The 72,089-nt window shown below is 46.3% G+C and overlaps 1 pseudogene; it reads right to left on the minus strand.

The window, feature by feature from the left end:
- Positions 1 to 27,759: 27,759 nt before the first annotated feature.
- LOC123084334 (protein LYK5-like) lies at positions 27,760 to 50,872 on the minus strand (annotated as a pseudogene).
- Positions 50,873 to 72,089: the final 21,217 nt, after the last annotated feature.

Below are 72,089 nucleotides of genomic sequence, written 5' to 3' on the forward strand. Positions count from 1 at the left end.
AGTCGTACTCGGTGGCATCAGCGCCGGTCTCGGGGTCTACCGGGGAAGAAGAGGGGGGAAGAAATAGTAAATACAGAGCCAACAAAGTATCACAAATAGAACGAGGCAATACGCGGTGCTAGGTGTGCCCGAACGCGGTAGTAGGTGATACCGACGAAGGGGGAAAGCATCCGGGAAAGTATTCCCAGTGTTTCGCATTTTTGGACAGATGAACCGGAGGGGGAAATTAACGAACGGGCTGCGTATCCGAGTTCGCCTCGTCGTTCTGAGCAACTTCCATGTAGAAAGTATTTTCATCCGAGTTACGGATTAAAAGATATGATTTTCTAAAGATTTAAATCATTTTCTGATTTTTATTTAATTCATTTAAATCAACATTATCCAAAACAGTGTTTGCTGACGTCGGCATGACGTCAGCAGTCAACAGAGGTGTTGACTGGTCAACTGACGTGTGGGTCCCGCATGTCATTGACTGTTAACTATCCTAACAGATTAATTAACTAAACTAGGTGATTAGGTTAATCTAATCAGGATCAATTAAGTTAATTAATTATTTAATTAATTAACTATTTAATTATTAATTATTTATTTACTTCTTTTATTAAATTCTTTTTTAATCTTTTTTTTATTTGCGTCCTGAGGGGTGGGGCCCCCTAGTCAGTGACCTAGAGGGCCATCGCAGGGCGGTTGCTAGCGGGCACTGGGGCGCTAGCCCGTCTGGGTTACAGGCTTTGCCTGTGCGGGCGCAGCGCCGGTGGGGCGCCGGCGGCCAAGTGCCCGGCCGGAGGCGCCGACCGGACCGGCGAGCGGAGGCGCAGTGGCCAGGGGGCCGGCAGTGGCCGCTCGGGGCATAGTGGGAGCAGGGCGGCATCGGAGCGGTGACAGTGGGCGCGAGGTGAGCGCGGCCACGACGTTGGCGGCCTGGGAGGCACGGGGGAAAACGGGGTCAGGCCGGTGCGGCGGCGACCGGAGAAAGCCCCGGCGGCGGCGAGCAGGGAGGGGGAACAAGGCGTGCGTGAATCAGGCGCGGTCGGGGTTGGCGTCCGCGGGAGGAACGGGGCGGCGCGGGCGAGACAGGGCCGCGGTGATGCGGTGGCTGGCCGGGACGGGGACGCAGGCGTAGAGAGGCGTCGGGGGTGACCGCGGGCGCGGTTAGTGCGGCGACCACGGGCGTAGGGAGCAGAGGGGAGTGGTGAGGGGCGAGGCCTCACAGGGGTTCGTAGGGTCCATGGCAACGGGGCGCGAGGAGGAGGTGGAGACGACGCGTCGGAGGAGGCAGACCGGTGGGGTGGAGGAAGCAGGCCGGTGAGGTAGTCCGACGTGGTCGTCCGGCGGCTCGGGCTCCAGGCGGCGTCAGCGAGGCAACGAGGCGATGGGGTCGGGGCAGCGATGAGGCGCGGCCGCGGCTTCAGGTGGGTGTCGCGCGAGGAGAGGAGGGCGAGGAGGCAACGACGACGGCAGGCGTCAGCGATCCGGGGCGGTGGCATCGACAGGGTCGGGTGCGTGGTCGCCCCGATCTCGATCTAGATCGGGGAAGTGAGGGGAGAGTGGGGGGAGTGGGGATCGGGTGAGGGTTTCGGTGGGTGAGGAGATAAGGAGGAGTGGGGGAGTGGCCGGCTGGGCCTGGTGGGTTGGCCCAGTGGGGGTTGTGGCCTGCTGGGCCGAAGCCCAGTGGGGGGGGGTTTGCTTTCTCTTTTTTTAGCTTTGTTTTCTGTTTTCTTTTCTTTATCTATTTTCTTTTAATTTCTGTTTTATAAAATATAAATACAACTCCTAATTTAATGTTATAATTTATTCTACTGCCCCAAAAGTTTGACACCTAATTAAAATAGTTTGTATTATTATTATTTTTAAAAGGCATTTAATTAATTGTTATAGCTGCTATTTTAATTAGTTTAGAGCCTTTAAACATTTTATAAAATTTGTGGTTTCTCCACTAGTATTACCCATGATTTATTTGACACATTTTGGACATTTTAGTTTTAATGTTTGAAAACTTTTGTTGTTCGCCTAAATCTCAAATTTGAATTTGAATCGTTTTCGAACTAACGCGAGATTAGCGACAGTAACGGAGGTGATGTGGTGTCATTAGCAGAGGTTACTGTAGCTTGATTATCCGGGCGTCACAATTCTCCTCCACTACAAGAAATCTCGTCCCGAGATTTAGGAGCAGGAGTAAGGGGGGAGGGATCTAATTACGAAATGCTAACGGATCTTCTCAGTCTTGGTTGCTCTTCTCGAAGAGGTCGACCCATTATATTGATGTCTTCCTTTCTCTGCTTCAGGTCATCATGATGAAGTCATCATCCTTTCTTCGGAAATTTCATCGTACTAACGAAAGATTAAGGGGGTATACCGAAGAATGGATCTCTGCAGGGTAGATTATCTGGTAGACAACAACGAGGAAGGTGGCGGAAAGTAACTCTCGAATTGAAATTTAAGACAATATCGAGAGCAAAGCAAGAAGGTGCAAAATAGAAGTTTCAAGCGCATAGGCAATCGTTCGTTGCCTGAAGCGAAGTGTGAAAGGGGTTCAGAGCAATGGGAATAAGTATTGCGTCTGATACCAGATTGATGATCTCATCGGAAGGTGGCTCGTGAATTACACACGAGGCCACGCGTGAGGAATAACTTTGGGAACAGGGGGTGTACAGGAGAGTCAGGTTTCGATCCTGTGGAACTGTGGGTTATGGGCCCACCATGTGGGTTAAAAATAGGAGCGGTGACATCTCGCACGGTCACAATAGCAAGGCATGTCAGAGGGTAGCCTATCAGTTATGTCGGCACAATGTCGGTACCAGGGGCGAGGGACGAAGAGAACCATTTTCCTGCTCGTTGAACGAGGCGGACCAATAGGCAAAGTTCTCGTCCATCGGTGGTGACCGGAATGCTATCGACAATTTCAACAGGGTCTTACTGACAGAGTTGTACACCGAGGTGTTTACATAAGCAGGAGAATAATACTGCTTAGATTATATAGACCTCAAGAAAGGTTAAACCAACCAATGGAAAGGAAAATAAGATTATCAGATTAAACAGAACAATGAAAAGGAAATGTGTTTAAACACATATATCAGGGGGTATATCCTTCCCAAGGGCAAGCAACGCATGATATTCATGACGGGATATAGCGTAGAAAACCCCTTTAGGAAAGGGAAGAGAAATTTTCATGACATTACCCATTCAACGGTGTTTGGATAATTGGGTAGGAAACATTTAACATTGGGTTTCAAATGTTCTTGTTGAAAATTGGAGTACAATAGACATGTTTCGAGATAGCATTGACATGGTCTTCATGTGAAGATCAGACTCTAGAAACACGAAGGATCCATCAGGAATAACTTGTAGAATAAGTCTTACAATTTCCTCATGGGTGAATGGATAACCTTGCTGAAAAGGAATCTATAATGATAGGTCCTCCAGCCGGGGGGGGGGGGTGCTAGGCATGACATCATGTTACCGGGTCATCAAAGGATCAATATCATAACTCTTGGAAAGTTATCCTAACCATCATATCTGACGGAGATTCAGGTATGATTGGTGTCAGGATACCTCAGGCTCAGGATGCCTGAGAAGAAAGGTGCAACACCAATTGACGGGATGACACTGTAAGATTCTCGGGAAATGAACTATGAAGTGACTTCCGTTAACAAGAGTTCATCATTAACCCAAGGAGAGGACAAGGAGGTGTCTGGTGAACTCAACGGCAATTCACCGAGATTCCCAAAAGATGGATTTCCACCATTAAGTGATCAAGGAGATAACATTTGTCAGATCAAATGATATAAGGAAGTATGCTCGAGGAAAACATACACAATTAAACATTGGTTGAAAGGTGCGCCCGAAATATGGGTTGGGTTGCACGACCAATGTCAGAATGGTGATTCAATTAGCGAAGGACTTAGAATGAACTATCGCCCATTCACTTCAAAGCAATAGGGTTGCTAGAAGTTTTGAATTCACACGTCATAGCTCCATTGTCGGTATTCCGGTTGAAAACAATACGGGGACCAAGGAATGAACGAAGATGGCAAGTAGTATTATGATATCAAGAATTATTAAGAGGTGGTGAAATTCTCACCACATTCTTGACAAAAAGAGATGGTAATACTTCCGAGGTAAGGAAGATCAACTGCTGGGTAGCAGTGATCTCAAGGTTTACACAAAACACGAACAAGTTGTGTTGAACGGAAGGCAATAAAGTGGTCGATGAGAACAGGAATCATCGAGGGGCAAGGATGGTATTACCCATCATGAATTCAATTGAATTCCTGGAAGAGCTCATAAGGTTGATGATGATCACGACACAATTGTCGAGAGATTTCATGCAGATGTAGTCAATCAGCGACGACATCAAGTCAAAGGAATGATGAAGCAAGAGGTTATTGGAACCACAGTTACGACACAAACTCGAACTCAAGCTTGTTGTTTAAGGTGAAAGGGTATGACGAGGAAAATCGACGTAAGGTTAGTTCATCGTCGAAAATTGGTGCTCCGAGAATAAGGACCAGGTAGCACCGTTAGAATCGTCACGACAATGATATAGCCAAACAGGCTAGGAATGGCGTGATCGGGTACAAACTCGTACTTATAGAAGCTTACTGAAGAGTTGTTGAACCGTAGGGCGGACTCGGTTCAGTTATCGGTGTCTTTGAGTGTTCAGTAACACAGAGCCCGCGAAAAATTGGAATCAGTGGGAAGGTAGCACTTGATGAAGAACTCATAAGGAGTTATGCAGTTCCATGATAATCTCGAGATACCAGGGGGGTAATACTCGACACAAGATCAAAGTAAAGGTTGGACTGGTGTATTGATCCATAGGAGACAATTGTTTTAACTTGTCCGAGAAATGAGATCAAAGAAGAACAATCATGGTCGGAACGACGGTTGCAAGGGATCAATTCACAGATACCATATGTTAGTTATTAAGGAAATAGTTATTGTTACAAGAAGCTTCCATGATAGGATATACATCGCGTCCATGGGCATGAACACAAAGTTCAAGGTCGACTCCCACTTCTCCAATGCATACCCTTTCATTCACTTCTCGCTTTCGATGAAGTTATAGCGTTGAAATTTTATCTGGCAAAATACCAGAAGAGTACGACTCGTGAAAACTTTCGAGTTCACACATATTAAGGAAGGCATAGGTTCAACCCATCGGGGCATCTTAGAATCCTATACCAGAATCTTTTAGAAGTAATTAACTCAAGCTCGAAGGCAGAGCATGGTTGAGAAAGCAGACGATACAATTTACCAAAGGCATTATGTATCCGAGAAAAGGCTCACAAGTTTATTGAATATGAAGGGCGTTGTCAGATAAAATCCAACAAAGGATCTGGTGGTCCACAAGGGATCTGACGTGAGCATCGGTACTCAACTAGAGGAAGCAGATTATAGAAACAACTGACTAACTCAATTGTCAAATGCAAAGGAATTATGATTTCCAAATCAAGGGATCAGAAGCAATGCTCTGATTAGGGGTGGATAAGTTGAATAGCCGTGGGGTACAATCAAAGACAATTGGATTGGTCGAGAACCAATTCCAGTAAAAAGAATGGCAGCTCAGCCGGAAAAGTAATTTATAAGGATCAATGATGATTGCGTGTATTCGCAAACATATTGAGTCAACAGACTCAAAATGATAATGACAAGGAATGTCAATAAGATTTCTATACTTATGGGATTAATCATAATGAAAGCAAACAAGAAATTCCAGAGCAATGAGGATTTTCGGAATATCGGGTGGTATTTCGAAGACTTTTGTGTAACACATGAACAACTGGGGGATGGGCGGATACTCGATAAATGCGAGAATTAACCGTAGGGGTATTCAAGTGACAAGAACAGCAAGGCAGTAAGCTCAAGGGATTATCGAAACCACGACGAGTTTTTCAGGGTATCTTGTAATAACAAGACCACTGGGGATGGATGTAAGAATAACAAATGCAAGTAGTTATCCATAAGGGTTTGCGGTGGAAGGTGAATTGCAAACGCGATGAACACAAGTTCTCGGGTTAACAGCGGAGAGTATCTTCAGGGTCTTCTGGTGCAGCAGACGATCATCAGTAATAAGGGGCTCTCCGGGTGAAAATGTTAACGAGATCCTAATGTTAGATTTAGTAAAATTCATTTAACCCGAATAGAAGAGATGTCAGAGTCCCAGAGTATAGGTCGAGGAATAAAAGATCCTAATACCACCCAATGGCGACGTGTGCCCGTAAGACACACAGCCATGTTAGTAAAAGTTTTGTAAAGTCTAGACTCAACTTCGGCCAAGGAGTGTGGAAGGGGGATTCCTACAGGCAGTCGGCTCTGATACCAACTTGTGACGCCCCCGATTCAATCGTACACTAATCATGCACGCAAATGTGTACGATCAAGATCAGGGACTCACGGGAAGATATCACAACACAACTCTACAACATAAATAAGTCATACAAGCATCATAATACAAGCCAGGGGCCTCGAGGGCTCGAATACAAGTGCTCGATCATAGACGAGTCAGCGGAAGCAACAATATCTGAGTACAGACATAAGTTAAACAAGTTTGCCTTAAGAAGGCTAGCACAAACTGGGATACAGATCGAAAGAGGCGCAGGCCTCCTGCCTGGGATCCTCCTAACTACTCCTGGTCGTCGTCAGCGGGCTGCACGTAGTAGTAGGCACCTCCGGTGTAGTAGGATCATCGTCGACGGTGGCGTCTGGCTCCAGGGCTCCAGCATCTGGTTGCGACAACCAGGTAGAAGGGAAAGGGGAAAAGAGGGAGAAAAGCAACCGTGAGTACTCATCCAAAGTACTCGCAAGCAAGGAACTACACTACATATGCATGGGTATATGTGTAAGGAGGCCATATCGGTGGACTGAACTGCAGAATGCCAGAATAAAAGGGGGATAGCTAATCCTGTCGAAGACTACGCTTCTGGCAGCCTCCGTCTTGCAGCATGTAGAAGAGAGTAGATTGAAGTCCTCCAAGTAGCATCTCCAAGTAGCATCTCCAAGTAGCATCTCCAAGTAGCATCGCATAGCATAATCCTACCCGGCGATCCTCTCCTCGTCGCCCTGTAGAAAAGCGATCACCGGGTTGTCTGTGGAACTTGGAAGGGTGTGTTTTATTAAGTATCCGGTTCTAGTTGTCATAAGGTCAAGGTACAACTCCAAGTCGTCCTGTTACCGAAGATCACGGCTATTCGAATAGATTAACTTCCCTGCAGGGGTGCACCAACATACCCAACACGCTTGATCCCATTTGGCCGGACACACTTTCCTGGGTCATGCCCGGCCGCGGAAGATCAACACGTCGCAGCCCCACCTAGGCAAAACAGAGAGGCCAGCACGCCGGTCTAAACCTAAGCGCACAGGGGTCTGGGCCCATCGCCCATAGCACACCTGCACGTTGCGTGGGCGGCCGGAAGCAGAACTAGCCCCTTAATACAAGAGCAGGCTTACGTTCCAATCCGGCGCGCGCCGCTCCGTCGCTGACGTCTGAAGTGCTTCGGCTGATACCACGACGTCGGGATACCCATAACTACTCCCGCGTAGATGGTTAGTGCGTATAGGCTCGTAGCCAACTCAGATCAAATACCAAGATCTCGTTAAGCGTGTTAAGTATCCGCGAACGCCGAACAGGGCCAGGCCCACCTGTCTCCTAGGTGCTCAACCTGCCCTGCCGCTCCGCCACAAAGTAACAGTTGGGGGCCGTCGGGAACCCAGGCCCACCTCTACCGGGATGGAGCCACCTGCCCCTTCAGCCCCCATCTCCGAACAGTATCACAGGTAATGTAACTGTGTAAAGTATATCGTATATGCCCGTGATCACCTCCCGAAGTGATCACGGCCCAGTAGTATAGCATGGCAGACGGACAAGAGTGTAGGGCCACTGATGGAACACTAGCATCCTATACTAAGCAGTAGGATAGCAGGTAATGGTAACAACAGTAGTAGCAAGGACAGGCTATGCATCAGGATAGGAATAACGGAAAGTAGTAACGTGCTACACTACTCTAATGCAAGCAGTATAGAGAAAAGAGTAGGCGATATCTAGTGATCAAAGGGGGGGCTTGCCTGGTTGCTCTGGCAAGAGAGAGGGGTCGTCGTCGATGTAGTCGTACTCGGTGGCATCAGCGCCGGTCTCGGGGTCTACCGGGGAAGAAGAGGGGGGAAGAAACAGTAAATACAGAGCCAACAAAGTATCACAAACAGAACGAGGCAATACGCGGTGCTAGGTGTGCCCGAACGCGGTAGTAGGTGATACCGACGAAGGGGGAAAGCATCCGGGAAAGTATTCCCAGTGTTTCGCGTTTTCGGACAGATGAACCGGAGGGGGAAAGTTGCGTGTTTGATATGTTAGAGGTGTGTGGTGGACGAACGGGCCGCGTATCCGGGTTCGCCTCGTCGTTCTGAGCAACTTCCATGTAGAAAGTATTTTCATCCGAGTTACGGATTAAAAGATATGATTTTCTAAAGATTTAAATCATTTTCTGATTTTTATTTAATTCATTTAAATCAACATTATCCAAAACAGTGTTTGCTGACGTCGGCATGACGTCAGCAGTCAACAGAGGTGTTGACTGGCCAACTGACGTGTGGGTCCCGCATGTCATTGACTGTTAACTATCCTAACAGATTAAATAACTAAACTAGGTGATTAGGTTAATCTAATCAGGATCAATTAAGTTAATTAATTATTTAATTAATTAACTATTTAATTATTAATTATTTATTTACTTCTTTTATTAAATCTTTTTTTTTATTTGCGTCCTGAGGGGTGGGGCCCCCTAGTCAGTGACCTAGAGGGCCATCGCAGGGCGGTTGCTAGCAGGCGCTGGGGCGCTAGCCCGTCTGGGTTACAGGCTTTGCCTGTGCGGGCGCGGCGCCGGTGGGGCGCCGGCGGCCAAGTGCCCGGCCGGAGGCGCCGACCGGACCGGCGAGCGGGAGGCGCAGTGGCCGCAAGGGGGGGCACTGCGGCAGTGGCCGCTCGGGGCATAGTGGGAGCAGGGCGGCATCGGAGCGGTGACAGTGGGCGCGAGGTGAGCGCGGCCACGACGTTGGCGGCCTGGGAGGCACGGGGGAAAACGGGGTCAGGCCGGTGCGGCGGCGACCGGAGAAAGCCCCGGCGGCGGCGAGCGGGGAGGGGGAACAAGGCGTGCGCGAATCAGGCGCGGTCGGGGTTGGCGTCCGCGGGGAGGAACGGGGCGGCGCGGGCGAGACAGGGCCGCGGTGATGCGGTGGCTGGCCGGGACGGGGACGCAGGCGTAGAGAGGCGTCGGGGGTGACCGCGGGCGCGGTTAGTGCGGCGACCACGGGCGTAGGGAGCAGAGGGGAGTGGTGAGGGGCGAGGCCTCACAGGGGTTCGTAGGGTCCATGGCAACGGGGCGCGAGGAGGAGGTGGAGACGACGCGTCGGAGGAGGCAGACCGGTGGGGTGGAGGAAGCAGGCCGGTGAGGTAGTCCGACGTGGTCGTCCGGCGGCTCGGGCTCCAGGCGGCGTCAGCGAGGCAACGAGGCGATGGGGTCGGGGCAGCGATGAGGCGCGGCCGCGGCTTCAGGTGGGTGTCGCGCGAGGAGAGGAGGGCGAGGAGGCAACGACGACGGCAGGCGTCAGCGATCCGGGGCGGTGGCATCGACAGGGTCGGGTGCGTGGTCGCCCCGATCTCGATCTAGATCGGGGAAGTGAGGGGAGAGTGGGGGGAGTGGGGATCGGGTGAGGGTTTCGGTGGGTGAGGAGATAAGGAGGAGTGGGGGAGTGGCCGGCTGGGCCTGGTGGGTTGGCCCAGTGGGGGGTTGTGGCCTGCTGGGCCGAAGCCCAGTGGGGGGGGGGGTTTGCTTTCTCTTTTTTTAGCTTTGTTTTCTGTTTTCTTTTCTTTATCTATTTTCTTTTAATTTCTGTTTATAAAATATAAATACAACTCCTAATTTAATGTTATAATTTATTCTACTGCCCCAAAAGTTTGACACCTAATTAAAATAGTTTGTACTATTATTATTTTTAAAAGGCATTTAATTAATTGTTATAGCTGCTATTTTAATTAGTTTAGAGCCTTTAAACATTTTATAAAATTTGTGGTTACTCCACTAGTATTACCCATGATTTATTTGACACATTTTGGACATTTTAGTTTTAATGTTTGAAAACTTTTGTTGTTCGCCTAAATCTCAAATTTGAATTTGAATCGTTTTCGAACTAACGCGAGATTAGCGACAGTAACGGAGGTGATGTGGTGTCATTAGCAGAGGTTACTGTAGCTTGATTATCCGGGCGTCACAATGCTCGAGCAGCTTATGTTTCAACTAGGGCTGCCTATATCTTCCGTGCTAGGTGGGTTATTCTCAAGAGGAGTGGACTCCGCTCCTCATTCACGAGAAAGGGCCGGTAACCGGGATGCCCAGTCCCATGATCCAGAAAGATCAAAGCAATCAAAATAATTAAACAAAACTCCCCCAGGGCTATTTTTAGTTGGAGGCACTCATTGTTTCGAGCAAGCCATGGATTGATGCTTGTTGGTGGTTGGGGGAGTATAAACCTTTACCATTCTGTTTGGGAACTGCCTGTAATGCATGTAGTATGGAAGATACAGCCATCTCATAGTTGTTGCATTGACAGTGAAAGTATGCCGCTCAAAATGTTATTCAATCTCTATTTTAAAATCGAGCTCTGGCACCTCTACAAATCCCTGCTTCCCTCTGTCAAGGGCCTATCTATTTACTTTTATGTTGAGTCATCACCCTTCTTATTAAAAGCACCCGCTAGAGAGCACACTGTCATTTGCATTCATTACTATTGGTTTATATTGGGTATGACTTGACTGGATCTCTTTTGCCATGAATTGCAATGTTTAGTCAGTCCTTGATCTTTAAAGGTGCTCTGCATTTATGTTTTGCGGTCTCAGAAAGGGCTAGCGAGATACCATTTTGTTATATCATGTTATGATTGTTTTGAGAAAGTGTTGTCATCCGAGTTTTATTATTATGGCTCGCTAGATGATTATGTTATTGATATGAGTAATTGTGAGACCTAAGTGTTATTGTGAGTATGGTTAGTTCATAATTTGATGAAACTTGCATGCTGGCTTTTCATGTTTACAACAACAAGAACAAACAGAGTTTGTAAAAAATTTTCTTTATCACTTTCAGTTTATCAACTGAATTTCTTGAGGACAAGCAAAGCTTTAAGATTGGGGGAGTTGATACGTCTCCAACGTATCTACTTTTCCAAACACTTTTGCCCTTGTTTTGGACTCTAACTTGCATGATTTGAATGAAACTAACCCGGACTGACGCTACTTTCAGCAGAACTGCCATGATGTTGTTTTATGTGTAGAAAAGAAAAGTTCACGGAATGTCCTGAAAATCCACGGAGGCACTTTTTGGAATTAATAAGAATTTCTTGGCGAATGAAATACACCAGGGGGCCCAGGGCCTATCCATGAGACAGGGGGGCGCCCCCCCCCTAGGGTGCGCCCCCCTATCTCGTGGGCCCCATGGATCTCCACCGACCTCAACAACAACTCCATATATTCACGTTCGGGGAGAAAAAATCGGAGAGAAAGTTTCATCGCGTTTTACGACACGGAGCCGCCACCAAGCCCTAATCTCTCTCGGGAGGGCTGATCTGGAGTCCGTTCGGGGCTCCGGAGAGGGGGATTCGTCGCCGTCGTCATCATCAACCATCCTCCGTCACAAATTTCATGATGCTCACCGCCGTGCATGAGTAATTCCATCGTAGGCTTGCTAGATGGTGATGGGTTGGATGATATTTACCATGTAATCAAGTTAGTTTTGTTAGGGTTTGATCCCTAGTATCCACTATGTTCTGAGATTGATATTGCTATGATTTTGCTATGCTTAAGGCTTGTCACTAGGGCCCGAGTGCCGTGATTTCAGATCTGAACCTATTATGATTTCATGAACATATGTGTGTTCTTGATTCTATCTTGCAAGTCTATAGTCACCTATTATGTGTTATGATCCGACAACCTCAAAGTGACAATAATCGGGATACTTCTCGGTGATGACCGTAGTTTGAGGAGTTCGTGTATTCACTATGTGCTAATGCTTTGTTCCGGTTCTCTATTAAAAGGAGGCCTTAATATCCCTTAGTTTCCACTAGGACCCTGCTGCCACGGGAGGGTAGGACAAAACATGCCATGCAAGTTCTTTTCCATAAGCACGTATGACTATTTACGGAATACATGCCTACATTACATTAATGAACTGGAGCTAGTTCTGTGTCACCCTATGTTATAGCTATTACATGAGGAATTGCATCCGGCATAATTATCCACCACTGATCCATTGCCTACGAGCTTTTCCCATATTGTTCTTCGCTTATTTACTTTTCCGTTGCTATTGTTACAACTACTACAAAAACCCAAAAACAATTATCTTTACTTTTGCCACCGTTACATTTATTATCAAACCACTTTGGTTACTAAACACTTTGCTGCAGATACTAAGTTATCCAGCTGTGGTTGAATTGCAACTCAACTGCTAATACTCAAGAATATTCTTTGGCTCTCCTTGTGTCGAATCAATAAATTTGGGTTGAATACTTTACCCTCGAAAGCTGTTGTGATCCCCTACACTTGTGGGTTATCAATGTTGTCTTTTCCTCTAGTGGTGTTATGTGAACGTCGACTACATGACACTTCACCATTATTTGGGCCTAGAGGAAGGCATGGGGAAGTAATAAATAGATGATGGGTTGCTAGAGTGACATAAGCTTAAACCCTAGTTTATGCGTTGCTTCGTTAGGGGCTGATATGGATCCATACGTTTAATGATGTGGTTAGGTTTACCTTAATACTTCTTTTGTAGTTGCGGACAATTGCAATAGGGGTTAATCATAAGTGGGATGCTTGTCCAAGTTAGGGCAGTACCCAAGTACCGGTCCACCCACATATCTAATTATCAAAGTACCGAACGTGAATCATATGAACGTGATGAAAACTAGCTTGATGATAATTCCCAATATGTCCTCGGGAGCTCCTTTCTCATTATTAGAAATTGTCCAGGCTTATCCTTTGCTACTAAAGGATTGGGCCACCTTGATGAACTTTATTTACTTTATTTACTTGGTACACGTTGCTATTTATCTTATCACAAAACTATCTATCACCTACAATTTCAGTGCTTGCAAAGAAAACCTTACTGAAAACTGCTTATCATTTCCTTCTGCTCCTCGTAGGGTTCGACACTCTTACTTATCGAAAGGACTATGATTGATCCCCTACACTTGTGGGTCATTAGTAGGGAAGGCAACCTTATACATGTTGGCCTCGAGACGAACAAGCTCCCACTGAAAATCACCTGGAGCCAAGTCCCTAAGCCTCTGCAAAATCTGAGCCTCAGACACATCACCTTTCGTGACATTGATGATCCCCGTAGTCGTGCTCAGGGACTCCTCGGGAACGTCCCTCGGACAAGGAGACTCAAAGAACATCAACTCGGCACAATAGACTCCATAGATAGTAATACTCGGCATCTGATCATGCAGTATCGGGCACACACCCGTGTCATGTGCTGGCTTCAGGCAAGTATCACATAACTCGGTCACACACTCAACAATAAAGTGACCCCTCTCACCACAATGATAGCAAAACATCTTCTCCTTTTTCCAAGCCCACTTTGAAGCTCTCTCGTCATCTGCCTTGTCAATGGCACCTGAAGCACCCGAAGTCACTGGCTCAGTCACAGGAAGCTCAGCAGTAGCCAGCACCGTCACCACCTCCATAGCCTCGCTAGACAATTCCGTGCCTGCCCGGAAGTAGCCACCTCCGTGGACTCTGTCGGTTCCACAACGACCGGCGGATGAGGTGGGCGGTAACGGTTCCGACCACCGCGACCACCACGATGACCTCTGTAGCCGCCTCTCTGCCGGTAATCTAGACCAGATGCCCCCTTAACAAAGCCTCCAGGGGGACCGTAAAAAGGTCTTTCTACAGAGCCATCACTCTGCCAAGCATACCCACGCCCGCCTCCCGTCGACGAGGAACGACGATGTTGGCCGTCACCATAGATGTCATAGCCATCGTCACCCCACTTTCCCCGAGGTGGACTGTTGCCACCATGAGTAACCGGGAAGCGAGCGTGTCCAGCACCAACCTCGCCCACATTCTCAAGTTGAGGCGGCGGATCAGTCTTTTGCTGTGGTGGTCTTGCAACATACTGAGGCGGCGGTGCATCCCGGTTCTGCTGCCCATGCGCCAGCGTGTGCTTGCGAGGTGGCACCCCCGCCGTCCCTGGCTGCAACGGCCGAGATCCTTGTCCACGCCCCGTCATGGCAAGCACGAGTGCTGGACCGACCGCCCCAGGAGCTGGCGGCCTAGGAACCACAGCGCCACCGCCGAGTCATGCAGCGGCAACCCCCGTCCCAGCGATCACTGGGCCTCACTGACCCGACATGCCACCACCATGCCCCACAGCAGCCAGCCCGATGGCAACCGGAGCCTTCTGCCCAGGCGGCGCTCCTGCACGACGCCCGCCCGACGCATTCCCAGCCACCGCCGGGGGCTTCAGCCCAGGAGGAGCACCTCCACGCCCCACCATAGCCACTAGAGGAGGAACCCGCACAGCGCGGCCAGTCCCACACCTCGAAAACCCAGGGACGGCCCGGCGATGACGAACCTAGGCGGAGGCAAAAGAAACGAACGAGGAGGAGAGCGACGATCCAGAGTTTTGCATGCACCGACGCCACCCACAGATGCGATCGGTGTTACCTGGGCCTCATAACCAGGAACGTCGGGTCCAGACCGCCGCGCCTCGATGCTCTCATGCTGGGCCACATACCCAGTCATGACAGAGCCGGCTTGCCTAACCACAAGCCCAGGAAGGCCCAAAAAATAATTCAAATGCCTCTAACGATCCGCTCGGATCGAGGTCGGTGGATCGGCCACCGCCGCCCGGCCCTTCTTCCTTCGACGATCGACCATTTCCCACTCACCGAAGAAATAACCAAGCGTTAGGGACGACAATCTTACCTTAGGAAGCGGCCCCTTCCAAGGTTTCATGGCCGTCGAAGCAGTTCGCCGGTCGACGACTCGCCGGAAGACCTCCACCTTGTCATCCGCTCCTAGACTGGACTAGGCTGCATCCGACGCCAGCACGATCCCGTCGATGCATCCCGCTAGCTCCTCCTCCAAATACCCAACCTGCAAAGATTGACACACAAAGTCAGACGGCGTCGGGGATGCCGCGTCCTTACCAGATCGGACGACGTCCAGGTCTCATCCTCGTCGGAGTCGTCGGACTCCAAGCCGGCAAGGGCCCAGAACCTATTTCCTATCCGATGAGGCGAAGCGCCGGTGGCCGGCGCGGGGGCACCCCGATCGCCCACCCTGTCGCCCGCGACCCCGTCGCCCATTAGCACCAGTGTGGTTGCACTATAAGATAGTTAAATATTATTTTGCTGGATAGATACCAGAATAGTCTAAGATTCCTATGCTAACCAATGAACAAAGAAGCGTTGTCATCCTTTCGTTTTTCCACTTTGGTAAGATGCTGCAGTGGGAAGCTATTTAAGTATTCATGCATCCAGCTATGTAGATATAATCTTGAAGATGAGCACCTACGAGAGACCGCACGTCGGAGGACACAAGTCATATACAAAAGCAGGTCAGGATTGAAGATTCATTAGGGGCGTGTTTGGTTGCCCGCATAGGGCCCAACCAGGCCCGCGCGGGAAGAAAGAAGCCTGTTTGGTTGCCTGTTTTCACTGTTGGGCCTGCACCGCACGCTTCTTAAAGCGGCCCAGAGCTTGGCTCATTGGAAACGCACGAATCGGCAGTTTCTTGTGAGCCAGGCCGAGGCGAGCGCTAGCGAGCGGGCCCTTGCACGAGCGGAGATGGGAGAGATGCGAGGTGATTACGCGAGGTCTTCTTCAACCTCCGGTAAGCTTCTATCTAATCTCCTCTCTCTGATCTACACAACGGTGCTTCGATTCGAGGTAAGCTCTACACGAAAAAGATGCACCTCGATGCTACGGTTTCATTCAGGCGATCAGTTCGTAGTTTCGTCGGACGTAAGTTCTTAATCTCGTGTTCCCGTTTGGAGCTGTTTTGGACGAATTTTGTCAGATTCTCGCGCACAATGGATTGTTTGAAATTTTCTTTGACCAGCAGCCTAATCTCGCAGTTCCTCACAACATTCGTGTTGTAAGTTTTTGGTTTCGATGATCGTAGCTTCATCACTTTTTGGACAGCAGTCTACTGCACTGACGATCCTAACGTGCTTGTGCTACTGCTGCGGCTGGTGGTGCTGCAGCGACGAGGCCGCGACGAGGAGCGCCGCGCAGCAGGCGGTGACGGCGAGCAGAGCCGCCGCTGGCGCGGACGGCCTGGTCCCCGCCCCCATTTGTCTCTCTCGCCTGTTCTGTGCTCCAGTCCGGGATGGCAGGCGGCCGGCGACCCCTCCCTCGACCTCCCTTCTTGACTGCCTCAGTCACCAGCGCGAATCAAGACGGCCGCAGCCGAGGGCGCAGCTGCGGGAGCAAGCTGGAGGGAGCAGCGACCAATTGAGAAAGGTCGGCCCTGGTTTGCTTGCTCAGCTCGCAGCCAAGTCGGTGCTGCTTGCTATTGCTAGTTGACGGTGTCGCTCGCCGTGCCGCCGACGGGGTCGCTCGTCGACGACTCCATGCTCGTCATGTCAGACACGGCGCCACAGCCATTATCCACCGCAGTCGCCATGGTCCGGCGCACACTGCATTTCTTCTCGCCCTCCCTCTGCTAGCTCTTAACCCTGTGTGCTAAGTGCAAGTGCTAGCTCTTAATCACACCCCATGCGGGCAACTAAACACCGTGTTCATGTGCCACTTGGGCTAATGCAGGCAACCGAACAAAGTGCACTTGGGTATTACCTAATGCAGCGGCCCTCGATGCAGGCAACCAAACAACTTGCAGATGACGCATTTGGGGCTGTTTTTGCTCACCCAGGCTGGGTTGAGAAGTGTATGCAATGCGACTACTATTTGAAACTTGAACCAAACACGCCCTAGGTGACTGTACGCCGAAAGTATCTTGGGGAGAAGTCATGGACTATGGTAAACGGAGGACCACTGAAATATCTTTCGACCAGATTAGAATGAGGGGGAAATAATGGCCTTTGAAAGCTCGAAATATTTGTGTACTTGCCCTCCAATGTTCGCATTTACTTCTTGATCTGAAAAGTTATGACTGCACTCCTGAGTTGTTGGAGGACAAAATAAAGCCTCATGGTATCACCCCACGTTCTATATATATATATATATATATATATATATATATATACATATATATATATATATATATATATATATATATATATATATATATATTCACTAGTTCTCACGTTATTACCAGAGAGATGAGAGTGTACTTATACGATCGTCCCACCAAGGTTTGGCACTAGTTCTGGTCAAATCATTGTCTTGTAGTAGAATGTAGGATTAGGAGACGTTGGGATCCAATAACAATTTGGTGTTTGGTAGAGAATTAGTTGAACGAAGTTGGTGAGTTGGACAGGGTTCTGGCTGCCCGGACGAAGAGCTTGCGGAATGACTCTCGTGATCCACGCCTATTGCTTTTACAATTTACATATTTAGGACATTGCAACCGGGCAGCCTTAGCTCCTCTCACATATTCAGCTACTTCAACTGTCAGATTGCACGTCTCCGTCATTACTAGCTGTTGACGTATGTTAAGACCCTCAATTTTTCTTAGTGGGATTGGCTATTCTGGTGAGCAAAAACCAGATTATGTTTGTTTATTGAGCCTTGTATAATCTATCTCTCGCAACCTTGCAAATATTTAAACAAGATGAAAATGTCCACATGGAAGTTTCAAACCAATTTAATATGTGTCAATATTTTTTAGTTCTTATAAATATTTGAAGAAGATAATGTAATTTACATAGGTGTTTTTATATAGTTTCAGAGACGTGGTAGAGCTCTCGCATAGTAAGATATGAGAGACGTGGTAGAGCTCTTGCATAGTAAGATATGAGCTACGAGTTTGGTCTTATTGCGGAATAGATCACCTTTAGCACGCCTGGCTACCTGAGAAGCACCGACCCCATGTTTTAACACACTTCTGTGTTGAGACCACCGATTTAAATTGCTAGCTATAGCACTTTGTGCCGCTGTCCTAGCTACGACCGCTAGCTATTTCACTTTGTACTACTATCCTAACGCAGTGTCATCCTTTCCTTTTCCACTTTGATGCTGCATTAAGATGTTATTTAAGTATTCATGTATCCAATTACGTAGATATAATCTTGAAGGTGAGCAGCTACGAGAAACGCACATCGAAGGACACAAATCATATATAGAAGCAGGTCAGCATTGAAGATTCATTAGGTGGCTGCAAGCTGAAAGTATCTGGTGAAGAAGTTATGGACTACGATAAAAAGGAAGACCACTGAAATGTCTTTTGACGATATTAGAATAAGGGGAAATAAAGGCCTTTGAAAGCTTGAAATTTTAGTGTACTTGCCCTCTAGTGTTCGCATTTGTTCTTGATCTGAGCAGTTTTGCAAGAGCGGAGTTAGTTGGTGAGAGCCAGATCAAGTTATGACTGCACTGTTGAGTTGTTGGGAGGAGAAAATAGTGTCTCTGGTATCATCACATGTTCTATATATTCACTACTTCTCACGTTATTGCCTGTTGAGAGTGTACTTATACGATCGCCCCACCACAGTTTGGCACTTGCTCTGGTTTGTTTATCGACCCATACAATCCATCTCTCGTAACCTTGCAAATATCAAAACAAGATTAATATTCACAAGGAAGTTTCAAACCAAATTAATATGGTGTCAATCTTTTTTTAACTCTTACAAATATTTCAAGGAGATCACGTAAGTTACATAGGTATTTTTAAATAGATTCAGAGACGTTGTAGAGCACTCTCGCATAGGAGTACTAAGTTATTAGGAGTATTTAACAAAAAAAAACTACCACATTTCGTGCAGTCGTGACTACAAACTACCACTTTACTAATTTGTACCGAAAACTACCATTTTTTTTACTAATCTTTGACTAAAAACTACCATGTTTGAAAAGTGCCCGATTCGGCTCGTCTAAACCCCTTTCTGACAGGTTGGGCCCACTGGCACAATAGCCAACTCCGTTAGATTGACTGCTATGTTGACCGCTGTGACATGTGAGGCCCACATGTCAATTTCAACAAAATTTCTCCGTTTTTTGAACTTTTTTTAAATTTCATTATTGACTTAAATCTAAACCAGTTAGTACTTAGACTGATCTGACCACATGGGCCCGTTTGACAGTGACCCATCCAACACTAAACTAATTAATAACCACACGGTCAACTCAGAAAACAAATCAAACTACATGGAGGCACGACCATGGCTGAACTCCAGATCGAGTCCGGGCGCGATGGCGGCCATGGCTAGATCCTCCAACCGCGCCTCCTTCTGCCCTTAGGACACCGCTGCCTCGCCAGGAACCTCTCCACCACTCCCTTTCTCTCTCTCTCCCGGCGTTCTCTCCCTCCCTCCCCTAACCTCTCCACTCCTCTCTCTCTCTCTCTCTCTCTCTCTCTCTCTCTTTCTCTCTCTCTCTCTCTCTCTCTCTCTCTCTCTCTCTCTTTCTCTCTCTTTCTCTCTCTCTCCCGCTGCCCCATTGACCCACGCCGCTGCCTCCGCTCGACCAGGAGGAGACGTCGAGCATCTCCGCCCCATGGGCCGTCGGCGACCACCAACAGCCTGCCCTGTGAGAGCTGAGCCATGGGAGGGTTTAGGAAGCGGATCCGGGCGCGGCAAGTCTCTCCTCTCCAGGACGGCGGCGCGGTATGGCTGCAGAGCTCCTGCTCGAAAGAGAGAAGACGAGGGGTATGGAAAAAAGATCGGGGCGGCGTGCGCTGACCTGCTCCGGTTGATCTCCGCCATACCTCTTGCCGTCATTCGCTGTCGGCGACGGGGACTATTCCTGGTCTTCCTCCATGGGAATCTTAGAGGAAGGAGATAGAAATGACATGTGGGCCCCATACGAGTTGACGGTCAAACTTGACGGTGCTGACTTTTTTAGTCCTGACATGTGGGACAACCATGTCATAATCGAGTTTAAACTTGCCGAATCAGCCACTTTTTAGACATTGTAGTTTTTAGTCAAAGATTAGTCAAACAAGGTAGCTTTCTGCACAAATTTATAAAGTGATAGTTTGTAGGTATGGTTGCGCGAAATGTGGTAGTTTTTTGTTAAATACTCAAGTTATTAGCTACCAGTTTGGTCTTATTCCAGAATAGGTCACCTTTAGCACGCCTGGCTAACTGAGCAGCACTGATCACATGTCTTAATGCACTTCTGTGTCGATACAAACTATTTAAATTGCTAGCTATTGCACTTTGTGCCGCTGTCCTAGCTACGACCGCTAGCTATTGCACTTTGTGCTGCTGTCATAACTATTGCTGGAATTTTGTCTATTTTGGGCCAGCCCAATAACAGTTTCAGAAATTCCTAATAAATCCTAGAGGCCCACGCAGCCCATTCGTGCAAGGCAAGAGGTGGAACTAAAGTTTAGTCCCACATTACTAGTTTAGAGCGAGTTTGACCTCTTTATAAGGGAGGTTCTTTCCCCACATGTATAAGCATGAGAACAAGAGGGACATCCTCACCCAAAAGGAAGGTTAAGACTTCTTTGATACTTACTTACCTGTGGCTCGACTGGCCAATATTCGAGTACTACTTTCTCTAGCGGTCCCACATAGTCTTCTCATTTATCAAATGGATGTTAAGACTGCTTTATTAAATGGAGAGTTGGATAAGGAAATTTACATGGAACAATCAGATGGGTTTGTAGTAGATGGTCAGGATGGAAAAGTGTGCAAGTTGCTGAAGTCTTTGTATGGACTTAAGCAAGCACCCAAGCAGTGGCACCAGAAGTTTGAAAGAACTTTAATAGCTGCAAGCTTTATTGTAAACAAAGCTGATAAATGTGTGTACTATCGCCATGGTGGGGACGAGGGAGTTATCCTTTGCTTGTATGTTGATGACATATTAATTTTTGGAATAAATCTGAAGGTTATTAAGGAGGTCAAGGATTTCCTATCTCGTTGCTTTGAGATGAAGGATTTAGGAGTGGCTGATGTCATTCTGAACATCAAGTTGTTGAGAGACGATGATGGTGGGATTACGTTGCTTCAACATCACTATGTGGAAAAGATATTGAGTCGCTTTGGCTACAGTGACTGCAAGCCCTCTCCAACACCATATGATGCTAGTGTGTTGCTCCAAAAGAATCGAAGAATTTCTAGAGATCAATTGAAATATTCTCAAATTATTGGCTCGCTTATGTATTTAAGCAGTGCTACAAGACCGGGCATCTCTTTTGCTGTTAGCAAACTGAGCCGGTTTGTCTCAAAACCAGGAGATGTGCATTGGAAAGCTCTAGAGAGAGTTTTGCGTTATTTGAAAGGCACTGCTAATTATGGAATTCACTACACTGGGCACCCAAAGGTGCTTGAAGGGTATAATGACTCAAACTGGATCTCAGATGCTGATGAGATAAAGGCCACGAGCGGATATGTATTCGCTCATGAAGGTGGTGCTGTTTCTTGGAAGTCTTGCAAACAGACCATCTTAACAAGGTCACCAATGGAAGCAAAACTCACAGCACTAGATACAGTTACGGTCGAAGCAGATTGGCTTCGTCGGCTCTTGATTGACTTGCGGGTTGTTGAGAAACCTGTACCGGGTATCCTTATGAACTGCAACAATCAAACTGTGATCACGAAGTTGAGCAGCTCAAAGGATAACATGAAGTCATGAAGACACGTTCAGAAAAGGTTACAGTCTGTCAGGAAAATGAGAAACTCCGGAGTTATTGCATTGGATTATATCCAAACATCTAAAAATTTGGCAGATCCTTTTACTAAGGGTCTATCACGTAATGTGATAGATAATGCATCGAGGGAGATGGATATGAGACCCACAATATGAGTTGTTCACAGTGGTAACCTATTCTTTGTGATCGGAGATCCCGTGAATTAGATGTGGAAGACAAGTTGTTGGTCAACTGGGAGGAGAGTACCCTTACTATTAAAAATACCACTCCATGAAGATGCAATACTCTCCTAAATCTGCATGGCAGGTTGATGTATATCTTAATGTGTTCTAAGAGGATCTTTGAAGCAGAGATGATGTCCTACAGAACATCTTTTGAAGAACGCACCTATACGAGTCTGATTGTTAAATGTCACAATCTATGAGAGTAGGGTTCTCTCTAGTAAACTCATGAAAGGTCTCGGAGTATGACGCATAAGCTCCACCCGCGGGGAAGACCCACGGTAGCCACGTATCGGTCAAGGCTTTTTGTGAAGCTAGATTGGCAGAAAACTTGCAGTTCAAGGCCCAGTCCACTGTTCAAGTTGCTTACTAGTGTAGCACAGAGTTCTAGGTGGAAGTTCATCTTAACAGTTTGCACTGCAGTATCGGTATATAAAACAGTGTTTTGGAACCAAAGGCAAATTTTGTGTGCCTCTGGGATCTGGTGGGGGATTGCTGGGATTTTGTCTATGTTGGGCCAGCCCAATAACAGTTTCAGAAATTCCTAATAAATCCTAGAGGCCCACGCAACCCATTCTGCAAGGCAAGAGGTCGAACTAAAGTTTAGTCCCACATTGCTAGTTTAGAGGGAGTTGGACCTCTTTATAAGGGAGGTTCTTTCCCCACATGTATGAGCATGAGAACAAGAGGGACATACACGCGCGCTCCTCCTCCGTCGCCCGCCTCTCCACGCCACGCCTCGTCACGACGCGTCGTGCTTTGCGGGAACGATCCAATGTCTAAATGTTTGCCACACACGATCGGTATACGAACGGTCACATGGGAGCTGAAACGTTTTTGCCATAGTGGAGATTGAATACGAACGGCGCACCTCTTCGCCTGCTGCCTGTTCGCTTCGTCTCCCTTTGTTGCTTCAGCTCTTGTCGCAGCCTGTTCGCCTCTCTCTCCTGTGCCTATATAAGAGAGGTCGCTCCTCTCCAGAGAGACACATCAGAAAGACCATCTCCCTCTCGCCACCAAGTTCCTGAGCATTGCGCTGCTGCTACGGTCTTCCCCATCCCGGCTTGCGGCGTGCACCGCAGGCCGGGAGAGTAGGCCTCCGAAACCGCACCTTTTGAGTCCTGTACGGGACAAGGGTGATAAGGTTTTTGGGGAACGCTCTGCGCAACTACTGACTCCTTCGTCACGGACTCCGACGACTACTTCCTCGACGACGACTTCTTCCCCGACGTCGACAACCTCGTCGACGAAATGGCTGGCGAGGACACCGACCCCAAGTCCAGTGATACCGCTACTGCTGATGTCCTGTACGTGTTCTTACTCTTTCTGTTAGAGGTCCTCCCACTGTTCCTTGTTCTAGTGTTTGCCCTACATATGTTAGACTCTATTTCATATATGCAACTTGCTATATTGTCTGGTCTAGATATGTTTACTTACGGTTCATATATGAGATGTTGTTTACATTCTCTTTGTTAAATCGCATGGCTTGTTTTATCATTGATATACTAGTCATACTTTATCTAGTATTTCTGTTAATAAAATCATTCCACGGTTGCTTGATGTTGCCGCGGTTGCTTTTTGTGGCCCATTGCAGCATGTAGCTGCCGCTAGTGGCAAAAACAAAAGTAATGCTACACACACAGGCACTTTACGGGGGCTTTACAGACTAATTAGAGATTAATGGTTGTGATTCAGTTAAGTAGGACGGCCCCAGCACTTAAAATCAGAAGGGCCAATTAAATTAGCGCATATTCTCCACCCCGTGAAAGTCTGTTGAATTTGCCCGTGAATGTAGTATTATCGCAAAAACAATTACACTGACGTCTCTCGTATAAGACTGAGTTTTAGACACACCTGTGGATGTTTGTTTTATTTGATGGGTCCTGATAACGCTCACATGTATGGCATGCTAGACATCCGCCCACACACCGTGTGCGGCGTGAGCAGGTGGTAGCACACATGGGTTGTGTGTGAGCGAACATTAAAATTGCCCACCGTGTGGGCGCAACTACTTCGTGCCACATGTCCAACAAGTACAATACACATCCACATCCCGTGCATGTAGTACGAATCAAATATGCGCACACGTCCTAGCGTAGCTACGTTAGGTACCCGCAGGATGATGATTTAGTTGACATCCAGGAAGTCAGATGTAGTTATCCGTGATGACAAATGTAGTTGTAAAAGTATGGCAACTCTCTCTGTTTTGGTTAACTACAGTTGTCATATCTAATTTATGATAGTTGCTGCAAGTAATCAAACCATAGTTGCGTATGTGATTAACTACTTGCCACATATGATCAAACAATAGTTGACATGTGTGCTTACCTAGTTGTCATATGACCATAGTTGCCATGTATGGTTAATCCAGTTGGCATGTGTGTTTATCTGGTTGCCACATACACGCAACTGCAGTTGCCGTCTAGCAACGAATCATACTTGCCATGTGTGTTTACCTAGTTGCCACGTACGCGGAACTGCAGTTGCCATCCAGCAACGTATGGGTGTCGTGTGGGCGAAAAGCAGTTCGTCCACACGCGCGTGGACTAGGTGGTAGTTGTGTGGGCAGAAACTAGTTCGCCCACACAACGCAGCTAGCAAACCGCGTGCTGCAGGGCGTGTGGGCGAACTCTCCAACGCCCACACACATGATGATGCCCACGTGGCACCCAGATTCTAACAGATTTCTTTAGGATTCGTGCAAAATAGAATCAACGTGGATTAAGACGTGTGGGTGATGTGCAAACACGTCACACGTATGGGCGTTATGATTTGAGTATTTGATTGATGATGGTGCTAACAACACAAGTCTATAGGATGCGTACGCCGACGGTGACCTGCTCTGTAAAATGCTCTACTAATGTGGACTTATTGTTCCCGAGCAAGACAGTAGGTGGAGATCCGGTGGCATGAGGGTCCAATTGTACTGTACATCCTCGACAGCGAATGGAGCACCTTGGCCATGGGCGGCCGCGTCCGGGGCTCCGGCGCCACGCACCTCAGTGCCAACGCGAGCATGGCGACCGCCACGTCCAACGGGTACTGCCTGTGCAGCCGGCCGTCGATGATCGCTGTCACCCTGTCCAGCGGGTCGTCCTTGGCGCCGTCGCCGTCGCCCAGGCGGCCCAGCCGTTCCGCTTCCTCCCGTCGTTCCCACGGCCACCGGAGTCCCGGATATCAGGTCTTGATTCAGTTTTGTAGACGGATATCAGGTAGTGCAAACACAAAAAGTAGAAACGTGTGTCCATCTCTGTCACGATACGGGAGACCTGAGAGACAGAAATCACACAACCAAAACCAAAAAGCGTACAACAACCAGAAATTATACGCTTGGTAAACAATAGCTAGCGTGAATATTTGTTGGGAAGAAAAAGTGCTGGATGCAAATCAGACACATATATAACTCGGTCCGGGGTATATGTGTAAATAAGATACAGCTTGTAATTCTGCTTGGCAAGTGATCCTCAAAAAAAAATTCGCTTGGCAAGTCGGCAACTCATGTTACTATTTAAAGTAAGTTGCCAACTCGTGTTTCTAAAGTAAGTGTCAATAGAAAATTAACACATGACATTGCGAAGATGGAAGTTCATCATAGGAGCTAGCAAATTTACTTGATGTTGTCAACGGTTTCACTATAGGATAGTGAAATATTCTTATTCTAGATAGATGATATACCATAATAGTCTAAGATTCGTATGCTAGTTGGTGAGAGGCCAGATCAATTTATGAATGCACACTTGTTGGAGGAGAAAATAATGCTTCATGGTATCATCACGGGTTCTATATATTCACTAGTTCTCACGTTATTGCCAGTTGAGAGTGTACTTATACGATCGTCCCACCACAGTTTGGCACTTGCTCTAGTCAAATCATTGTAGTAGATTGTAGGATTAGGAGACATTGGGATCATGCAATCCAAGGGCAGTAAGGTCTCTGGTATATAATTAGTAGAAAGAAGTTGGGGAGCTAGGCAGAGCTCTGGCTGCTGAACGAAGAGCATGAGCAATCACTCCCATGATCCACATCTATTGCTTTTACAATTTACATATTTAGGGGACATTGCAACCAGGCAGCCTTATAGCTCCTCTCACATATTCGGATCCTTCAACTGTCAAATTGCACGTCTCCGTCATTCCTAGTTGTTTTTGCATGTTAATACCACTGTTTTTGCTTAGTTGGACGGTGGCTATTCGGGTGAGAAAATTTGGACTTTGTTTGTTTGCTAAGCCTTGTACTCCCTCTGTAAACTAATATAAGAGCGTTTATATCACTAAAGTAGTGTTATAAACACTCTTATATTAGTTTACGGAGGGAGTACAATCTATCTCTCGCAACCTTGCAAATATAAAAACAAGATTAATATTCACCTGGAAGTTTCAAAGCAATTTAATATGGTGTCAATCTTTTTTTAACTCTTATGAATATTTGAAGGAGATCATGTAACTTACATAGGTATTTTAAAATTGTCCCAGAGACGTGGTAGAGCTCTCGCATACTAAGACATCAGTTACTAGTTTGATCTTGTTCCAGTATAAATCACGTTTAGCACGCCTGGCTAACTGACCAGCACTGATCCCATGTCTTAACGCACTTCGGTGTCGAGACCAACGATTTAAATTGCTAGCTATTGCACTTTGTGCAGCTGTCCTAGCTACGACCGCTAGCTATTGCACTTTATTTTTTCTTATATTTTTTAGCCTTTCTGCTACAGGCCTACGGTACTACAAAGGTGCGGCCCACCCTGTCCACCCCTACCTCCGCCACTGATCCTAACTATGACAGCTATAGCGGCAGATAATCTCTCCTTATTTTTTTTGAAAAGGAGGATATCCTCCGGCCTCTACTTCAGGACGATGCATGCAGTTATAGTCTCTACTTATTTGGCATAGCTCGTCATTGACTATGGTTAAACCTCATAAGTGCACACGAGGCAAAAAAAACCATGTAATCATTTGTAAGTTACGACAGTGACTACAACCGCTAGCTATTGCACTTTGTACTGCTATCCTAACTATGCCAGCTATAGCAGCAGATAGTCTCCTTATTTGGCATAGCTCATCATTCGCTATGGTTAAAGCTCATAATTGCACAGCAGACAAAAAAAACCATGTAATCATTTGTAAGTTGCTTCAAAACGACATAATATGGAAAATAGAAACCATAATACACGAAAAACTGTTTCCCCCACTTTACATTATAAAGCAACCGCATCAACATCAAGCATCATCGAAGTTTCAAGCATGCAAATGAAGGTTGCCGGTGACTTTTCAAGCATTCAAAGTCGGGTTAGGTTCGAGCCTTTCTTCGGCTCGGCCAAGCCTTTTCTCTAAAAAGAAGGTTGCCGGTGACTACATCATGACGACTCAGACCAACACTGATGATGTCCCAGTGAAAACAATAAAATAAATCATCTATGGCGGGTTATATTCTGTTAGGCATTTACTTTTTTTTTGTGTTGATGGATGGATTTACTCACACCAGTTGCAGCATCAATTGTCATTGCATTCAAAACTGTCGCAGCATTTTTCATGGCCGATTGCAGCATCTAGGTGCCGCTAGCAGCAAAACAACTACACTGACGTCTCTCGTTTGAGACTGAGTTTTAGGCACACCTGTGGATGTTTGTTTTATTGGATTGATGATGGTGCTAGCAACACAAGTCTACAGGATGCGTACGCCGACGGTGACCTGCTCTGTAAAATGCGTCACTAATGTGGACTTATTGTTCCCGAGCAGGATATTAGGTGGAGATCCGAGGGTAACATTTTAATGTCCTATTGTACTGTACATCCCGGACAGCGAAAGGAGCACCTTGGCCATGGGCGGCCGCGCCTGGGGCTCCCGAGCCACGCACCTCAACGCCAACGCGAGCATGGCCAACGCCACGTCCAACGGGTACTGCCCGTGCAGCCGGCCGTCGATGAACGCCGTCACCCTGTCGAGCAGGTCGTCCTTGGCGCCGTCGCCGTCGCCCAGGCAGCCCAGCCATTCCGCTTCCTCCCAAAGCAGTACCTTCTTCCCGTCGTTCTCACGGCCGCCGGAGCCGTCCAGTCCCACCGCCGCCTCCTTCCCTCACAAGAGCTCAAGCAGGACGACGCCGAACGCGAACACGTCGAGCTGGGGGCCGATCAGCCCGTGCTCCACGTACTCGGGCGCTAGGTAACCCTGCGTGCCCACCACGTTCCGGGTCATCCACACGCCGCCGTCCTCGGCGTCGGTGTCGACGGCGATCGCGCGCGCCAGGGCGAAGTTTGAGAGCTTGGCGCGGAAGCACGCGTCGAGGAGGATGTTGCTGCTCTTGAGATTCATGTGCACGTAGGGAGGGTCGGTGTAGTTGTGCAGGTAGTTGAGGCCGCCTGCCACGTCTAATGCCACCTGCACGCCTGGCTCCACCCGAGCACCTCGCCGCCGTTGACGCGCAGCCAGTAGCCGAGCGCCCCGTTCTCGGCGAACTCGAACACCATGTACGTGTTGCCGCCGTGCATGCAGAGGCCCGACAGGCGGATGAGGCTCGAGTGGTTGAGGCGCTCCAGGACGCTCACCTCAGCCTCAGCGCCCATGTCGTCGCCGGGCACGCGCTTCACGGCCGCGGCGCCGCCGTTGATCACCGCGCGATAGACCGACGAGTTTCCGATACGCTGCTCCTCCAAGAAGCCTGATGTAGCCCTCTCTAGATCCCCGTAGTCATGCACGGTCAGCGACCAAACCGCCTCGCGAACGTCCACTGCCTCCACTGTCGGCCACATCAAAGCTCCCTTCGCCCGAGCCACCCATGGAGTGGTATTCTTGCGTCTGTCGCCGTGCCGCCAGCACTGACGCCATAGCAAGAAGAGAGCGAGCACGGTGCCCAAAGCAAGAACGCTGCATCCAGCACCAACGCCGACGGTTACCGGCCACCACCGGCTGGATTCACTGGAACTGGCCGTCGGGACCAAATCAGATGCTGCTGGTGGCGGTGCCGGAGGCTCCGGCAAGACTGCCGCTATTTGAGACGTGGGCGGGTCCTTGAGCGGAACGAGCATGGTGGTGAACGGGTACACGGTGGTGTCCTCGTCGATGTTGTTGGCATGAAGCAGGGCCTGGTAGTCCGCGCGGAAGCGCTGAGCGACGGTGAACTAGTAGTCGTCCCAGTCGAGGACGTAAGTGACGAGGAACCTCACCCCGGCCGCAGCCTGCTCGGCGGACGGGCACGTGCAGCGGAGCGGCACGGTGAGCGCGACACCGGGATAGATGTCGCTGTCGCGCACGGGGTTCTGCGCCATGAGCGCCTGGCAGGTGGAGAGCCCCTGGTACGTCTCGGTGGCGATGGAGAAGCAGGTGGACGGCGGTGGCCATCGCAGCTTCTGCGGCATGGCCCCGGAGATGAGGCATGGTCAAGCTTACTTGTACCTGGCTCACCACGTACTCAGTCAAGTTTTATCAGGACGACTTTTCCAACTACAAGAGGTGCCCAGAATGGAAAAAGTCAAAAACAAACCTTCAATTTGTAGGCGAAAGCTAAATCAAACGCCCAACTCTTAATCTCTGAAATCAGCACACCAAACTCTCTGACATAACATAGTCGGGATTTGCTGAATTGGGCCGGTCCAGTAGCGCAGTTGCTCGGGCGCGCGCACTAATCTGGTTTTTCTTACTTTCTTCCTTTTTCGTTTTCTTTTCATTTTTCATTTTTACACATGTCTAATTTTTCTCAGTACCCAATGTACATTTTTAACGCACACATTAAATATCTGTGGATAAACTTTTGATATTTCCAAATACATTATGGACATTTATAAATTACATGTTTTCAAAACTTTTTCAATACATGGTAATATTTTTTCAACTACATATTTTACATTTTCGTAATGACAATAAACATTTTATAAAACTACACAACACTCTTTTACATGGTTCAACATTTTTAAACTGGCATACACTTTTTTCAAGGACATGCCACATATATTCTGTTAAGGTTATGACACATTTTTTTACATCATGCAAACATTTTTTTTACATTTTAAACACATTCTTTTAAAAATGTCACAAACACAATTTTTGGAACTCATGATCATTCTTGAAATGTTACATTTTTTGAATCACACAAATATTATTATACATTGTATAAACATTTGGATAGGCCTGTACATTTTTTAAAACTTGTGATATTTTTTAGATGTCACAAAATATTCAGGATTCAGAAAATGTTTATGTATCAAAACGTGTCCGCACTTTAAAATTTTGTTCAGGTTGCAGAAAAAATTTATGTTTCAAAAAGTGTTTGCACTTTAAATTTTTGTTCAGGTTTAAAAAAATTATAAAGATGTTCGCTTTTCAAAGTTGTTGCTTTTTTAGAAGTATTCAAAATTCTCAAAAAGTTCTCGCACTTTATAAAATGTTCTAAGATTTCATAAATAAATACATTTTCAATAATTGTTTGCCCCTAAAAGATGTTTCCAAAGTTCAACGCTTTAGTATCTGATTAAATATTTCGGGCCTCTGACTATGTCAGTCATAGTCGTCTGGTGTAATGGCTACCAGGTCCCAAGTTCGACTCCACAACATGTTTTTTTTGTTTTGGAATTATCATGTCGCCTGTTAAGAAAAAGAAAGAAAGAATTTTTACGTCGCGTGTTAAGGAAAAAAACTCGCTTCATGTCTAGTGGGCTGGCCCAATCGAGTCCACTGCCAACAATCGAAACTTTTTTTATATACATTATTTATGAAATAATTTACGAAATTCCAAAAACAATATTTCAAAAATGTGACACAATTTTGAAAATACGAAATATTTTTCATAGCATGTGATAAACTGTTGGAATTCTGAATATTTTTTGATAAATGTGATTTTTTCAAATCGTGAACATTTTTTTAAAATGCTAATAGAGTTGATTTTGTGCGAAAGACGAAATTCCAAACAGTTTTTTTAAACACGGAACGAATTGAATTTGTGCAAAAAAAAATAGAAAACAGAAACAATTTTAACTTTTGAACAATTTTGGAAATGTGCGAACAGTTTTTAAACCTCACGAATTCTTGTTGTGTTATAGTGGGCCGGCCTAAATTCTAGTCTGTGAGAGTAGCTAGAATCCCGGCAGGGATTGTAGTCTTCCCGATGTGCCAAACAGGTCTAGGGTCCAAAATAGACAGGGATTACAAGTTCAGAGGGCCAATTTCCGGGATTCAAAGTTCAGGGTTTGATTTAGCTTTCGTCTATGACTTCAAGGTTTATTTTGGACTTTTTCCGCCCAGAATCGTCAGCATCCTATGTGGCCTCGTGCGAAGAGCCAAGTCTTGTGAAATACGCATGATCTTGGTCGTTGACGCTGACGAAAACACGCGCACACACACGAACGTTGTATCCTGTCATTGGACTGGGATCAGGTGACATGCCTCTTGGCAGTCACGAACATGCGCCCTACCATTCACCGTTGGTTCTCCCTCCAACACCACTTATTGATCCACGTGCAAAAACGATAACATATTTCACTCGTTTCAATAACCTGTTTCACTCTTTTCAATAATAGATTTCACTCGTTTTGGTAACATAATTCACGCATTTCACTTGTTTCAATAGCATATTTAACACATTCGACTCATTTCACTTGTTTCAATAATAGATTTCACTCGTTTTGATAACATAATTCACTCATTTCACTTGTTTCAATAGCATATTTAGCACATTCCACTCATTTCACTTGTTTCAATAATAGATTTTTGTTAATTTCAAAAAGTGGTTTCATCTCGTTTTACTCATTTCACTCGTTTTCAATAACAGATTTCACTCATTTTAAAAACTGATTAACTCATTTCACTAATATCAATAACTGATTTCACTTATTTCAATAACAAATTTCACTCATTTCACTCGTTTGGATCAATCAGTGGCGTTGGATGGAGAACCAACGGTGGATGGGAGGGCGCATGTTACGCCGTGACTGCCAAGAGGCATGTCACCTGATCCCGATCCCCTGTCATTGAGGTAGTTTTGTCTACAATGCGAAATTCCAATCGTGCCTGCTCTTAGAAAATGTGCAGCCCGTGTAGGGCATATCTTATAGTATTTATATATCAAAATTGCTATTTCACATGTACATGTGAAATAGAAAAAAATTCTAAACTAAACCTCTGGGTCGAAATTCAACATTGACCTTAAGATCCGTGAAATTGGCAACCTATCTTTTCTTATTGCAGTCGATCCCGGCCCTTTTTAGCTGAAAGCTCGTTTGGTTTCTGGAATTGCTTACGTGGCACAAGATGAAATCCAGAGTTTTCTCGCCCTTGAGCCTGCTGGTGACTTACAAGGGCAGAGCTAAGGGGGACCAAGTTGGGGCCACGCCCCCCCCCCCCCCCCCCCCCCCCCCCCCGCCTACTTGGACTCCTTTTTGAATGATCATTATAAAAAGATGTTCATTTTCTTCGCTGCCCCCCTATTGCCAAATCATGGCTCCGTCCCTGGGTGACTTAGTGTCGGTTGTACTCGCCATTGCTCTATTGAGTGTCGACGACAAACTCTGGCATCAAGCTAACCTTCTCAGTGCTTGACACTCTTGTACTGCTATTGGTGAGCACCTTGGAGCAATTTCACGAGGTAGAAAATGAGCATACAGAGCACGCAAAGCACACCGGACAGAGTGGACGGGCATTCAAGCGATGGCCCGGAGCTCCTACAGCCCCATGCGTCATCCTAGAGCATGGTGATCGTGCTCCCTGGTCGCGTCAGAGTGCGCACTGAGCCCCGCCCCAACTAGGTCTGACCATGGGCACGTCGAGAAGGAATGCACCGGAATGCATGCCGAGCGTAGCTAGGTCCAACCGTGGGCACCGACTGTCGGGCTGGTAGGAGTGTACTAAATAGAGACGAGTAAATAAATAGCTTGAGCTCATCACTCGCTGCATCGTCGCTGTGAGTCCTCAAGAGATTGATCGTTGTTGCACATACTACCTTAAGCTCACGATCAAGTTCTGCGTTGACCATTAATGGCGATTGAGCTGTGCGCCTGCGCGTTTGCATGACCGTTAGTGTAAGAAACGCTCGTGCACGATGCCTTGTATTTATATGTATCATATTTATGAAGTATGTTTAAATTAGAGTAAAATGCATCATAAGTCCTAAAACTATCGGAGGTGTGTCAGTTTAGCCCTATAACTTTGAAACTGCACTTTTGGGTCCTAAAACTATCAGAGGTGTGTTAGTTTAGTCCTATAACTTCGAAACTGAACTTTTGGGTCCTAAAACTATCAAAGGTGTGTCAGTTTAGTCCTATAACTTTGAAGCAGTAGTTGTGGGTCCCAAAACTAGGTAAGTTTCTTCCTCTTAGGTCCTAAGCTTGCATGCTTAGCATTGACCCACCAACGAGTCACTTGGAAATGTTTGGATTGTAGCCATGTTGACCTGACCCAATGGGCCCACCAGGTAAATATGCAAAAAAAAACTAGAGCGTTGTCTCGCCTCATTCTCACGTGCTCGTCTTCTCCCACGCACAGAATGCTCAGAGGCGACGGTACAGAGGCCATCAGTGGAATGATGGTTTGAGCTCCAGCAAGGAGAGTAGACCAGTCATCTCAGCCTCCCCCAACAGCAACAGAACGACATGTCGCACAACGTCCAATTGCTACCCACCTATGGCTACTGCTAGGGTTGTGTCACTCTCGACGACCTCTGCGCTAGCTTTGCAGTTTCCGCGCACTCCTCTGTGTCGCCTGACAGCTCACCACCTATGACCATGCTCGTGCCCAAACAACAGCCTGCACGGCCAACTCTACGGCAAGGGTGTCGGGGCAACGACTATATCATCAAATAGAGAGAGAGAGAGAGAGAGAGAGAGAGAGAGAGAGAGGTGGGATGGTGTACTCCATCCCAATTGGCTCAGGATCTCCCCGGCGGCCTCGCCGAGGGAGAGGGATGTCGTCCTTCATGCAGACTAGCTCGGGGTCTCCCCGATGGTCACGCCAAACCTCTCAGGGAGGCTACCGTGCAGCTCATGGCCATGCAGGTGGTGGGCATGCAGGTTGCAGGACACACTGCAACGTGGAAGCGTATGTACCACTTTGGGGGATGTAAACACATACAAAGGGCTCATTTGAAAAAATGCACCATTGATGGTGGCCATGCAAGATTAGGACCTCAGATGAACAAACATACATAGTTTTGAGACCCAAAACTGCAATTTTGAAGTTATGGGACTAAAAATGACACACCTCCAATAGTTTTAGGACCCAAAAGTGCAGTTTCGAAGTTATAGGACTAAACTGACATACTTCCGATAGTTTTAGGACCCAAAAGTGCAGTTTGAAAGTTATAGGACTAAACTGACACACCTATGATAGTTTTAGGACTTGTGATGCATTTTACTCTTTAAATTAAAAGGCGGCAGCAGGCGTGGCGGCGAAGATGGACGCATTGCCGAAGGTGAAAACGAAGGCCTCATCGACGCGGCGGGCATGTGGTATCAGGTGTGTGGCCTCCGTTGTGTATTTTCGGAAAATTAATGTGTGTTTTCTATATTGTTCAATTGATTGTGCGCCTCATTTCTATTGATTAAGGCTGAAAGCCACACATTACTCAGGTGAAGTGACGGACCACCCATGTTATTGGTCCCATTACCACTCATATTTAGACTAAACTTTTATACTTCATTGCAATTGATTTTACCAGTAAATATAAGTTGCTTTTGTTATTCCATCTTTCAATACATTTTTATACTATTCGAGCATAAATCATTACAAATAGAAATTATTTTTACTAGTCGTAACTATGTTTTGCTGATTTTTTAAGTCCAGTTTGAAGCACTTGAGGAAATCTTTTCTTAAAATAAGCACTACTCCAAATGTAAGCACATTAAAATTATCACATTACGCCATAAATTAATATGTATCCATTAATGTTGTTCAAGAGTATTTAAATGAGCACTTGTCCATAGTTTCTTAAATATATACAGAACTTTTTTGGCATAAAAATATATACCAAACCTGACGTAATGTTTCAGACTGCATGAATAAAATATGTATCATCCTCTAGAGGATTCAAGAGCATAATCGTATCAAGTTTAGATATAGCTTAGTTTTATGAATTCTGTGGTGTATGCAGTGTTAACAAGTAGTAGTATGTTCTAATATACCCGCAGGCGAGGCAAAGCCTTCCCCCACAAATTGCTCAAGGAGGTTATTCCCCGTCTACATGAACTTGTCGTAAAAGAAGCACCCAATATACCATTTCTGCTCATCCATTGCTTCATTCACCGCCTGGTGATCAGCACCTTAAGTCTGGAAACCAACAACGACCAGAGTTGGGGCATTACGTCGGGTGATCTGGTACGCATAACGAAACACATCACATAATCCTACATGCTGCTTAGAGCTGGTAGACGAATCAAAAAGATAGAAAAGGAAATAAAATCAACACGTGTATTGATCAAGGTAAGTGAGATGTTGCTGTATCTAGTCAGCAAGGAAACTCCTGAGAAGGACCAGGAAAAATGCCAAGATCCTGGCCCACTCCTCCCCGCCGAAGTTGGTGTCGATGACCCCGACACAGACTCATATTGTAGTGCTTGTGGCACACGGGACAATATAACTCTTAACCTGCACCATCACCTAGCACGCTGAATCCGACTCGAAGATATCGACTACAGTAACGCCCATCGAAGGAAATGTGATCACAAATGCGTGCTGGGCCCATATCTTAGGGGTAGAGGCCATGTGTCTCCTCTTCTCGTATGTGCTTCGCACTCCTCGGTAGCAAGAGCGAAGACACTCGACTGCGCCTAAACGGTTGCCAAAGAGAATGTGTCGAGTACACTCGACTTAAGTTAATAAATACATAAAACTTTTCAGACCATCCGGCACCCAGTATGTTCTTTCATGAACTTAAAAGCTTCACCAGTCTTGAGGACGAAAATGTTTGAGCCATTCTTTCCCAAGGAGTCGGCCCCAAGAGGTCGCAGGGCTGTAGCTATTCCACACACCCTATGTTCCTCGCAAAGCATGGGAGACACAACTCATCGGCCTCATTAATGTTGGCAAAGATAGTAGAAAATAAAAAAAACGTCCTACGATCAATCCCGGATCACTATGGAGATGAATTAAGAGGTTTAGATGGGATCATTACCAACTATAAGGGTTGCAACGGAAGAAGAGTTGGCGTAGATCGAACTTAAAGTTTCTCGAACCGTCCCAAGAATGATCCACATCTATTGCTTTTATAATTTACATATTTAGGACATTGCAACCGGACAGCCTAAGCTCCTCTCACATATTCAGCTCCTTCAGCTGTCAGATTGCACGTCTCCGTCATTCCTAGCTGTTGTTGCACGTTAATACCTTTGTTTTCGCTTAGTGGGATGCTGGTTGTTCGGGTGAGAAAAATCGGACTATGTTTGTTTATTGAGCCTTGTAAAATCTATCTCTCGCAACCTTGCAAATATTAAACAAGATTGATATTTACATGCAAGTGTCGGACCAATTTAATACTATGTCAATCTTATAAATATTTGAAGGAGATTACGTAATTTACAAAGGTGTTTTTTTCAGAGACGTGGTAGAGCTCTCGCATACTAAGATTTTTTTTCGAAAAGGGGGTTTACCCCAGCCTCTGCATCAGAAAGATGCATACGGCTCATCTTATTAATAAAAATATCCAGCAACAAGTCTCCAAGTCTCGAAGTAAGAAGTAAACAAATGCTCACAAGAGCTAAACAAAAAAGTCAAAGCCACAACCGGCTGGCAAATAAAAATAGGAGCACTACATGCGTATCCTATTACATGACCGCCATCCAAACCGGTTGAAAATATTCCGAGCTACCATCTTCCATCGGGTAGACGCAGTAACCAAATGCTCCCTGGCCTCCGACGGAGTGAGTAGCGACCACATACGGATCAACGCAGTTGCCCTGAAGATAACCCGCAAAAAGTGAATGTTCGTTGTTCTGTTAAAAACCAAATCATTTCTGCAGTTCCAGACTGCCCATAATAAAGCACAGATGCCTACATGAATGTGCCTTGCTGTATCTGAATCAATCCCATCGAGCCACCTTCCAAATAACGTTTTGATAGAAATGGGCGGATTAATATTAAAAGCAATATGAATCGACCGCCACAGAATCTTGACCAGCAGACAATCAAGAAAGAGGTGTTTGATAGTTTCGTTATGATCGCAAAAACTACATCTTGCAGAACCCACCCAGTTGCATTTTGCCAGATTATCCTTAGTCAAAATAACTTGTTTATGCACAAACCACATAAATAGTTTGATTCTCAAAGGTACCTTCGCTTTCCAAACATGCTTCGAGGAAGGAATCACGCTAGAGTTAATAACATCCAGATACATGGATTTGACCGAGAACACGCCGTTCTTAGTTAACTAGTTTCCAATACAACTGATCTGGCTGTTGAGACAACTGGAAATCCATCAATCGTCTTACAAGATGAAGCCAGGCCTCCCAACGATTTCCCACTAGCGTCCTCCGAAACTAATGTTGAGGGGAGTGGATTGTAGAACGGTTGCAACGTAGGCTTCTCTATGTTGAACAACGTTATACAAAGTAGGATATTCAAGCGCAAGGGGAGTCTCCCCAAGCCACGTATCCTCCCAGAACCTCACAGTAGCTCCATTTCCGACTAAGAACCTTGTCCTGTTCAAAAACAGTGGTTTGACTCTCATCAAGCCTTTCCAAAATGGTGAGTCAGTCGGCCTCACTATCACCTGGGACAAGGTTTTAGAGTGAAGATACTTATTTCGCAAAATGTGAGCCCAAGTAGCCTCCGTCTCGAATGAAATTTTGAACAACCACTTGCTAAGGAGACATCTGTTTTTGACTTCCAGATTTTCAATACCTAGACCCCCTTGGTCCTTTAGCCTACAGATTATATCCCATTTAGCAAGCCTATACTTCTGTTTAAGCTCATCACTCTGCCAAAAAAATCGTGATCGATAGAAATCTAGCCTCTTCCTGACTCCCACCAGGACCTCGAAAAAGGATAGGAGAAACATAGGCATACTTGTGAGGACCGAATTAATCAAAATTAATCGCCCTCCATATGACATGAGCTTCCCTTTCCAATAGCTCAATTTCTTCTCAAAACGATCCTCAATGCATTTCCACTCATTGTTAGTCAGCTTACGATGATGAATGGGTATACCTAAATACGTGAACGGTAACGTTCTCAATTCACATCCGAACAATTGTTTATAAGCCTCCTGGTCATCGTTAGCTCTTCCAAAACAGAACAATTCCCTCTTGTAGAAGTTAATTTTTAACCCGGTCAATTGTTCAAATAAGCATAACACGAGCTTCATGTTTTTCGCTTTCGCCAAGTCGTGCTTCATGAAGATGATAGTATCATTAGCATATTGAAGGATGGAGATACCTCCATCAACTAAATGCAGAACAAGGCCGCCTACCTGCCCTGCATCCTTAGCTCGTCCTATTAAAATGGTCAGCATATCTACCACTATCACTAGCAGAAAAAGGGTCAAATCTGAGACACATTAGTGCCGGTTTGATTTTGAGCCGGCACTAATGTGACCATTAGTGCCGGTTCCAATGGCTAGCCAACCGCTCTCATTAGTACCGGTTCGTGGCGAACCTTTAGCACCGGTTCGTGCCACGAACCGGTACTAAAGAGAGTGGTGGCAGGATGTTGTCAGTCTGGGGCCCGTCCAGCACCTGTAGTACCGGTTCGTGGCATGAACCGGTACTAAAGGTCGTCGTACATAAACCCTTCGTCCACCCGAGCTCGCTCTGTTCTTCCCCTTTCCCCTCACTTCCTCTGTTCTTCCCCTCTCTTCCTCGAGCTCATCATAAATTTTGCCCAAAATTTGTCAAGATTTGAAGGCCCCCATCCATTCAAATGATCACAAAGGTTAGCAACTTTGTTCTTTCATCTCTCATTGCTAGATTAGCTCTTGCAATGCTTTGTATAGTGATTAATTTGTGAGTTTAGTAATTTGGGAGGAATTATATGTGCTAGTATTTAATTTATATGTAATTTGAGGTAAAAAATAGCACTTAGTTTGCATATGTAGGTGTGGTTTATTTAGTGCCTTCTAAATCTCCGTCGTAACCACCGTCGATCGCCCGCACCATCCCGTCGCCGGCACCACCTTGTGGTGAGGCTCTTGTTCATGAATGTTTTACATTACCAAATTGATGTTTGTGTGATTTGGATATATAGTTACTCGTATAATTATCTTACCCGTACGTTGTTTGTTATACATAGTGCCATGGTTTTGATATCCGTCCCCGTCGGCCCTCGTCCTTGTTATGATTCGGATGTGGTATATTCTCTTTTAAAACTAGTTGTTGCATTTCATGTTTATGACAAATTATGCCCATCAAGTTGACATAAATATTTTTATCTAGGAGGTATGTGAACCGGAAATTCCAACCGACCCTATTGTCGAGAGGTTAAATTTAGTTGAAAGAGAAAACGAGTATTTGAAAAAAATTTGAAAAGAATTGAGGGGGAGAAGATGGAATTGGAGTTGCAGGTTGCCGATGTCGTCGATGATCACAAGATCAAGATGGAGAAAATGAGGTTGAAGATTAGAAAGATTAGAAAATATGTCGTTGATAGTGTGGCTTGGTATCATTATGCTGTTGGGTCAATTGTTACCTTAGTTGCGATCTTGATCGCATTTGTTGTTGTATTTAAATTCTTTAGCTAGAGAGTTATCTGTATGTTGCATTTAATTATGTGTTGTATATGAACTTGATGTATGAACTTGTATTAATTTGGTCTATTCGGTGTTGTGTAATGAAGATGAGCCGACAATGGATGTATGATGACCGATGCTCTCCCGAGTTCATTAATAGCGTGCATAGTTTTCTGCTTGCCGCTGAGAAAACAAGCGGGCGGATGGTTTTATGCCTTGTCCATGTGCTGACTGTAAGAATGGTCACAATTACTCTACGTCAAGGACCATTCACGTCCACCTATTTGAGTCCGGTTTCATGCCCCACTATAATGTTTGGACCAAGCACGGAGAAAGAGGGGTTATGATGGAAGACAATGAAGAAGAAGAGGACGACAACATCTATCCTGGCCATGGGTTCCCTGAATACGATGATACAACAATGGGGGAATAAGCTGAGCCGGCAATGCGGGAAGAAGCTGAAGAAGAGGCATCAGATGAGCCCGCTGATGATCTAGGTCGGGCCATTGCCGATGCAAAGAGAAACTGCGCAAGTGATCTGGAGAGGAAGAAGTTGCAGCGCATGTTAGAGGATCACAAGAAATTGTTGTACCCGAATTGCGAAGCTGACAAAAAAAGTTGGGCACCACACTGGAATTGCTGCAATGGAAGGCAGAGAATGGTGTATCTGACAAGGGATTTGGAAAGTTGCCGGTAATGATAAAGAATATCCTTCCAAAGGACAACGAATTGCCCGAGAGTACGTATGAAGCAAAGAAGTCTGTCTGCCCTCTAGGGTTAGAGGTGCAGAAGATATATGCATGCCCTAATGACTGCATCCTCTACCGCGGTGAGTACGAGGATTTGAACGCTTGCCCGGTATGCGGTGCATTGCGTTATAAGATCAGTCGCAATGACCCTGGTGATGTCGAGGGCGAGCGCCCCAGGAAGAAGATTCCTGCCGATGTGGTATGCTCCTATAATACCACGGTTGAAACGTTTGTTCCAAAACAAAGAGCATGCAAAGGCGATGCAGTGACACGGAGAAGACCGTAAGGAAGAAGGAAAGTTGAGAGTACCCGCTGATGGTTCGCAGTGAAGAAAAATCGAGAGAAAGTACAGGGAGGATTTTGCAGGTGACCGAAGGAACGTATGGTTTGGTCTAAGCGCAGATGGCATTAATCCTTTTAGGGAGCAGAGCAGCAACCATAGCATGTGGCCTGTGACTCTATGTTTGTATAACCTTCCTCCTTGGTTGTGCATGAAGCGGAAGTTCATTATGATGCCAGTGCTCATGCAAGGCCCAAAGCAAGCCGGCAACGACATTGATGTGTACCTAAGGCCATTAGTTGAAGAACTATTACAACTATGGAATGGAACAGGTGTACGTGCATGGAATGAGCACGGACAGGAAGAATTTGACCTAAAGGCGTTGCTGTTCGTGACCATCATGATTGGCCTGCTCTTAGTAACCTTTCAGGACAGACAAACAAGGGATACGATGTACGCACTTTTTGGATGATACCGACAGTATATATTTGGAGAGTTGTAGGAAGAATGTGTACCTGGGACATCGTCGATTTCTTCCAAGCACGCATCCCGTAAGAAAGAAAGGAAAGCATTTCAAAGGTGAGGCGGATCACCGGACGAAACCTCGCCACCGTACTGGTGCTGATGTACATGATATGGTCAAGGATTGGAAGGTAATCTTTGGAAAGGGTCCTGGTGGACAACTTGTTCCCAAGGACGCTACCGGACGCACACCCATGTGGAAGAAGAAATCTATATTTTGGGATCTGCCATATTGGAAAGACCTAGAGGTCCGCTCCACAATCAACGTGATGCACGTGACGAAGAATCTTTGCATGAACCTGCTTGGCTTCTTGGGCGTGTATGGGAAGACAAAAGATACACCAGAGGCACAGGAGGACCAGCAATGTATGCACGGAAAAGACGGCATACATCAGGGTCAGGCTAGCTACGCTCTTACCAAAGAAGACAAGGAAATCTTCTTTGAATGCCTACTCAGCATGAAGGTACCATCTGGCTTCTCATCGAATATAAAGGGAATAATAAATATGGCAGAGAAAAAGTTCCAAAACCTAAAGTCTCATGACTGCCACGTGATTATGACGCAACTGCTTCCGGTTGCATTGAGGGGTCTTCTACCGGAAAACGTTCGATTAGCCATTGTGTAGCTATGTGCATTCCTCAATGCAATCTCTCATAAGGTAATCAATCCAGAAATCATACCAAGGTTACAGAATGATTTGGTGCAATGTCTTGTCAGTTTCGAGTTGGTGTTCCCACCATCCTTCTTCAACATCATGACGCACGTCCTAGTTCACCTTTGCGAAGAGATTAACGTTTTGGGTCCTGTATTTCTACACAATATGTTCCCCTTTGAGAGGTTCATGGGAGTCTTGAAGAAATATGTTCATAACCGTGCTAGGCCATAAGGAAGCATCGCAAAGGGCCATGAAAATGAGGAGGTCTTTGAGTTTTGTATTGACTTTATTCCTAACCTTAAGCCGATTGGTGTTCCTAAATCACGGCAAAAGGGCAGACTGGATAGAAAAGGCACACTACGAGGGGATCAAATAATATGTATGGACGGGCATTCTCTCACTAAAGCACACTACACAGTTCTACAGAATTCCGCCTTGGTGGCTCCGTATATGGAGGAACACAAGAATTTTCAACACTCCAAATACACAAAGAAGTCTGACGACTGGATTGCACGTGAACAAACGAGGACTTTCGCCGGTTGGTTGCAGAAATGTGCCATGCATGATGGCGATATTGAAGATGACCTGTACTCGCTGTCCCAGTTACCATCTTCAAATATAATGACTTTCAAAGGGTACCAGATAAATGGGAATACATTTTACACGATCGCCCAAGATAAGAAGAGCACCAACCAAAACAGTGGTGTCCGCTTTGATGCAACAACCAACACGGGAAAGGAAACATATTATGGTTACATAGAGGACATATGGGAACTTAACTATGGAGGTGGTTTGAAGGTCCCTTTGTTTCGGTGCAAATGGGTTAATATGACACGAGGCGGGGTAACGGAAGACCCGCAGTACGGGATGACAACAGTGGATCTCAACAATCTTGCGTATGCAGATGAACCATTCGTCCTAGCCAATGATGTGGCGCAGGTTTTTTATGTGAAAGACATATCTATCAGGCCGAGAAAAAGAAAAGATAAGGAAGCGAATGGATCATACGACGAGCCAAAGTGTCACATAGTTCTTTCAGGAAAAAAAACATCATGGGAGCGGATGACAAGACAGACATGTCAGAAGACTATGAAAAGTTTGATGAAATTGCAAATAACAAAGACTACCGGTGAGGTATATTTATATAAGCAGGCATCTCGTGATCATCACATGTTTTATTTTATTTGAAGATATATTAACGAATCGATCTTTCTTCTTTCAGCCCTCCGGATCGAGCAAATCTGCTTCTACAGACAGCAGGACAAAGCGAGGCCCGGGCAAAAAGTTGAAGGAGGGTGTAAAGTACAACATCGAATCCGTCAAACCTAGTGGCGAACCCCGATCACCTAAGAACATGGCGAACAAGTGGACTCGTCAGTGCGGAGTTCTTGTGAAGGACCTACTCCCGATCTCCATTCAAGAATGGAAAGAGCCAAAAACTAAACGTCCAGGTGTTACTTGGGTCGACGACAGAGCAAAAAAAACCTTTGGGAATCTCTGATGGAACATTTCACCCCACCAGATTATTTCACTAAAGCAGAATGTGGACAAAGTCAAGGGCGCTGCTCTTAAGAAGATGGCAATTGCATTCAACACCCACAAGAAAACTGTATGGGCCAACTACGTCACTGCAGAAAGGAAGACTCCAGAATTCACGGGAACACTGGAAAAGCAAAGAGAACACGGGGACGATTTCGTGAAATTCAAGGATTCAGAATTATCTAAGAAACGGTCAATAAAAAACAAGGCCAATGTCGCAAAAAAGACGTTGTTCCATAGGATGGGTCCAGATGGCTACGCGGTGGGAATGCCTAAGTGAGATAAGTCTGAGCAAGAGATGGAGGATGCAGGGGTCACTCCGGTTACTAGGAGCTGCCCACCGGGTGCAGAACTTGGTTCTATGTGCATGGGGGGGCGTTGGACCCGAAGACAGGCATGGTTTCACAGAACGCAAGTCTAAAAGGAGCCGAACAAAAGATACTTTACGCAATAGAAGAAGCTCGAACGGGGGTGTTCACGCCCAACAGAGAGCACGACGAGCTTACGCGCGCCCTGGGAAATCCTGAACACCCGGGAAGAACACGAGGCAAGGGTGTTATTCCCTGGTATGAGGGTTTTTCGGACTGGAACGGCGACTACAGGTCCCGTGCAAGAAATAAGATGGAGGAGGAGAAGAAGAGGAAGCTGGAGGAGGAGCAGAGGAAGCAGGACACAGAACGCCTTCAAGGCCTAGAAGCAAGGCACCCAGATTTGGCACTCAAATTCCAGCAGCAGCAGCAACAGATCGACTCACTTAGCCAGGAAAGGGGGTCTCAGCAGCAGCAGCAGCAGCAAGCGGATGATCGTCCAGCATTGGATAGCACCGTCCCATCCATGCCGAGAAGCACTGTTGGTTCTGCACCGGGCGACACACTGCTGGATACATACCCTGTGGATGACATCATAGAGAACACTAACTGTGAGCTACACTCCAAAATGAAGAACATATCCATGAAGGTGGCAGACGGCGTTGCTTTCACAATTACCCCCGAAGCAACCTTCCATTGCATCCCGATTCCAGAGGGCTATGCTCGTGTCATGGTTGATGAAGTGGTGGAGCCATATTCGATGCTAGCACTTGACATTGCTGGAGGTGACGGCGAGCACATACTGGGAGAGGCCATACATCGTATCATCCTATGGAGAAAGGATTGCATCATCTTTCCAAGTCCACCGACACCGCGTCTTCTGTCGACTCCTCCTTGAAGTACGCCATCGAGTCAGCAGACTCCCGCTCCTCCAAGTCCACGAACGCATGAGCGAACTCCTCCTCAAAGTCCGCCACCGAGTCAACAGACTCCCGCTCCTCCAAGTCCACGAAAGCGTGAGCCAACTCCTCCTCGAAGTCCGCCACCGAGTCAACAGACTCCCGCTCCTCCAAGTCCACGAACGCATGAGCCGACTCCTCCTCGAAGTCCGCCACCTCCTCCAAGTCCCCGAACGTGTGAGCAGACTCCTGCTTCAAGTCCAGCACAGCGTCAGGACACTCCTCCGGTTTCAAGTCCGACACAGCGTCATGCCACTCCTCCTGCTTCAAGTCCGTCACAGCGTCAGCCACGTCAGCCATATCCGCCGTCTCAGCAATCGCAGAAGAGACACGCCGCAGCTATGGTGCATAGCGGTACGAGTCGTGGTATTACAGGAAGTACAGGTGGAGACAAGCGATATAAATATGGTCCAAGCCTCGCTCCTATTTCTCAGAGACTTTACGACATGACCGAGGAGCAAAACGAAGCCATAGTGCAGGCCCAAGTGGATGCCCATTTTGGACCGAAACCGGCACCACCGCCAAAGGAGAAAGTGCCTGAGGAAACGATTGACCACTTCATTCGTATGGCTAAAGAACCAGCTCCCAAGCCTGTTAACTCATACTATGAGCGCCAAATCAGAAAGCTACATAGAGCACGGCTACAGAAGGAAGCGAGATCGAGCTCGAGCCAACAAGCAGCTGGCAAAAAATGCGGGAAAACCGTTCCTCAGCTGGGAGAACAGGCGGCGCAATCGATCCCCCCGCTTTTTGTGCCAACAACACATGAGAGTACGCACGCCCAATATTATTGTGGGCAAACCGTTAACATTCCCCAGCTGGTCGATGTGGTAATAACCGAGGAGCATATAATGCAGGCTGAAATGCTCAAGATCACTATTGGACAACTCCTCGAAATCGAGCCCATGCCTCGGCTTAGAGAGGAGGAAATAAAACGGGAATATGTCCGGGTCCAACCTTTGGTCGAGCCAGACAAGGTCAAGAACCTCCCAGCGAGAATGTATGAATTGCATCAATGGTACATGAACATTACCAAGATTTCCAATCGAGAGTCCCTCATGGTGAATGTCAAGCATGAGCATTACTTCCATGAGAAAGCTCTGCCCGTTGAGTATTCAGAACTATTTCAGTTACACAATCAAGACGCACTCGACAAGTCTATTGTCAGTTGCTATTGTCTATAAGTGATTTCTTTCTGTAATTTAAGTCTCAAGCTAGCTATGTAGTGATCATTTTGATCAATCATTACATGTAATTATCCTCACTATATTCTTTTCTGTGGTATTATATGCAGGATAAAGATGTAGGAAATGAAAAAATCTGGACGCTATGGAATTGGGTTCATTGACCCAAATACCATTAATGAGTACATATGGAATCTCCTAATTTATCAAGAAAGTGTAGAGGAAAGCATGCTAGAGTTCTTGAAGCGCCTCAATACCAATGAAGATATACTACTTCCTTACAACTTCCTGTGAGTCACACTGTCTTGTACTCCTAGCTGAGGAACGGTTTTCCCGCATTTTTTGCTTACTAGCTAGCTAGATGTTAATAATTAAGTGTATACTGTTTACGATAGTTGATTAATTTTATGCACATGCCCGCTTAATTAAGACATGCAAACGTGTGCGCATGTAGTTTCCACATGATCTTGTTAGACATTAAAGTTGACAAATGAATTGTTGAAGTACTGGACTCACTACTTAAAGAAGATAAAGACTACACCATCGTGAAGGGGATAGTCAACAGGTAATTTCAATCATTATTAACTATATCTCAGCCTATTATTACTTCGTCATTTACTGATATGAACTATTTAATAACCCATTTATTAATTTTCTTTGCCGGCGGGCAGGGCTTGGGCAAAGTTCATCAAGGTGACTCCAGGCAAATGGCCAAAAAAGTTGTTTTGGCATCGATCAAAGGTAAGCAATTAAGTAGTACTAGCTAGCTACCATATCTTTAATTCTTGTTTCAATACCATTAATTAGTTGTCATGCTTGATTAATCATTATCTCATTCAATTCCATTCTCGTAAAGGCCCTGAAGCAGGCGTCGGGGAATGATCTGTGTGCATTCTATGTTTGTGAGAACATTCGCATGATGGCGTCCGAAAAGAGCAAATCTCAAAGACAGGACTGGGTACGTTTGTCAGAACACTATTCATACCATTGTCGATATCTTGTCACACAACTAGTACACATGCATATTGATCTCCTTCTTAACAGTTCAGAGAGGTGCGGGATAAGCTCCTACCAGCGGACCGCATACTAGCACTTCAAGAGGAAATAGCTGGATTTTTTCTCGACCAGGTCATAGATCCCAAAGGAGAATACTATTACCCGCTACCGCCCCCATGAACCACTTGTCATCGTGCTCTGAAGGCACCAAGGCAACATGTAGGAGAAATTGTATATGTATATACATGTGTATGTGTGAATAATTAATGGTGTTGGTTGTGAGACATTCGATGATGTATATTTATATATATGCTGTTCTACGTACGAGAAAATCTATTTATATATATGCATAACGTGTACAATTTGTAGTATCGTGAAATACCAGCAAACAAAAAAGAATTAAATGGAAAATAAAGCCGCCACCCCCAAACATTTAGTACCGGTTGGTGTTACCAACTGGTACAAAGGTCCTACACGCACCCGGGCCTGGCTCGTGCCACGTGGTGACACTTTAGCGCCGGTTCGTGACGAGCCGGTACTAAAGGGGGGGGGGCTTTAGTCCCCACTCTTTAGTGCCGGTTGCCGAACAGGCACTAAAGGCCGTTACGAACCGGCACAAAAGGCCGATTCTGCACTAGTGTATGTTGAATAGGATCGGTGACATGGGATCTCCTTGCCTTAACCCTTTGTGTGTCTGGAAGTAGTGACCTATGTCATCATTCACTTTAATCCCTACACTCCCTTTTTGCGTAAAGTATTCAATCAGGTTTCTCCAGGCCGGATGAAATCCTTTCATATGCAAAGCCTGTTGAAGGAAAGGCCATTTAACTTTATCGTATGCTTTTTCAAAATCCACTTTAAAACCAACGCCATCTAGTTTTTTTGAGTGAATCTCATGGAGCGTTTCATGCAAGACGACAACCCCTTCAAGGATATTTCTATCTGGCATGAAAGCAGTCTGGGACGGTTGCACCACAGAATGCGCAATCTGCGTAAGTCTGTTCGTCCCAACCTTGGTGAAGATTTTGAAACTAACATCAGACATATATGCCTGAACTACTCAATGCGAACTGCCTCTGTCTTCTTAGGAAGAAGATTTATCGTTCCAAAATTCAGCTTAAACAATTGAAGTTGTCCAGCAAAAAGCTCATGGAACATCGCAATCAGGTCCCCCTTAATAAAGTGCCAACATTTTTTATAAAACTCTGCCGGAAACCCATTCGGTCCTGGAGCCTTATTATTTTTCATTTGTGCGATTGCCTCAAACATGATATCAGCAACCAGTTTGGTCTTATTCTAGAATAGGTCACCTTTAGCACGCCTTGCTAACTGAGCAGCATTGATCCCATATCTTAACGCAATTCTGTGTTGAGACCAACGATTTATATTGCTAGCTATTGCACTTTGCTAGCACGACAGTTGTACTGCTATCCTAACTATGACATGCATAACGAGAGATAGTCTCCTTATTTGGCATAGCTCGCCGTTCGCTATGGTTAAACCTCATAAGTGCACATGACACAAAAAAAAAACCATGTAATCATTTGCAAGTTGCTCCGAAATGACTATATATACAAGTGAATAATATGAAAAACAGAAACCGTAATATACGAAAATGGGTTTCTCCGCTCTATATTATAAAGCAACCACACCAACATCAAGCGGGGCCCCAACCCTAGCGCCGCCTCCCCCGGGGCGACGCCAGGGGCCCCAACCCTAGCGCCGCCAGCACCTCTCCCTCCACCCCTGCCTGAGCACCATCGCCGGCGGAGCGGCGGCCCTGCATGGACGACAGCGGGGGCAGCGCCCCATCCGGCGAGGTGGGCTGTCCTGCTAGTGATGGTGACGACGGCTACTGCGGATCCAATGCCCCGTTTGGATCCGTCGCGGGGAGGCCTTTCGCCGACCGACGGCGCGTGAAGGGACCGGCGAGGAGATGCCGGATCTCCGCCGGAGTACCGACGGCAACATATGTCTTCGTGGCGAGGTTCCGCTCGGTTCCAGCCAGCCACGAGGTCGGGAAGACGTGGCTTCCGGTGAAAATCGCGCCAGACTGCGGTCTTGGCGGACGATGGCGGCGTCGCAGACGTCGTTTCCTTCTGGAGGCATCATCGTTGCAGGTCTCATCAACCTGGTCGGGAAGTTCCGGGGGAAACCATAGATCTGGGTCTACCGGATCGGACGATGACGGTGCTATCGGTACAGTTCTCCTTCCCGGGGGCATCATTTTGGAGCGAGTGCTGGTTGGAGGGGACAAGAGGAGGAGCGGTGTTTCATCTGCTCCATTGATGACGGCGGATCTCGGCGGCGTGGGACAGTGGAGACTCGGCGCCTGATGAGCGGAGATGGACTCGCGCAGGAGGGTGACGCTGCCTGGCGTCATGGTGGCGTCGGCGGCAGTTGGACCGGCCAAGGTTGATGCAGCAGTACAGCTCTGAAGATGGATTCCTGGCAGGTGGCTGCGGCGGCCTCATACCCGGCAGGGGTCCTGGTTGAGAAGCACGCCGTATTGGTGGGTGCCCATACCCGACAGGCGTCCTGGGTGGGACCTCAAGTCTTTAGATGTTTAGGTTTGGCTGCGTGGTCTGTTTGGTATGAGGCCCAGACTTTCAACGCCACTACATCAACAGGATAGGGATAGCGACAGTTGTTGCTTAGTTTGGTGGCTTTAGATTTATTATTGTATGACTCTGTACGGTCTTGTGTCAATAATTAATAAAGTGGCTGTATGCATCGTCCAGATGCAGAGGCCGGGGATCGTCCTCCTTTTCTAAAAAAAACATCAATATCACCCGCCATCATGCAAAGTTCAAAGTTCTAGCATGCAAATGAAGTCGGCCGGCGACTACATCATGACGACTCAGACCAACGCTCATGATGTCCCAGCCAAAACAATAAAATAAATCATCTATCAATTGATGGATGGATTCAATTTAGCCGTCCGATGGCGGGTGATATTCTGTTAGGCATTTACTTTATTCTTTTGTATTGATGGATGGATTTACTGACAACAGTTGCAGCAGCATCTGTTAGCCGTCCAATTGCAGCATCTAGGTGCCGCTAGTAGCAAAACAACTTTTGAGACCGAGTTTTGGACACACCTGTCACCTGTGGATGTTTGTTTTATTTGATTGATGATGGTGCTAGCAACACAAGTCTATGATACGTACGCCGACGGCGACCTGCTCTGTAAAATGCACTACTAATGTGCACTAACGCCGACGGTGACCCACCGCCGGCTGGATTCACTGGAAGTCACCGGCGGGACCAAATCAGATGACGATGCTGGTGGCGGTACCGGAGGCTCCGGCAAGACTACCGCTATTTGAGACGTGGGCGGGTCCTTGAGTGGAACGAGCATGGTGGTGAACGGGTACACGGTGGTGTCGTCATCGATGCCGTTGGCGTGAAGCAGAGCCAGGTAGTCCGCGCGGAAGCGCTGAGCGACGGTGAATGCATAGTCGTCCCAGTCGAGGACGTAGGTGACGAGGAACCTGACCCTGGCCGCAGCCTGCGCGGCGGACGGGCACGCGCAGCGGAGCGGCACGGTGAGCGCGACGCCGGGGTGGATGTCGCTGTCGCGTGCGGGGTTATGCGCCATGAGCGCCTGGCAGGTGGAGAGCCCCTGGTACGTCTCGTTGGCGATGGAGAAGTAGGTCTCGTCGCGGAACTGGATGGCGTAGGCGGCGTCGTGCGGGTAGCGGCCGGCGGCCGTGCAGGCGCTGGGGACCGGGACGGGGAGCAGGGTGTTGTTCCGGACCGGGGAGGCGACGTGCACGACGTTGGCCGCGGCGCTGGCGGGCGTGCTGGCGTTGAGGAGGTAGGCGACGGTGACTGGGGAGCTGTAGCTCGGCAGGTCGGAGCGGAAGGCGACGTAGGTGGCGCATGCCAGGAGGCTGGAGGTGTTGGTGCAGGTGTAGCCGAGGACGGAGCTGCCGTTGTTGGCGTAGCAGTCGGACTGTGCGTTGGCCTGGTACTCCTGCTGCGCTGCGGCTAGCGGGAACACCGCCAGCGCGAGGAGGACGTGGTGGACGGTGATGGCCATTGCCATGGCGGCTGCTGGGGCATGGCCCCGGAGATGGGGCATGGTCAAGCTTACTTGTACCTGTCAATGGCAATGGTCACCATGTACTCAGTCAAGTGTGATCGGGACGACTTTTCCAACCATTTGTTGAGCTCAGCTGGCTGGACAAGAGAAGAAACCCCACACCAACTTTCAGCTGGGTGGGCCCAGAATCGTCAGCATCCTCCGTAAGGTCGTGCCAAGTCTTGTGAAAGAGTACACACGATCTTGGTCGTTCTTTTTTGCGGGCACACGATCTTGGTCGTTGACGCTAATGAAAACACGCGCGCACAATGTGCAACATAGGAGACAACCATCGAAGGTCCACCACGTAGCGAAACTCTAAGGCAACGGGAGGGCGATTGCTTGGCGATGAACCTCTCGTGCTAGGGTTAGGTTCTCTCGCGGGGGTGGTTGGTTTTCGGTGGCGACGGGGAAGTGACTGCGCGGCCCTGGTCTGCCGATTGAGTGTTCGTCTCCTCTGCTAAGGGGCGGTGCCAATGGCGGAGAGGCGGATGGAGAAGGAGGCGGTGTCCATGGACAAGATTGCATCTGAGGAGGGGAAGAGGACGAAGATGGCAACCGCTTCGACGTCTAAGGCTTCCCCGGCGAATGCTACGCCGGGGGAAGGGATCAAGATGGTGACGGCGCTGACGGCTACGGCCGGTGAAGCGACGTCCACGCCGACGAAGAAAGATGGGGGCCTCTCTGGCGGGGGTTCTTCCAAATCCCCGGCCGGGGATACAGGATCGCCGGACCCCACGGCGGGCCTCTTGGCGAGGCTAGGGGGCATGAGGTTGTTGGAGAAGGAGGCGGAGGGCTTTGTGTTTGTGGATCCAGAGAAGGCAACACGGAAGATTGTTCGATGGTCTGTGGCGGGTAAGGTTTGTTCCCCTCGCCCTATGAATTTCTCAGCTCTAGAGCGTGCCATGATCAAGGCATGGGGGCTGCACAAGGTAGATCAGTTCCGAAACATGGGCGATAACATTTTTGTGGTACATTTTGGGAGTGAAGGCGACTGGAAACATGCGATGAATAGTGGCCCGTGGCAATTTGATTTTAATGTGGTAATTCTGAAAGATTATGAGGGACACATCAGGCCTTCAGAGATGGTCTTTGACAGTGTGGACGTTTGGGTCCGTGTTACTGATCTTCCCCTTGACAAGCGCACGAAGAACTTTGGCACTGCTCTGGGCAACTGGCTCGGGGCGGTGGTGAGGGTTGATGCGGACAAGGATGGTTTCGCTCGTGGCACATGTTTGAGGATCAGAACCAGAATTTCAATTTGTGAGCCTCTTGTTAGGGGATTCCGGCTTAAAACCTCACTGGAGGACGGAGAGGGGACGTGGTTTGATTTCCACTATGAAAAAGTACCCCACTTTTGCTTTGAGTGCGGACGCCTTGTTCGTGCGTGCCCCCCCCCCCCCCCGGGCCCTCATCTCAATGGGGGAGTTGGCTTCATTCTTCATCAGGAAGGAGCGGTTTTGGAAAGGAGAACTCTGATGGAGGTGCTGGAAGCAGCCAGAGCAACCAAGGGGGCAACAGAATGGGAGTCTTTGCAGCTGGCCGTCTGGGTTCGGATAGCACCAGGGATACACCTACAAAGCGCAACTTACAGGCTGAATTCTCACGCACCGGAGACTCACACACTGGTGTGGGCTCTCGGGGTGGCAATGCTGAGGTTAATAGCCCTGGGAAGGATCTGCGTCATGGGTTGGAGCAGCGAAGGGAGCAGGAGCTCCGAAGTAAACTAGTCCAGCAGAGAATTCATGATGATAAACATAGGCATCGAGACTGGGAGCGTAAGGGCAAGGAAGATGTGCATGGGCCATGCAATTGGCTTGTTGAGCAAGGCATGGGCTACGATGGGAGGGCTGGCTTTAGAGGAGAGAGAAGGCCCAGGAAACAAGGCACGTACGTTAGGAAAGTGCGGCTTGATCATGAGGTGCTAATGAGGAGCAGGGCTAGTTAGAGGCAAGATGGGGGAAACAAGAAGAGGGGGGCCAAGCAGGTCTGGGTGGCAAAGGAAGGGGTGGATAGGCAGGCCCCTAATGATGCCTTCATTCGCGAGACTAGACGTAAAACAGCTAGTGTGTTTGAGCGTATCTCTGAATAAAGTGTGAGATCGACGGACCCCGAGGCGCGGGGCCGCCGGACGCCATGAATTTCTTGGCCTGGAACTGTCGGAGGTTGGGATTGACCTCGACAGTGGGTGAACTTAGGGATCTCATTCGATCCCACAATCCTTCGGTGGTTTTTCTTTGTGAAACTCTGAAATATGGCAGGGCAATGGACAGACTCAAGTGGAGTATGGGTTTCAAACAAGGTGTGGTAGTGGACTATGTTGGCAGGAGTGGCGACCTTGCATTGTGGTGGCGGGATGATATTAAGGTGTCAGTGAGGCCGTGGTGCCAATACTACATTGATGCTGAGATGAGTTGGGAGGGGAAGAACTATAGAGTCACTGGATTCTATGGTGAACCAAAAACAGAACTTCGCAATCGATCCTGGGATGCCATACGATATTTGCGTGCGCAAGATAATCTCCCATAGATATGCCTTGGTGATTTTAATGAGGCTATGTTTTTGTCGGACTAGCAGGGCGGGAACCAACGTCCTTTTGACCAAATGGAGGTGTTCCGTGACTGTCTTGCTGATTGTGGGCTCGCAGATCTTGGCTTCTCGGGCTACCCATATACCTGGGACAACAAACGTGATGGTGCGGATAATGTTCAGGTTAGGTTGGACCGTGCGACGTGCGATGATTCTTTCCTCAATCCTTTCCCTCACTCGGAGGTTGAGCATGTGATGACCAAAGAGTCTCACCACCAGGCCATTGTTGTGCATGCGCTGGAGACTGCTCCACGCCGGCGTAACTGTGGGGAGAGGCCTTTTATGTTTGAAGAGGCCTGGACCCGCCATGAGCAGTATGATGGCATGATCGAGATAGCGTGGGCTGCTGCTAGCTCGGGGGACAATAGTCTTGCAGGGATCTGGCAGAAGCTGGGTGCGGTTTCGGGCAGCATGCAGAAGTGGGCGCGTGAGGTTTTTGGGTCGATCCGGCGAAAGATTGGCAAGCTGAAGACCCAGATGACTGACGCAAAGGCTCGGGGAGGCACTACGGGGCACTCACTGGAGGTCCTTGATATAGAGAAGCAGCTGAGAGAGTTGTATGAGCAGGAGGAAGTGATGTACAGGCAACGATCTCGAGTTGACTGGCTCAAGGCGGGTGACTCCAACACAAAGTATTTTCAGAACTACACGAGCCATAGGAGGAGGAAAAGCACAATCAATGCTCTTGTTCGGGAGGACGGATCCAAGTGTACTGTCAACGATGAGATGAGGGAGATGGCGGCCTCCTTTTATGAGAGGCTTTTCACTTCTGAAGGTTCGGGCGGGTCAAACGCTTTGCTTGATAATATCGCACAGGTGGTTTCACCAACAATGAACGAGAAGCTAACGACCCAGTTCACCGACGAGGAAATCCGGCAAGCGCTGTTCCAGATGGGGCCTACCAAGGCCCCTGGATCGGATGGACTGCCGGCCTTGTTCTACCAGTGCCACCGGGATTTGGTAGGGGAGGACGTATGCAGGGTGGTAAAAGAGTTCCTGGCTGGATCGGCTATTCCGGATTCTTTTAATGCGACTTTTATTGTCAGGATTCCAAAGGTGAGCTCACCGGAGCTGCTCTCTCAATTCCGGCCAATCAGTCTTTGTAATGTGCTGTATAAGATTGCGACCAAGGTTTTAGCTAACAGACTCAAGCACATTCTGCCGGTTCTTATTTCTGAGGAACAAAGCGCCTTTGTACCGGGACGTCTTATAACGGATAATGTGCTTGTGGCGTATGAATGTGTGCATGCCATCAGAACTAGGAAGCGGAAGAAACCGTTATGTGCAGTGCAGTTAGATATGATGAAGGCTTATGATCGGGTCGAATGGGCTTTCTTGGAACAAATATTGAGGAAGTTTGGTTTCGCCCCCCAGTGGATTGAGATGGTTATGCATTGCGTATCGTCTGCTCGTTTTTGTGTAAAGCTTAATGGTGGTTTCTCGAGAGCCTTTCTTCCTTCCAGGGGGTTGCGACAGGGTGATCCTTTGAGCCCCTATCTATTTCTGTTCTGTGTTGAGGGCTTCTCAGCGCTTCTAAAGAAGGCTCAAGAGGACCGCATCATCAAGGGCGTGACATTTGGGAGCACTGGCCCCCATGTCACACATCTTCTCTTTGCAGACGATAGCATTGTTTTTTTGGAGGGCTCGCGGGATAACATGTTTGCACTCAAGGAGATCCTTGGGAAATATGAGCGTGCCTCTGGACAAAAAGTTAACTTGTCAAAATCCTCTATCTACTTTGGTAAGGGGTGTCCGAATGGGCTGAAGGAGCAATTAAAAGTTGACATTGGTATCCAGTCGGAGGCCCTCAGCGAGAGATATCTGGGCCTCCCGACCCAGATTGGGAGATCTAAGGATGGTGCTTTTAGTTATGTGACAGAGAGCTCCAAGGGTAAAGTCACTGGTTGGAAGGGTCAAGGCATGTTGAAGAAGGCAAGGGAAGTACTGGTCAAATCAGGGCTTCAGTCCACACCTGCATTCACCTTGAGTTGTTTTCACCTCACAAAGAAAATATGCCGGAACCTGACTTCTATCTCCTCGAAATTCTGGTGAGGTGCGATGAATGGTGAGAAGAAGATGCATTGGATTGCCTGGGATAAGATGTGTGCTTCTAAACGTGAGGGTGGTTTGGGTTTCCGCCAACCTGAAGCCTTCAACCAAGCTCTCTTGGCCAAACAAGCTTGGCGGCTCCTGACGGTTCCCAACTCACTAGTGGCAAGAGTGCTGAAGGCCCGGTACTATAAGGACTGCTCCATTCTGTGCACTACATGCCCTTCGAGCGCCTCCTTCACGTTCAGAAGTGTGGTGCATGGCAGGGACCTGCTTAGGGAAGGGCTGGTGTGGCGCATTGGGGACGGCAATTCTATTAATATCCACCATGATAGTTGGATCCCGAGGGCTGGGTGCTCGCGGCCACTGGGCCAAGCTTTCCTCCCAGGCATAACGAAAGTGGCAAACCTGCTCACGGATCAGCCACTCAACTGGGACGAGGCCAAAGTGACTGCTATGTTCTCGCCCTCTGATACCCGGGACATTCTTCAAATTCCTGTTGGAGGGGTGGGTGTGGCGGACTACCAAGCTTGGAATTACACTAAGAATGGCATTTTCAATGTCAAGTCTGCTTATCACTTGGCCCGGTCACTGAAGCTTGCGAGGACGTGACAGCCAGGGTCGTCGTGTTCGGTGCACAAACACAAGGGTTACTTGGGTCTGTGGAGCACAAATGCCCCGGGGAAGGCGAAAATCCATATGTGGCGGCTCATCCGTAATGGGCTTGCTGTGGGTTCTGAGCTGCAACGGCGTCAGATCAAGCCGGGAGTCTTTTGTGCGGCTTGCGGGCGTGAAGAGACGATCCTCCACCGATTCTGGGCCTGTCACCATTCCATTGCTTTCTGGCAGAAGCTGCACTCAGAGAAGGGTGTCCTGGTGGCGACACCACCGCCCCTTGTGGACTCACAGCATGCTCTTTCTACCTGGCTACTATGATGGTTCGCCGATGCGGCGGAGGAGGAAAAGCAAATGATGATCCATGCCATTTATGGGCTCTGGCTTGCCCGGAATGATGCACGTGATGGTAAGAAGATGGTCCCTCCGCATGAAATCATGGTGTCGGTTTTCTCACACTGGAGTGAGTGGCGTCAGGTTCATGAGGGGGTGGCGAAGATCCCGAGGCCCAAGAATATGCAGCGTTAGACCCCCCGGCTCAGGAGTGGGTCAAAATCAACTCCGATGGAGTTGTCGCGCGGAATGGCGATCGAGGTGGGGGTGGTGTGGTTATCAGGGGCGAGGAGGGTGCTTTCATCGCTGGAGCTTGTCATTTTTTCAACAGCCTGGTCGGACCTGAAGCTGCGGAAATCCTTGCTTGCCGGAGAGGCATTTTGCTTGCTGTGGAGAGAGGTTTTCAAAAAGTCTATCTCGAGTTGGACTGCCTGCCCGTCGTGCAAATGCTCAATGATCACCAGAAGAATATGTCAGTTGTGGGTCCGTGGATCGAGGAGATCAAGGAGTTACTTCACTCTCGTTTGGAGCATTGTGTGTCGTGGGTTAGTCGTTCGGCCAATGTTGCCGCTCACAAGTTTGCAAAAGTAGGTGTAGGTGATGCGTTGTGTAAGGTGTGGATGGGGGCTCCCCCAGACTTTGTCCTTTTTGTAATCTCTGATGACATTCCCAGCTATGCTGGATAAATAAGATGCAGCAATGTTGACCCTCAAAAAAAAAACACGTGCGCACACGAGGTAGATTCGTCTACACTAAAATATTCCACCAATCTCGAGAAAATGTGCAGCCCTCCATGTGGCATCTCTTATCTATATTTATACCTACTAATAAAAGAAATTGATATTCTTAGTCCGTCATGCTATTTTGTAGAAAAAACCCTTAATGTTTCTGACATTAAACTCGCAATACATATCAAATATTTTTTGAAATACTCATATCTTTTAAACTGTAACTCCAAATTTAACATATCATATATGAAATTTGATTAGAAAAATATGTAGAATCTAAATATGATATTATTTTACCTGTTAAAATTTTTAAAAACACTATCTGGGCTATAATGTTAATCAACAATGTATTATCTGTCTTTTTTTCATACCGGTACTGATTCAGATTGGGGATGGACACCCCAGCAAAATTAGGATTGGACATTAAATTGAAGATAAATTTGTTAGAGACACCAATAAATAAGGACATGCATGATAAGAAATAAAATGACCAAACAAAGATGAGATGTCCGCTATAAAATAAATAAAAGAGAATATGCAGAGGAGATCCGATAAAGATGGGATGTTGCGCTATTCTCCTATATATAAGAAGAAGAAAAAAGGACATGTATGAAAAAAGTAAAAAGAAGGCATGCATGAAAAAAAGGCAAGTTTGATAAGAAATAAATAGTGATAAAACAGGGACCAATACCTATGACATGTATGGCAAGAAATAGTGATGAAATAGGAGCGCAAGTACCTGCGTCAACATGAGGCAATAACAAAATGTTATTTTCCAGACGAAAAAATTCTCTTTTTATGATTAAAAATCCTGTATCTTTTTAACAACTTTTTAATTCTTCATGTATTTAAGAAATAGCTACAAATTCTCAGATTATAGAACATTTTTTGTAAATTAAGAGCGCGTGGTATTTTTTTCTCCCGTTGCGACGCACGGGCCTTTTTGCTAGTATATTTATATATTTGTAAGCCTGATTACACACATACACCCTAGCACGCACCCTCAATCCCTATCCCTATGACCACCTTAGAGACTGAGTTGGCACATCTTAAAAATCCATGAAAGTGCGGCCAGTAATGCCAAGTCTAAGACTTAAATCTTGGTGGGTTGGTTCCACCACAACGAACCTAACCATATGAGCTACGCTCAGTTCACGCGTGTGTGTCTGATCTTGAGATTCTTGGTATGTTGTCTGTGTTTGACAATTTTTTCATCTTTGTTTCAAATTGTTGTGTTAGGTTTTTTTTCTTGAATCAAAGTATATTATGGTACATTTTAACTTTGAAACAAGAGAAAGTCTGACGTGATATTGTATAGTACCTTGAAACAGTTTATTTATGAGAAAGGTTAGCGCTCAACGGATCAATTTCTGTCGTGCTATCTGCTGCCTCGCGTGCATTACATGTCTCCCCATATTGCAAAGGACGGGCAGTACGAGGCGCGCATGACACATGTCTCTTGTGAGCTAAGCTGGGATGGCAACATGGCCCATTTGGAGTCGCAACACGTGACAGGACAGGGGTACCAACACATAGACCATATTGCGATGAAAACATTTTCTATTCGATGGAGTACAACACGGCTCGTGTTGCAAAGCCTCGAACACAACACAAGCCATGTTGCAAATGGGTGGGGTGCACAGTTGTTGCATGAAAGAGATTGGACAGTTGTCTAGCTAGCGCGCCATCCAATCGATGTCCAAGCGGCGGACGCGATCCAATTACCATCAGCCTAACATCACCTAACAATTATTTGCCAGGAAAAACATAGGATGAATCTCAAAGCAACAACGGTGAGAATATACATGCGAGGTAGAAAACACACAGTCCTATCATGGGGAAGTAATTATGATGATTGATATTCCTTAAATCGGCCATTTTAACAAGAAAGTCCGACATGTGTTGATTTGGCTTTCTTCGTCATGTTTTGTTTCGATGATGTTGTGAATTCTCAAGAAACTAAAATTTTGGAAAGTGTCAATCGATTTTTGTAAGGAGAAGAGTGCATGACGAACGTGAGTCGTAAACGAGCGGGGGCCAGCGACGCCTTGGCTTGCCGCAACATTGACAATGGGAGCGAGTTGGAGGCTTAAATTTTATGATGGGGTGAAAGGTCATCATGCCGTTGTAGAACGACAGTAGAAATTGGGGGCGGGGGTGTTAGAGTGATGGCCCGAGGGAGGGGGTGAAGGTGCCACAATGGAGTGTGGCTTGAGCAAGGGGGCAACGGAGGCGTACAGGAGTGGCAGGCATAGGAAGTGTGGTCGGTGCTTAGCATTAATGAAAGAAGGAGAAAGTAGAGAAAGAAAGCACTGCAACACAATCCCATGGTTGAAAGATAAGTGGAAGAAGCTTAAAATGATCAGTCGCCTCATATATAAGCGGTCCTTGTTATATACTCTACGTGGCATACTAATTCCTAGTTTGCAGCGTCATCGAATGCATGAATATGCCTCCTATTTCAAAGCCTAGTCGCCGTCCGGTGTCCTCGGCGGCGGCAAGAAAAGTGAGGACCTGTCTATTTCATTATTTTCCTTTTCTTAGGTTTTGTTCCCGTGGCAACATTAATGAGGTGGTGGCAACGATGTCGTGTTAGAATAAGGTCGCTGTGGCCTCTCCCTACCTTGACGACGTCCCATCAAATGGCACCGAAGGCATGTGGGAGTTTGTGTCTCCAGATTTTTTTGGCTTTCTTCGGATCTTGACAGATGATGTTCCTATCGAGAAGAACAATTGGTTGGCTTTGGTTTAGCGACTTCGACATCTTCTTCTATGTTGTTCCCAGGCATGGTGATGGATTGCAAGTTATACTACACGGGGAGATTCTCAGACAAATGTTTGTACGGTGACTTCTAGATCACGTTTCAAGCATTGACCAACTATTGCAGTCTTTAAAGTCCGGTACAGTGAGGGCACTTGTAGGTGTCCATTTCCTTTATTGTTGGTTAGGTGTAATTTTTACCTAAATCCTTCAAAGTGCACGCGCACTATCTAGAGGGAACGAGCGGCCGCTTCCTGGCCGCACGATCGCGCGCCCGGGTGCGCCAGGTGCCACCTGGCCTGGATTGGCCCCGCGCCGCGGTCTTTGGCGGTTTGTCCATATCCGGACGTGGGGAGGCCCACATGTAAGCCATAGAGGAGGGAGGAGAGGGGGTCGTGGGCGGAGGTTTCGAAATCTGTGCCTGAAATCCCTTCCATCCCCTCGCCCTCATCTTTGTTCACGCCAGCCTCTCCGCCTAACGGGCCGCGATACGGGGGAGGCACGACGAAGTCCTCAATTCGGCGGGGGGGGGGGGTCGTGGGTAGCTCTCCGTGGAGGGAATCGTTGGTGCTTGCCGGCGTCGAAGGTATGCTCTACTTCTCCTAGCTTGTCCTTCCTCTCTCCGTCTCGCTGGGTCGCGGATTTCGCCGAAATGTGAGGGGTATGCTTCCTAGGGTTTGAATGGCGCGAACTGCTCCAATCCCTCCAACTTATGGTCAATTTAGCACATCTCTCCCTCTGATGCGGTTGAGCCGTTTCTCTGGTAGCACACCCCCAACCGTGGGCAGGATCTATGCCAGAGTGGTGTAGTTGGATAGGGCACGGGTACTCGTTTTGCAACGGTGTTCGAAAGCTAGCAGGGGATGCATGTCCATGGCGCCCGTTGTGCTATTTTAGGGCGATGAAGAGCGGTTGTTCGTTGTCCAGGGCTGTTGCTATCAAGGGAAGGGGATTTGAGATCTATTCATGATTTCTCCTAGTCCTTCAAGTTCTATGTCAAGTTCTATGTTGTTGTTTGTTAGATGTGCGCAATGTTGTGTGCAATGCAATGCTGATTGAACTTGTTGTATATGTAGATATTTTTGATTAGTTGCACAAAATTCTTCCCAGTTGGTTGCATCCATATAGTAGTTGGTTGTCCATATGCTCTGCAGTTGCACTAGTTGTCTTGGTCAGTTGGCTTACTGTTCCTAACTGTTTGTACTAGTTGGTTGTCTACACGCTGTTCAGTTGCACAAGTTGCCTACTGAGTTGGCTGCATCACTATACTAGTTGGTTGTCCATGTGTTCTACACTGGACACTAGTTGCCCTGCTTACTTTGCTTGCTGTTTTGTGCTAGGTTGGTTGTCTACGCGTTGTTTAGTTGCACAAGTTGCCTGATTAGTTGGCTGCATCCATATACTAGTTGGTTGTCCACATGTTTTGCTTTTTTGCACTAGTTTTCATGCTTAGGTTTGCTTCCTGTTTTGTATTAGGTTGGTTGTATATATGCTGTTGAGTTGCACAAAGTTGCTCTGCTTCCTGTTTTGCATTTCTTTTGTCCTAGTCTTTTTGTTTGTCCCAGTTGCACAAATTATCATACTCATCTAGCTGGCTTTAGTTAACTATTTTTATCCCTAGTTATTTCTTGCCTTAGTGAAACTAGTTGGCTTATAAGCTGTGCAGTTGCACAAGGTTGACTGCCCAGTTGGCTGCATCACTGAAGTAGTTGGCTGTCCTCGTGTTTTACAGTTTGATTGCACTAGGTGTCCTCCTTATGTGTAGATGTTGCAGATCAAAGCAAGCTTTTATGTTTTCTCTACTTTATTTGCGCATCTTCTAACTATGTTTTCTTTTCTTGTATTTCCCCCACATGCTAAAAATGGTTATAATAGGAGGAGAAGCTGATGGCAATGAAGGAGATGTATTTTTCTCATTTTTACTGCATATTTGAGTTGTTTTCAACTTATCCATGTATGCTTATGTCCTTTTTTTCATGTTTTTTTGGTTTCTTAATTAGGGTTTTGGAAGTAAGTCCCTTCGCCGGAACTCAAAGTGTGCTGCTAATTGCCAGCCACGCCCAAAACATAGTGTTGAGCAGGGAGAGGAAGTTGAGGTAAGGGCATGCTGATTACACATTCACCTTATTTTGGGTCATATAATTTTTTTCCCATGCCCATGTTTTTTTTATTTTCTTAGGATGTTGATTTGTTTCGGGTTGTAAAGCGAACTAAACGTGCAACAGCAGAAGGGCGAGCTGAATCATCTACTAGGGTTAGTAAATCCTTTGGCACAACTATTTTTTTAGGGGCTGATGAAATTATGCAACCGTTGGCACAACTATTTTTGTTCTAGTTGCTCAATTACCATCTTGTAGTTGACATCATTGCTCATCTTGATGTACATATAGTTTTCACAGAAGTTGAGATGAGTTGGCATCTTTGTAGTTGACATTACTAGTCACCATTTTTCTGCAGGTAATAGTTGGTGGAGGAGCTGCCTCATCTTCCGCAGTAGATGCTGAGGTATGTGGTTTTTTTGTGTGTTTATGAGCTATTGAACTATTTCTTGCAAACCTTTTTTAGTTGCTATTATCTTCTTTCCAATATCACGCTTTATCGTTGCACATCCCCTAGAACTTTTTGTAGAGTTCAGGTCTAGTATGTTTTCCTAGTTTGCTTGCAGGTTGCACACTTGTAGTCTTCGGTTGCCATGATAAGCTTTCTTAGTTGTACAAAAACATCATACTAGTTGGAATGATCCATTTTATGTTTGTATAGTTTTTGCAATACTGATCCACATAATCATTGCTAGTTTTCTCACATTCCAGTTTTCTGTCCTGTGTTTTTATTATTATTTTTTCATCATCAGGCCAGCGGTGAAGGAGTTGAGGTGGCTGCCCGACCATCACAAGCTGGCAGGTTAAGGGAATCACCAGGGCGGTTTGCGAAGTTCAACAGCTTGCTATCCCCATCGTAGAAGTCTGAGCTAGTTTCAAGGTTGTTTGGGGGCCTCTTGAACTTCTCAGATACACTTCCAGGGGACTTCGGCAAATTCCTAGTGCATTCCTACCAGCCAGAGACCTCTGAAATGGTGTTCCCATGCAGGGGAAGTATCTGTGTCGATGCTGACAGTGTTCAAAGGGTATTTGATCTTCCTAACAGGGGTCAAAAAGTCAGATATAAAGTTGACAAGGATTCAACTAGGAGATTCAGAGAGACTTTCAACATACATGGAGATTGTCGTCCCCAGATCTTTACATGGTGTGAGGTGATTAAGGATATGGGGGGAAGAATAGATGACACATTCTTTATGGCCTGGCTTGCGGTTGCATTCATCACTTTCCTAGCACCAACCACGGCCCTGAGGCTGAGCCCAAAGTGCTATGGACTCGTGCTAGATCATCCAAACTCAAGAACACAAACATTTGCCTTTTTGTAGCAGAACACATTAATGAAGCTTTCTAGAACATGGACCAGGCGAAGCAAACTATTTGCTGCTGCTTGTATCACTTGATCAAGAGTGAAAACTAGCACTTCCATGTGTTTTTCTTCTTTTTGAGAAGTTATAGTTTCTGAAAATACCCCTCATAATAACTGAAGTTGGGATTTCTTTTTTGGTTCTGCGGCAGATCTTGTACCTTGACGCGCTCGTTCATGACATCCCAGTAAGCAACTGTGCGATACGATCGAATGCATGGGACAGTAACCTAATTGCCAAGGTGGTCAAGAAGGACACGATCTCTCCTGGTGTGTTTGGCAAATTACAAGTGAGTTCCCTTTTGTTTTTTTTTCAATAGTGGCTATTTTTATGTTCTATTCATTTTTGTCCAGTTGTAATTCCTTGGTAGCTGCATATACAATTTTGAGATCAGTTTTTCGACACCTTTTGGTAGTTGCGCAAAAACTGTAATCAGTTGGCACAATAATGCATGTAGTTGCACAACTTGTAGCTCTAGTTTGGCATGTGGTCACATGTTCATTTTTGTATGAGACATCATATGTTTCAAGTTGCACAGTCTTACTTATCTTGTTGCACAGATGTGTGACATCAGTTGGCAGAAACATTTTTTTAGGTGACCTGTGGAGTGCATTTTTTTTTTGTTTGTGCAGTTGCATACATGTAGAATCCAGTCTTCCCAGCATTTTGTTGTAGTTGCACAAGTTATGACATTATGTTTTTCGTTCAAGACAATATCTGTTTTGATAACCGTGTTCTTTTCTTTTTCTCCTTTTTACATCAACTTAAAGAGGAGTATAGGGGCATGGAGCAAACACCACTGTTTGGTGGTCTTTTGCAAGATCAAGCATTCGTTGCAGCCAAATTACCACTAACGTACAATCCGCAGGTATGTCTTTTGCATAAAGGAGTTTCAATCATTTACCGACATTTTCTTTTTTTAAAACTATTTATAATTGAATGAGTACTCAATTTTTTGTTGTGATGATGCAGAAAAAGGAAAAGATTGCCAAAGTGGTCAATGATTTGTGCAAGGCAGTGACCGAATAGGTTGGCACTTTCATTGAAGCAGTTGCCAAGATTAATGATGAGGAACCGGATATTGATCCATATGTACAGCAGACATCAACGGGAACTGCTCCGTCACGCCGTGCTCCAAAAAGGAGGAGACGGGTTTCACCTATACAAGAAGAAGAAGAGGTTTATGAGGAGGAGTCAGAAGAAGAGGATTAAATGGAAGTACCACAAGATGTTGAAGATGACGGGGAGACAGATGAGGATGAATCAGTGGAGGAGGACAAAGAGGAGGATGACAAAGACGAAGATGAGGAGGAGGAGGAGGAGTAGGAGGAGGAAGAGGACACATAAGAATATGAGGAGGAGGAAGAGGAGGAGGAGGAGGAGGAGGAGGAGGAGGAGGAGGAGGAAGAGGAGGGGGACAAAGAAAAAGAGGACAAAGGAGAGGAGGAGGGCAAGGAAGAAGATAGTGAGGCAGAGGATGAGGAACAAGAAAATGAGGCCAAAGAAGGAGATGGAGACAAAGCTGCAGCAATTGATGGCAGTGGGGGGGAAGGAGATGATGAGGAAGAAGACGAGGATGCCGATCCTAATGATCAAGGGGGATCCAATGGAGGCAGTGACAGCTCCGATGATTATGATGACAATGGCCTTGGTTCTAGTGGTACAGGCGACAACACAACCAGGGTGAGTAGCGCAGCTCTGCCAACCCTGCCAGCAGCAGCAACTCAATGAGCAGTAGGAGCAAACTATGAATATTGACCGGCAAAACTTGCTGGAAAGACAAGAATCTGCCAAAGTCAAAGAAAAATGATGAAGCGGAGTCTCAGGTGAGCATTGACATGTTCAAGCTATGTGATGACCCACAAGTATAGGGAATCGCAACAGCTTTCGAGGGTAGAGTATTCAACCCAAATTTATTGATTCGACACAAGGGGAGCCAAAGAATATTCTCGAGTATTAGCAGTTGAGTTGTCAATTCAACCACACCTGGATAACTTAGTATCTGCAGCAAAGTATGTAGTAGCAAAGTAATATGATAGTAATGATAACAGTAGCAAAAGTAATATTTTTGGGTTTTATAGTGATTGTAACAATAGCAACGGAAAAGTAAATAAGCGAAACACAAGATGTGAAAAGCTCGTAGGCAATGGATCAGTGATGGATAATTATGTCAGATGCGATTCCTATTACATAGGATGACACAAAACTAGCTCCAATTCACCAATGTAATGTAGGCATGTATTCCGTAGATAGTCATACGTGCTTATGGAAAAGAACTTCCATGACATCTTTTGTCCTACCCTCCCATGGCAGCGGGGTCCTAGTGCAAACTAAGGGATATTAAGGCCTCCTTTTAATAGAGAACCGGACCAAAGCATTAACAGATAGTGAATACATGAACTCCTCAAACTACGGTCATCACCGAGAAGTATCCCGATTATTGTCACTTCGGGGTTGTCGGATCATAGCACATAATAGGTGACTATATACTTGCAAGATAGGATCAAGAACACACATATATTCATGAAAACATAATAGGTTCAGATATGAAATCATGTCACTCGGGCCCTAGTGACAAGCATTAAGCATAGCAAAGTCATAGCAAAATCAATCTCAGAACATAGTGGATACTAGGGATCAAACCCTAACAAAATTAACTTGATTACATGGTAAATCTCATCCAACCCATCACCGTCCAGCAAGCCTACGATGGAATTACTCATGCACGGCGGTGAGCATCATGAAATTAGTGATGAAGTATGGTTGATGATGATGACGACGACGAATCCCCCTCTCGGGAGCCCCGAACGGACTCCAGATCTGCCCTCCCGAGAGAGATTAGGGCTTGGCGGTGGCTCCGAATCGTAAAACGCGATGAAACTTTCTCTCTGATTTTTTTCTCTGCGAGACGGAATATATGGAGTTGGAGTTGAGGTCGGCGGAGCTGCAGGGGGCCCATGAGACAGGGGGGCGCGCCGAGGGGGGAGGGCGCGCCCCCCACCCTCATGGAAAGGGTGTGGGCCCCCTGGTCTTGATTCTTTCTCTAGTATTTTTTATATTTTCCAAAAAGTGCCTCCGAGGATTTTCAGGACATTCCGAGAACTTTTGTTTTCTACACATGAAACAACATTATGGCAATTCTACTGAAAACAGCGTCAGTCCGGGTTAGTTTCATTCAAATCATGCAAGTTAGAGTCCAAAACAAGGGCAAAAGTGTTTGGAAAAGTAGATAAGTTGGAGACGTATCACTGTGCAACATGAAGCTAGCTTTGCCAACCACTTTCCCTGTGCCAGACTTTCATGAGCGAGAGTTGTGTGACAAGATTGATTTTGCTATTGAACAGAATCTGTTCTTCTTGAGTGAGGCTGAAAAGAATCCAGTTGACAAGGAGGGTGATGACTCAACATAAAAAGAAATAGATAGGCCCTTCACAGAGGGAAGCAGGGATTTGTAGAGGTGCCAGAGCTCGATTTTAAAATAGAGATTAAATAACATTTTGGGTGGCATACTTTCACTGTCAACGCAACAACTATGAGATGACTGTATCTTCCATACTACATGCATTATAGGCAATCCCCACGTAGAATGGTAAAGGTTTATACTCCCCCAACCACCAGCAAGCATCAATCCATGGCTTGCTCGAAACAACGAGTGCCTCCAACTAACAACAGCCCTGGGGGAGTTTTGTTTAATTATTTTGATTTGCTTTGATCCTTTTGGATCATGGGACTGGGCATCCCGGTTACCGGCCCTTTCTCGTGAATGAGGAGCGGAGTCCACTCCTCTTGAGAATAACCCACCTAACATGGAAGATATAGGCAGCCCTAGTGGATACATGAGCTGCTTGAGCATACAAAACAGAATTTCATTTGAAGGTTTAGAGTTTGGCACATACAAATTTACTTGGAACGGCAGGTAAATACCGCATATAGGAAGGTATGGTGGACTCATATGGAATAACTTTTGGGTTTAAGGAGTTTGGATGCACAAGTAGTATTCCCGCTTAGTATAGGTGAAGGCTAGCAAAAGACTGGGAAGCGGCCAACTGAGAGAGCGACAACAGTCATAAACATGTATTAAAACTAATTCACACCGAATACAAACATGAGTAGGATATAAACCACCATGAACATAAATATCGTGAAGGCTATGTTGATTTTAGTTCAACTACATGCGTGAACATGTGCCAAGTTGAGTCTCTCAATTCATTCAAAGGAGGATACCATCCCATCATACCACATCATAATCATTCTAATAGCATGTTGGCACGCAAGGTAAACCATTATAACTCATAGCTAATCAAGCATGGCACAAGCAACTATAATCTCTAAATGTCATTGCAAATATGTTTACTTCATAATAAGCTGAATCAGGAACGATGAACTCATCATATTTACAAAAACAAGAGAGGTCGAGTTCATACCAGCTTCTCTCATCTCAATCGGTTCATCATATATCGTCATTATTGCCTTTCACTCGCACGACCGAACGATGTGTATAGTAATAATAGTGCACGTGCATTGGACTAAGCTGGAATCTGCAAGCATTCAACTCAAGAGAGAAGACAAAATAATATAGGCTCTAAGTTAAATAAACAATCATGCATATGACAACCACTAAACATTTTCAATATGGTCTTCTACTCTCAACCCCCCCCCCCCAAAGGAAAGAAAAGAAAATAAAACTATTTACACGGGAAAGCTCCCAACAAGTAAAAAGAAGAACAAGAAATCTTTTTGGGTTTTCATTGTAATTCTATTACAAGCATGGAAAATAAACTAACTAATTTTTTTGGTTTTTCTTAAGGTTTATCAAACACACAAGAAGAAAACTAGAAAAAAGAAAATTAAACTAGCAAAGATAGTAAAATGAAAGAGTATGAGCACCGACGACTAGGATAGTGTGTGAACATGAATGTAAGGTCAGTGAGAAATACATACTCCCCCAAGCTTAGGCTTTTGGCCTAAGTTGGTCTAATGCCAAGGACCGCTGCTACTCTCCCTGGTGTACTGGGAAGTGTAATCAGGATCCCACTGGCTGGCCATCTCCGGATCCCACTGGAAAGAGGATGCATGATAAGAGTCCGGTGCAGGTTCCGGCTCAGGTTCAGGTTCTGGAGTGGATGCTTGGCCTTGATGAGCGTACACCGCCTCCGGTGTAACAAGAAAATTATCTGCAATCAAATCAAACAACAGAGGTACATGCAAGATAATAGTCTCATTGTGTTTCTTATTAAATCTAAGGTTATATAAGAGTATCTTCTCTTTGTTGTCAATAATAAACGTGTGTGCTACCATGCTCTTGTAATCTAAGATGTAAGGAGGCAATTTTGTCTCCTCTTTCTCATGGTGCCTAATAGGTATCTCAAAATGTCTAGCAAGACGTGAAGCATAGATACCTCCAAATATGGGGCCTTTTGTACGATTCAGGCTTAGCCGTTTAGCAATCACGGCACCCATACTAAAACTATTGTCTCCAAACAAGGCATGTTGAAGAATGATAATAGCAGGACCATTAAAGTTTCCACTATTTCCACGACCAATCAAGCATCTACTAGCAAATATGACAAAGTAACATAAAACAGGAAAGTGTATGCTAGAGATTTTTGCCTCAGAACCTTTCTTTGGCTCCTCTACAGCTATAGTGTTAACAAAGCCATCCACATCTTCACGATGGGGTTCCTCTAGCTCTCCGTCAAAGGGTATCCTACATACCGCGTAAAAATCATGTAATGTCATTTCTCTGAATTCATCATATAAATGAAATGATACTAAAGGCGGTCACTTCTTGGGATAGTAATAAAAATTTTGCATGAAAGTATTGGTAAGTAAGAGATACTGATCCATCCGGTCATTGAGGAAATCGGTGAGGTCCGCATTCTCGATCAAAGAATAAAAATCTTCATGAATTCCAGCTTCTTTCAAGAAATTATCACATGGCCATTCACACGACCGTACTTCCGCTAAGCGAGGAAGATTATACTTGACTTTTTCCTTCTCTTTATCTTGTTTTTCCTGAGAGCCTTGGCTAGAAGAGCCCCTTAAAAGTCTCCTTAACATTTTCTGAAAATTTCTGAAATTTTAGTAACTTCAAAATAAAAGTGAATAAAACTTAACAAGAACGGTAGCAACTACTCCTACAAGTGCCTAGAGCCTATATCATGCATTAGAATTACTTGGAACCTCATAAATTTAACAAGCTCAAGAACAGGGTCACCAAGACAACAAGGATTTGAAATGAATAAAGCACTAGAACAAAAACTAATTGGACCATTGGAGGATTCACCTACCAAGCAACAATCTCCCAAAGCAGTTTTGTGAATGGAGCTTTGAGCAAGGAGATCGAAAATCGCAGCAAAATGAGCTAGAACTCGTGCTTGAGCTGGATGGGGATTTTTTTGGGTAGAAGATGAAGTGTGTGGGTGCTGGCATAAGTGGAGGGGGGCTACCAGGGGCCCACGAGACAGGGGGGCGCGCCCAGGTGGGGTGGGCGCGCCCTCCACTCTCGTGGCCTGGTGCTTGCCCCTCCTGCAGTGATTTCAGTGCCTAAAATCCTCAAATATTCCATAAAAAATATACTAAATTTGCAGGGCATTTGGAGTACTTTTGTTTTCGGGATATTTTTATTGCATGGATAATTCAGAAAACAGACATATGATACTATTTTTTCTTAATTTATTTTAAATAACAGAAAGTAAAAAAAAGGGTACAGAAGGTTGTGCCTTCTAGTTTCATCCATCTTATGATCATCAAAATGAATCCACTAACAAGGTTGCTCAAGTCTTGTTAACAAACTCATTCCGAATAACACGAAACCGGAGAAATTTCGAAGTGACACTAGGTTACCTCAACGGGGATATGAACATCCCCAACAATAAAAATATCATACTTTTTCTTGACAGTAGGGAGAGGAAATTCGAAACCTCCAATAATGATTGATGGAATTTTCTCAACAGAATTTATGCTATGAACTTGAGGTTGTTTCCTCGTAAAATGTACCGTATGCTCATTTCCATTCACATGAAAGGTGACATTGCCTTTGTTGCAATCAATAACAGGTCCTGCAGTATTTAAAAAGGGTCTACCAAGGATAATAGACATACTATCATCCTCGGGAATATCAAGAATGACGAAGTCTGTTAAGATAGTAACATTCACAACAACAACAACAGGCACGTCCTCACAAATGCCGACAGGTATAGTAGTTGATTTGTCAGCCATTTGCAAGGATATCTCAGTGGGTGTCAACTTACTTAATTCAAGTCTACGATACAAGGTAAGAGGCATAACACTAACACCGGCTCCTAAATCACATAAAGCAGTTTTAACATAATTTCTCTTTATGGAGCAAGGTATAGTGTGTACTCCGGGATCATCAAGTTTCTTAGGTATTCCACCCTTAAAGGTATAGTTGGCAAGCATGGTGGAAATCTCAGCTTCAGGTATTTTCCTATTATTAGTGATGATATCTTTCATATACTTATCATAAGGATTTAATTTAAGCATATCAGTTAAGCACATGCATAAGAAAATAGATCTAATCATTTCAGCAAAGCGCTCAAAATCCTCATCATCCTTTGTCTTGGATGGTTTAGGAGGAAAGGGCATGGGTTTCTAAACCCATGGTTCTCTTTCTCTGCCATGCTTCCTAGCAACAAAATCTCTCTTATCGTAACATTGATTATTTGATTGTGGGTTATCAAGACCAACAGCAGGTTCAATTTTTATATCAATTTCTATAGCAATTTGATTGTGGCTATGAAATTTAGTAGAGGGGATTTTAACTTTATCGTATCTATAGAGAGAATTTACCTTTACTACCTGTGTCGGGTTATCAAGACAATGTGGTTCTTCAACAGGCAGTATATGAAGACCATGTATTTCTTCAATAGGCGGTAAATTCTTAACATCTTCAGCTTTAATACCTTTTTCTTTCATTGATTTCTTTGCCTCTTGCATATCTTCAGGAGTGAGGAATAAAACACCTCTCTTCTTCGGAGTGGGTTTAGCAATAGGCTTAGGAGTTGGCTCAATTGGTTCGGGAATTGCCTCAGAAATTGGCTCAGGAAGAGTCCAATTATTTTTGTTAGTCAACATATTATTCAATAGTAATTCAGCTTCGTCGACTGTTCTTTCCCTGAAAACACAACCAACACAACTATCCAAGTAGTCCTTGGAAGCATCGGTTAGTCCATTATAAAAGATATCAAGTATTTCATATTTCTTGAGAGGATGATCAGGCAAAGAATTTAATAATCGGAGAAGCCTCCCACAAGCTTGTGGGAGACTCTCTTCTTTGATTTGCGTAAAATTATATATTTCCCGCAAGGCAGCTGGTTTCTTATGGGCAGGGAAATATTTAGCAGAGAAGTAATAAATCATATCCTGGGGACTACGCACACAACCAGGAGCAAGAGAATTATACCAAGTCTTAGCATCACCCTTTAATGAGAACGGAAATATCTTAAGGATATAAAAATAGCGAGATTTATCATCATGAGTAAACAGGGCGGCTATATCATTCAACTTGGTAAGATGTGCCACAACAGTTTCAGATTCAAGGCCATAAAAAGGATCAGATTCTACCAAAGTAATAATTTCAGGATCACAGAGTATTCATAGTCCTTATCAGTAACAAAGATAGGT

The sequence above is a fragment of the Triticum aestivum genome, chromosome 4A (assembly GCF_018294505.1).
Source record: "Triticum aestivum cultivar Chinese Spring chromosome 4A, IWGSC CS RefSeq v2.1, whole genome shotgun sequence".
NCBI classification, from domain to species: Eukaryota; Viridiplantae; Streptophyta; class Magnoliopsida; order Poales; family Poaceae; genus Triticum; species Triticum aestivum.